Genomic DNA, 72,089 nt, shown 5'->3' on the forward strand with positions numbered 1-72,089 from the left:
ATAGAGAGTCTCATATGTTGTCACTTTCATATACTAGTGGGAATTTTACGTTATAGAACTTGGCTTGTATATTCCAATGATGGGCTTCCTCAAATTGCCCTAGGTCTTCGTGATCAAGCAAGTTGGATGCACACCCACTAGTTTCTTTTGTTGAGCTTTCATACATTTATAGCTCTAGTGCATCCGTTGCATGGCAATCCCTACTAACTCACATTGATATCTATTGATGGGCATCTCCATAGCCCATTGATACGCCTAGTTGATGTGACACTATCTTATCCTTTTTGTCTTCTCCACAACCACCATTCTATTCCACCCATACTGCTATATCCATGGCTCACACTCATGTATTGCGTGAAGATTGAAAAAGTTTTGAAAAAGTTAGAGTATGAAACAATTGCTTGGCTTGTCATCGGGGTTGTGCATGATTTAAATACTTTGTGTGGGGAAGATGGAGCATAGCCAGACTATATGATTTTGTAGGGATAACTTTCTTTGGCCATGTTATTTTGAGAAGACATAATTGCTTTGTTAGTATGCTTGAAGTATTATTATTTCCTATGTCAATATAAACTTTTGTCTTGAATCTTTCTAATCTGAATATTCATACCACAATTAAGAAGATTTGCATTGAAATTATGCCAAGTAGCACTCTCCATCAAAAATTCTCTTTTTATCATTTACCTACTCGAGGACGAGTAGGAATTAAGCTTGGGGATGCCTGATACGTCTCCAACGTATCTATAATTTTTGATTGCTCCATGCTATATTATCTACTGTTTTGTACTATATTGGGCTTTATTTTCCACTTTTATATTATTTTTGGGACTAACCTATTAACCGGAGGCCCAGCCCAGATTTGCTGTTTTTTTGCCTATTTCAGTGTTTCGGATAAACAAAATATCAAACGGAGTCCAAACGGAATAAAATCTTCAGAAACGTGATTTTCTCACCGAACGTGATCCAGGAGACTTGGACCCTACTGCAAGGGATCAAAGAGGTGGTCACGAGGGTGGGGGGGGCGCCCCTGCCTTGTGGGCCCCTCGATGCTCCACTGACATACTCCTTCCTCCTATATATACACACGTACCCCCAAACGATCAGAACAGGAGCCAAAAACCTAATTCCACGGCCACAACTTTCTGTATCCACGAGATCCCATCTTGGGGTCTGTTTCGGAGCTCCGCCGGAAGAAGGCCGTCATCACGGAGGGCTTCTACATCATCATAGCCCCTCCGATGAAGTGTGAGTAGTTTACCTCAGACCTTCGGGTCCATAGTTAGTAGCTAGATGGCTTCTTCTCTCTCTTTGAATCTCAATACAAAGTTCTCCCCCTCTCTTGTGGAGATCTATTCGATGTAATCTTCTTTTTGCGGTGTGTTTGTTGAGACCGATGAATTGTGGGTTTATGATCAAGTCTATCTATGAATAATATTTGAATCTTCTCTGAATTCTTTTATGTATGATTGGTTATCTTTGGAAGTCTCTTCGAATTATCCATTTGGTTTGGCCAACTAGATTGGTAGTTCTTGCCATGGGAGAAGTGCTTAGCTTTGGGTTCGATCTTGCGGTGTCCTTACCCAGTGACAGAAGGGGCAGCAAGGCACGCATTGTATCGCTGCCATCGAGGATAACAAGATGGGGTTTATTTCATATTGCATGAATTTATCTCTCTACATCATGTCATCTTGCTTAAGGCGTTACTCTGTTTTTAACTTAATACTCTAGATGCATGCTGGATAGCGGTCGATGAGTGGAGTAATAGTAGTAGATGCAGAATCGTTTCGATCTACTTGTCACGGACGTGATGCCTATATACATGATCATGCCTAGATATTCTCATAATTATGCTCAATTCTATCTATTGCTCAACAGTAATTTGTTCACCCACCGTAGAATACTTATGCTCTTGAGAGAAGCCACTAGTGAAACCTTTAGCCCCCGGGTGTATTCTCATGATATCAATCTCCATCACTTTTATATTGTTTTGCTTTTTTACTTTGGTTTTACTTTTTACTTTGCATCTTTATATCAAAAATACCAAAAATATTCTATCTATCAGATCTCACTCTCGTAAGTGACCGTGAAGGGCTTGACAACCCCTAATCGCGTTGGTTGCAAGTAGCTATCGCTTTGCGCAGGTACGAGGGACTTGAGCGTTGGCTCCTACTAGATTGATACCTTGGTTCTCAAAAACTGAGGGAAATACTTACGCTACTCAGCTGCATCATCCCTTCCTCTACAGGGAAAACCAACGCAAGCTCAAGACGTAGCAAGTCCCATCCGGACACGAGATGAAGTCTTCAATCTTGTATCTTCATAGTCTAACAGTCCGACCAATGGAGATAGTCCGGCTGTCCGGAGACCCCCTAATCCAGGACTCCCACAGTAGCCCCTGAACCAGGCTTTCAATGACGATGAGTCTGGCGCGCATTATTGTCTGCGGCATTGCAAGGCGGGTTCCTCCTCTGAATATACCACAAAAGAATTTGAATATAAGTATAGTGTCCGACCCTGCAAAATAAGTTCCACATACCACCGTAGAGAGAATAATATTTCCACAAATCCAATTTGCTGACTTATTTCGGCAACACGACATTATGTCACGGCCCGGTGATTATTCGAACCGTTTCCTTTAACTAGCCACGCACATAACGCGAGGCAGTTTTTTGACACGTCTAGTCAAAGCAGAGATCGTGTCCCCTTATCACAGGATTCTCATCAATACGGGTGTGGGTTACCCAACCGCGCCATCGATTATGGCGCTTGGGGGACAAGTGAGTTTTACCAGGCTAGTGGGGACGCATAGTTTCGTCCGCCCATATAAAGGGATAAGGATTTACCTTTTCATCCATGCCTTCTTCCTCCTTTGCTCATCCACCTTCGCACACTCGAGCTCCAGCGCCCAAGTTCGCATTTCCCACCTCGACCTTCTCCAACAATGTCCGGAGCGGGAGGCAGGTGGATGGTCTCCTCCATCACGGAGGGACACGTCAAGAAGCCGAGGAGAGCCGGATACTTGGCCGACGGCATCGCGCACCGGCTCCCAGAGGAGGGGCAGCTCATCCCCACCCCCAGGCCCCATGAGAGGGTAGTGTTCCTCACCCATTTCCTCCGCGGACTGGGATTTCCTCTCCACCCATTTGTCCGGGGGCTCATGTTCTACTATGGCCTGGATTTCCACGATCTGGCCCCAAACTTTATCCTCAATATCTCGGTGTTTATCGTCGTGTGCATGGCTTTCCTCCGCATCAAGCCCCACTTCGGTTTATGGCTGAAGAATTTCAATGTCAAGCCAAAGGTAGTGAGCGGACGCCAGGCGGAGTGCGGAGGCGCCATGGTGGGCAAGATGCCCAACGTCACATTGCTCGAGGGCTCCTTCGTGGAGACCATAAAGGGGTGGCAATCGGGGTGGTTCTACATCACCGAGCCGCGTGACCCTACATGGGTAGCAGCCCCCGAGTTCCGATCTGGCTTCCCCACACGGCTCACCTCCTGGCAAGAGAAGGGCCTGTCCTGGGGTAGTTCGGGAGAGCTGACTGGACTCCAAACATGTATTCAAAATATGGTGAACAAGAAGCTCAAACTCGTCAACGTAGTCCAGGTCATGCTCCACCGCCGGATCCTCCTGTGCCAACAACGGGACTTCAACTTGTGGTAGTTCGACCCGGCGCATCACCGAACTTTGAACAGGCTCTTCGACACAACTCACGAAGATGCCTGGAGGGTGCTGTTCAAGAGCACCGAGGTCCCCCCTCCCATTACTAAGGATCGCGGATTTAGCGCGAAGCGCCAAGCCAGTGCGATAAGCTGCTTTACCTCCCACAGGATACTTATTTTTTATAGATTGACTCCATGCGGGATCTAAACTCCCGTACCTTTGACAGGACTGGTAGGAGACGGCCGGACAGATCGACTGTCCGGCTCCTTTGCCCGAAGGCCCAGCAGACGCTCTTCTGGCGAAGATGCTGACTCCGGCTCCTTATATGGTGCCGGAGAAGACCAAGAAGGCCAAGCGAACCCGAAAGAGTTCCCAACGCCAGTCGTCGTCAATCTCATCGTCCGAGGACTCTACGGTGCAATCCTCCCCCGAAGACGAGGAGGCAGAAGAAGATGCTCCCCCTCCAGACAGGGGAGACAAGAAAAGGAAGGCCGCCCCAACTGGGGAGGCCGAAGGGTCCAAGAAGGGGAGAACTCTCCTTCCGGACTGCTCTACCACCGCCGCCGACGGCGAAGACGAGTGGCTATCTAGGGCCAAGCCCCTGGGGAAGTCGTAAGTATTCGGATACCAGAGTAAGTCATAGTATTCCTTTGTCGCACTACTTCACCTAACGCCGAGATATGATTATGCAGGCCGCCCCGAGCCCGTATCGATGTATCATCGGACGGCTCCTTGGGTTCGTTGGATATGGATAGCGATCCAGTCCCGATCGCCACCTCCCCTCATCCCGCGGACGACGCCGAGGTGCTGTCTCACGAGGCACTGGGTAGAGGGGAGACAGTCCCGGAGGCGCCTCAAGGCGGCCTCCCGGAATCCAGGAGCCGAGGGGACAAGGCCCCTGAGAGCTCTGAGTTCGGCCCTCAGCCGAACACCGCGCCGGAACCTCCAGTGGTTCCGGACTCGGGCAGGCAACCTCCTTTTAAGAGGGGCGAGACGCCTGTACCGGTGACCTCTGTCCATCCAGAGGCGCCGGACAATCTGCTGGAAGCGCTTCGCATCGCTTCCATCGACGAGGAGCACCGCACTATCATGAGTGCGGTGATCCAGAAGGTTCAGTCCGCCAAGAGCGGATTGACTGAAGCCTGTGCCAGCCTTCTGACAGGATTTGAGGTAAGTGTTTTAAATATAGGAAAATATTACCGCATAGACAGTAGCCCCTGATGCTCTATTCAGTGTTCACGAAGAAAAGTCGAACAGAGGATCAAACAATATCGCAGGAGTCTAATATGAGTATGTCAATATGCATATGCAGGCTTCGCTGCCGGCGTCCGCCGCACTGACTGCGGAGGTCGTCGTATTGAAGCAGGACCTTAAAGGGTCGGAGGACGAGCTCGGCCTTGCCAAGAGGCAGCTCGAGGAGAACAAAGGTAAGTAGTACCTAGTCTGTGGATATGTATAAAAAGACTGCGATTGCAAAATGACAGGATCATCATGAATTTGCCAGGGGCCACGACCGAAGTGGCGACCCTAAAGCAAGCGCTGTCCAAGGCCGAAGATAAAGCGGCCAAGGAGCGCACCGAGCGAGAAAAACAAGAGGCTCGGGTGGGCGAGGTGCAGCAAGAGCTCCAGGCTCTCGTGACGAAGCACGAGGCGTTGGAGCTTGACTCGAAGACGCGAGAGTCTGAGCTTGCCGCGGCCCTCGAGAGCGCAAAAAGTGCCAAGGCTGAAGCCCAAAAGGCCCTCCAGGAGATCGACGCAATGAAGAAGATAGCGGCGGGTAAGGCATTCAATATGCGGAGCATCATGTAAAAGTAAATTACCGATTACTTACCTGAATTAGGAGCTCTCCAGGAGCATTCGCAGATTTGCCCCACAGCGTGTTGGGTGCCGCGCAGTTTTACTAGGCCTAGGAGGGAAGCTCAACGGAGAAGTTGTTCTGGTCTCAGTATACTAGGACCGAACACCCGATGCCTCTGAGCGACCAGCTAAAGCAGCTGGTCGAGCTGCACAAGGCGGCCGAACAGGCCATGAAGGGCCTTATAGTCCGGCTGTGGCCTGGCGATGCCCTTCCGAACAGCTACTTCGGCCTGGTGAGGCGGCTTGTGGATGCCTGCCCACGGCTGGAGGTCGTTAAGCGGTTCGTCTGCATCGAAGGTGCACGCCGGGCTTTCGCCCGTGTGAAGGTGTAGTGGGCCAAGCTAGACGCCGTGAAGCTGATCAAGGAAGGGCCGCCGCAGGGCAGGGAGCATCGCATCCCTGAAATTTATTATGAGGGTGTCCTGAAGGGTGCCCGTCTTGTAGCGGACGAATGTTCAAAGGATCTAATATTTGAGTAAACTTGCTCGTGTGATCTTGTATGATGAAAACATGTTTCATATGCGCTATGCAACGATTGTGTGAATTTAAAATATTACCTTCTCTTTGGCTGTTTATCCAATCTGAGAGATGGCTAGTCCTCGGCTTCTGCCCCCATGCCACGAGTGTTGGGGTGTTCGGGATAAACCTAAGCACTCTTGTTCCCATGTTTGGGTCCTTCGAGGGAGGTGCTCAGCACAACGAACAAGGCAACCGTACTAATAATGCTTTATCACTCTCACTAAGCCATAGAATTCTATAATTTTAAATATCGGCGAAGCCCCTGGTATTCGGAAGGCCGAATTCGGGGCGCGATACACGCCTTTAAGTCGGACAGGGCCGACCCCTCGCTCTAAGCAGCATAAGTCTTTAGGGACTCGAAAACCTCGCCGAACAGCGACCAGTCTCTCGCCTTATCATGACAATCAGTTTTAGCTTTCTCTAAGGTGCTTAGCCCAGCAGAACCGGGGCACAATCTCAGTAGTTCTCCTAGCGCTACCTTAGCCAATAGAGCGGAACGTAAGGTACCAAAACATAGGAGCCAGGCAAACCCAACATTTGACCAAAGACGTGATTCGGAGCTGATGCATATAATGCTATAAGTTCGGGGTGCCGCACTTGTGAAAGTGTTCGGACTTTTCACACCATATTGTGGGGTACGTAAGCCCCTGGTGTATTGGCCGTACCAAAGTGTACGGTTGCAAGGCGTCATTATTGAACACACACACACACACACACACACACATATATATATATATAACAAGAATGCAATAATAGTCGTAATGTTATGCATTGTTTATTCAAAAAGGTGCATTAAAGCAAAATGATACAGATGGTGCGATAAGCAAAGAGTAGGACTATTTCCTTTCCAAGGGCAAGCTGAGTAATAGTATTAAATCAAATATTTCGCTCGTTATTGTAATCCACCTGGGAATGCCGTGGTGTGACGTAGCTTTCTGCCTCCTTGGTTGCTGCATCGTGTGTTCGGCAATAGTGCTGCCGGACAGGGTTTCCAGAGATTAAGGTCCTGAAAGAGAGAAAAATGACCAAACGGGAAGCCCCTAGTGCGGTTTAAGCCGCGTCTTGGAGCGTGCCACAGTTGTGCCCCCTCCCCACCTGTGCCCATGGTATTTTTAATGCGTAATTATGTACGCGTGGCACGAGTTTCGCCGTTTGGCTGGGACTGGGGTGGGGGCCGCATTGCTACGCGAGCTCAGATCGCACCAGGCGGTCTAGTTGCCGATTGCTCCGAGCGCGCTCGAAGGTGTCCGGGTCTTGAAACGCCGAACCGGTGGATTGCCTTGAGAGGCTGCTTTGCACTTCTGCTGCGAGGGCCACGGTGTGCTCCTCCGTTCGGAGAGAGCGCTCTGTGTTTCCATTGACTGTAATAACCACGCGAGGTCCTGGCATCTTGAGCTTGAGGTATGCATAATGTGGTACCGCATTGAATCTCGCAAATGTGGTTCGCCCGAGCAGTGCATGGTAACCACTGCGGAACGGGACTATATCGAAGATTAACTCGTCGCTTCGGAAGTTATCCGGGGATCCGAAGACCACTTCCAGTGTAATTGAGCCTGTGCAATGGGCCTCTACACCTAGAATGACGCTTTTAAAGGTCGTTTTTTTGGGTTTGATCCTTGAGGGGTCTATACCCATTTTGCGCACCGTGTCCTGATAAAGTAGGTTCAGGCTACTGCCGCCATCCATAAGGACTCGAGTGAGGTGAAATCCATCAATGATTGGGTCCAGAACCAGTGCAGCAAATCCGCCAGGACGGATACTAGTGGGATGGTCCCTGCGATCGAAAGTGATCGGATAGGAGGACCATGGGTTGAACTTTGGGGCGTCTGGCTCAAACGCATATACGTCCCTGAGCGCACGCTTACGCTCCCTCTTGGGGATGTGGGTTGCGTATATCATGTTGACCGTCCGCACTTGTGGGGGAAACCTCTTCTGTCCTCCGGTGTGTGGCTGCCGGGGCTCCTCCTCGTCATCGCTATGTGGCCCCTTGTCCTTGTTTTCGGCAATTAACTTGCCAGCCTGCTTGAACAACCAACAATCCCTGTTGGTGTGATTGGCTGGCTTGTCTGGGGTGCTGTGTATTTGACACGAGCGATCGAGTATACGGTCCAAGCTGGACGTACCCGGCGTACTTTGTTTGAATGGCTTTTTCCGCTGACCGGGTTTAGAGCCTTTGAATCCAGCATTGACTACCATATCCTCGGTATTATCCCTGTTAATGCGGCGCTTATGTTTGTTGCGACGTGACCTGCTATTGCCGTCCTTGGTATCCGAAGTACCATGGTTCTTTGATATGTTATTACTGTGAGCCAGCCAGCTGTCTTCTCCCGCACAAAAGCGGGTCATGAGTGTCGTGAGGGCTGCCATAGATTTCGGCTTTTCCTGACCAATGTGCCGGGCTAGCCATTCATCGCGGATGTTGTGTTTGAAAGCCGTTAGGGCCTCTGCATCCGGACAGTCGACGATTTGATTTTTCTTTGTTAGAAACCGAGTCCAGAATTGCCTGGCCGATTCTTCTGGCTGCTGAATTATGTGGCTCAAGTCATCGGCATCTGGTGGCTGCACATAAGTGCCCTGAAAGTTGTCGAGGAATGCGGCTTCCAGATCTTCCCAACAGCTAATGGACTCTGCTGGCAAGCTGTTAAGCCAATGCCGCGCTGGTCCCTTGAGCTTTAGTGGGAGGTATTTGATGTTGTGTAAGTCATCACCGCGGGCCATGTGGATGTGGAGGAGGAAATCCTCGATCCATACCGCAGGATCTGTTGTGCCGTCGTATGATTCAAGATTTACAGGTTTGAAACCTTCTGGGATTTGATGATCCATTACTTCATCTGTGAAGCATAAGGGGTGTGCGGCGCCTCTGTATTGGGCTATATCACGACGCAGCTCGAATGGGTCTTGCCCGCTGTGTTCGGCCCGGCCGGATTTGCTTTTACTGTATCCGGCGTGACGTTTATCGTCTCGCATAGTGGCACGCCCTCGTGATCCGTAGATCGATCTTGCATGCTTTGCTTTGTCCTCCAATATGTCTCACAGGTCTGGCGTATCTCCCCATGCCTTTTTATTTGAATGGCATCGGGGTGCAGGCTGAGTTTTTGGCTGAAATGCTTCTCTATCGCGGCCACGAGGTGGCCGATCAGCCGCGTCATATGCTTCTTCCTCCAGTCGGGGTAGCAATCTGCACTTTGGGTAAGTCTTGGAGGGGCGCTCGAGTTTATATTCCTCAGCCGCGAGGACTTCAGTCCATCTGTCAGCTAGCAGATCCTGATCAGCTTGAAGCTGCTGCTGCTTTTTCTTAAGGCTATTTGCCGTGGCTATAAGCCGACGTTTGAAGCGCTCTTGTTCAACGAGATCCTCTGGCACGGCGAATTCGTCGTCAACGAGGCTTGCCTCGTCTTCGTAGGGGGGCATGTAATTATCATCCTCCGCCTCTCCAGCTGCCTCTCTCTCAGGAGGGCTGGCTCCTCCACCCTCCTGCTCTAAATCTTGCTGGAGGGGATTGATGTTGTCTTCGGCACTATCCGGAGTATTATTATCTCCTGTGCCGGTATCACCACTTTTGCTTTGGCGGGACTTAGAGTGGCGCCGCTGACGTCGGCGCTTGGGTTGCTTCCTGGAGGGGTCATGCTCCGCTATCTCGTCGCCATTGCCTTCTTTGGGTGTATCCACCATGTATATATCGTATGATGAGGTGGTTGTCCAGTGCCCTGTGGGTAGTGGTTCCTCTTCGTCTCCCGCATCATCGTCCATACCTTCGATGTCTTCGGAGTCGAAGTTGAGCATGTCGGTTAAGTCATCGATAGTGGCTACTAAGTGGGTGGTGGGTGGGCCGCGAATTTCTTTATCGTCCGCATCCCAGTCCTGCCGGACATAGTTCGGCCAGGATCCACCTGAAAAGGAGAGAGACCTTAATGAGTTCAGTATGTCACCAAAGGGCGAGTGCTGAAAAATATCCGCGGAGGTAAACTCCATGATCGGCGCCCAATCGGATTCGATAGGAACGGGCACAGGCGGTTCGGAGTCCGTGGCGGAGAAGGATCCGGCAGTTTAACAACACGGCTCTCGTGCAAGGTAAGGTCAATGTTTGGCTCAATCGCCACTAAGGGTAAGGCCTCCGTGGCGGGGTCCCTCCGCCCGTCCATGGACGGCGCAACTGGCTCCGAATTGAGGGTCGGAGCAGCTGCCTGTGCGATCTCCTGGACACTGTCTGATGGTAGAGCTAAATCATACTCATCGTGACTGTGTGACGGACAAGGCAGAGGCTAGAATCCGTCGAAGATCAAGTATCCACGGATATCGGCCGTGTAGTTTAAGCTTCCAAACCTGACCTGGTGGCCAGGGGCGTAACTTTCAACCTGCTCCAGATGGCCAAGCGAGTTGGCCCGTAGTGCAAAGCCGCCGAACACGAAGATCTATCCGGGGAGAAAAGTCTCACCCTGGACTGCATCGCTATTGATGATAGTAGGAGCCATCAAGCCTAACGGCGACGACACAGAGGAACTCTCAATGAAAGCACCAATGTCGGTGTCAAAACCGGCGGATCTCGGGTAGGGGGCCCCGAACTGTGCATCTAAGGCGGATGGTAACAGGAGGCAGGGGACACAATGTTTTACCCAGGTTCGGGCCCTCTTGATGGAGGTAAAACCCTACGTCCTGCTTGATTAATATTGATGATATGGGTAGTACAAGAGTAGATCTACCATGAGATCGGAGAGGCTAAACCCTAGAAGCTAGCCTATGGTATGCTTGTATGTTGTCCTACAGACTAAAACCCTCCGATTTATATAGACACCGGAGAGGTTAGGGTTACACAAGGTCGGTTACAAAGGATGAGATACACATATCTGTATTGCATAGCTTGCCTTCCACGCCAAGTAGAGTCCCATCCGGACACGAGACGAAGTCTTCAATCTTGTATCTTCATAGTCTAATAGTCCGGCCAACGGAGATAGTCCGGCTGTCCGGAGACCCCCTAATCCAGGACTCCCACAGCAGTGACCAAGGAGGAAGGTCTCTCTCCTTTGTGCGCCAACCTAGTGGGAGGAGTCCAACTCCTCCCCTAGTAGGATTTGGCCTAGCCCTACGAAAGGGGGGCACCTCCACTTGGGCCCTTGTGGCCCAAGTTGCTTTCTCCTGTTTGGCCTTTTAAGGCTCGTTGATATCAAATTAAATATAAAAGTCTTATAATTATTTCAGAGCCTTTTATTTATAAAATTTAACGGTCCCGGAAACATTTCCACCTATATATTTTTATCGGCAATACCCGGTACTACCCGATACTCTCTGAAACCCTTCCGGTGACCCCAAAACGCTTCTGGATCCTCTTGAAACAATTATACAACTATATTCTCATCACCCCCATTCTAATAATAATTAACAGATCATGATTGCCTTAATATTGTGACCCCGTAGGTATGATAACTACTAGACATGAAAGAAACCCCTTCGTTCAATGACCGATAGCGGAACTGCGGATGTCCATATCGATCCCTATGAGCACACAAATGATATTCAAATGAACCATTGGTTATCATGTGATGTTCTCTTTGCTTCATGGTACATCACAAAACCTGGGATGCATCGGTATCCTCCAGATTCATCGCATGCTCACTATACTGTTATCCTCGTTACCGGTTTTGGTCTTCTTTCTCGTTGTCGTGTTCTGGCATCCCTGTGACAGAGTCACCTGTGTCTCGCCAGATGATGATGGATGCCGTCACACATAGAGGACACTAGGAATATCTTCATTGTCGGAGGAGCAAATCCCACTCTCGAAATATCTAGTCCCTTGTTAGACTTTCCAATGAGCCTGTTAGTTGTCATTATGATCACTGTGTTGCAGGTGACGTCTGAGCAACCCCAAAGTCCACTGCACGGTAATAAGTGACTGACGAGTGATATTTTTACGCTCATTTAACCTTTGTTTAAACCGAGATATTTCATTTAAAAAGAGATATTCACTCCGATATTGCTACTAATGACTAACGAATGCAAAGGATTCCACAAATCGTATCTTTGATGTGTTTCCATAGGAAATGGGCTAAAGAGGGAAGAAATCACGTGTGGAAATGGAATGGAAGGAGAATGGAGGAAGAAGGAATCAACAAGAGGCATTTGTGCAAAGACAACATGAAAGACAATGTTCCCGTATGAGCGCTCGTTTGGCATGGATTTTGAGGCAGATCGTCCACCCGAACAACTTTTATTAAAGGGACCCCGTCGAAATGTCAATAGGGTGACAAGCATAGAGGTTGGAACCTCTTCATCATCATCTTCTTCCACAAACCCTAGCCGCCGCCATCTCCACCACCACCACAGTCCTCTCTCATCTAGTTCATACTTGTACTCGTGGATCACACAAGGCATCCATAGTAAGAAATATTGCAATCAATCAGTCTCAAGATGTGTTCTGTAATGTTTTCTTCTCGCGGTCTAATCTCCATGTGAGTAGTTAGGTAAAGTATGGGTTAACATATGAGCCTTGCAACCCAAGGTATTTGTTGAGGGGATCAATGGAAGACTTTGACATTGTCAGCGTTCTGGGAACCAGGGTACCCAGACTTTCCTGCCTGCGGCCAACGCAGTGGCTTACTCGACGGCCTGGTACAGCCCATCTACAAGACCGCCAAGGCAAGACCCTTGCGAGGGGCCAAGCCTCATGAGGTGGACGACACCAAGACCTCCCGAAGGAGCTGCCTCTCTAGGCGGCCTCCCGAGGAGAGGATATTTCTATGTAGGTACCCAGCCTCTTGAGGCTACGATGACGCAAGCCATGACGACTGTCGGTGTCACAACCGGCGGATCTCGGGTAGGGGGTCCCGAACTGTGTGTCTAAGGCAGATGGTAACAGGAGGCAGGGGACACGATGTTTTACCCAGGTTCGGGCCCTCTTGATGGAGGTAAAACCCTACGTCCTGCTTGATTTATTCTCGATGATATGAGTATTACAAGAGTTGATCTACCACGAGATTGGAGAGTCTAAACCCTAGAAGCTAGCCTATGGTATGATTGTATGTTGTCTTATGGACTAAAACCCCTCCAGTTTATATAGACACCGGAGGGGGCTAGGGTTACACAAGGTCGGTTAAAAAGGAGGAGATATACATAGCCGTATTGCCTAGCTTTCCTTCCACGCCAAGTAGAGTCCCATCTGGACACGAGACGAAGTCTTCAATCTTGTATCTTCATAGTCCTACAGTCCGGCCAAAGGATAGAGTCCGGCTGTCCAGGGACCCCCTAATCTCGGACTGCCTCAGTAGCCCCTGAACCAGGCTTCAATGACAATGAGTCCGGCGCGCAGTGTTGTCTTCGGCATTGCAAGGCGGGTTCCTCCTCAGGATATACCACAGAAGAGTTCAAATAAAAGGATAGTGTCCGACCCTGCAAAATAAGTTCCACATACCACCGTAGAGAGAATAATACTTCCACAAATCTAATCTGCTGATACGTTTTGGCAACATGACATCATGCCATGGCTCAGCAATTATTCAAACCGTTTTTCTTTAACTAGCCCCGCACATAACGCGCGGCAGTTTCTTGACACGTCTTGTCAAAGCAGAGATCGTGTTCCCCTTATTACGGGATTTTCATCAATACAGGCGTGGGTAACCCAACCGCGCCATCGATTACGGCCCTTGGGGGATAAGCGAGTTTTACCAGGCTAGTGGGGGCGCATAGTTTTGGCCGCCCTTATAAAGGGATAAGGTTTAACCTTTTTCTACTCACGTCTTCTTCCTCCTTGCTCATCCGTTCTCGCGCACTCGAGCCCCAATGCCCAAGTCCACATCTTTCTCCTCAACCTTCTCCAAACATGTCCGGAGTGGGAGGCAAGTGGATGGCTTCCTCCGTTATGGAGGAACACATCAAAAAGCTGCGCGGAGCCAGATACTTAGCCGTGAATATCGTGTATCGGCTGCCCGCTGCGGGGCAGATCGTCCCTACCCCGGAACCTTACGAGAGGGTAGTTTTCCTCCACCACTTCCTCCGCGGACTGGGGTTTCCCCTTCATCCATTCGTCTGTGGTCTCATGTTCTACTACGGGCTGGACTTTCATGATCTGGCCCCGAACATCATCCTCAATATTTCAGGGTTCATCGTCGTCTGTGAGGTTTTCCTCCGCATCCGTCCCCACTTCAGTCTGTGGCTAAAGACCTTCAATATCAAGCCGAAGGTGGTGGCGGCCAACAAGCAGAATGCGGCGGAGCCATGGTGGGCAAGATGCCCAATGTTATATGGCTTGAAGGCTCCTTCATAGAGACCATAAAGGGGTGGCAATCGGCTTGGTTATACATCACCGAGCCACGCGACACCAACTGGGTGGCGCCCCCCGAGTTTCGATCCGGATTCCCTACACGGCTCACTTCCTGGAAAGAGAAGGGCCTGTCGTGGGGCTCATCGGTGGAGCTGGACGGACTCCAGAAATGCATCCGGAACATGGCAAGCAAGAAACTCAAGCTTGTCAACATAGTCCAGGTCATGCTTATCCGCCGGATCCTCCCGTGTCAACAATGGGATTTCAACTTGTGGGAGTTCGACCCGGCCCAGCACTAGACTCTGAGTGAGCTCTTTGATACGACGCACAAGGACGTCTGGAGGGTGCTGTTCAAGGGCGCAGAGGTCCCTCCCTCTCTCACCAAGGACCGCGGGCTAAGCGCGAAGCGCCTAGCGCATTCGGTGAGTTCTATACATCTGGTAGGATATTTATTTCCCCTAGCTTAACCATGTGCGGGGTCTAAGCTCCATGCCTTTGACAGGACTGGGTGGAGACATCGGGGCAGATTAACTGTCCGGCCCCTCTGCCCGAAGACACTGTGGACGCTCTCCTGACGGAGATGGTGACTCCGGCTCCTTACAAGGTGCCGGAGAAGACCAAGAAGGCCAGGGGAACCCGAAATAGTTCCTGGCGCCAGGTGTTATCGGACTCATCGTCCGATAACTCCGTGACGCACTCCTCCCCCGAAGACGAGGAGGAAGATGAAGATGCTCCCCCTTCAGTCGGGGGAGACAAGAAAAGGAAGGCCGCCCCCATTGTGGGGGCCGGAGGGTCCAAGAAGGGAAGGGCTCTCCTTCTGGACTACTCCACCACTGCCGTCGAAGGCGAGGACGAGTGGCTGCTCAGGGCCAAGCCCCTGGCGAAGTCGTAAGTATTCGGATACCAGAGTAACTCATAGCATTCCTTTGTCGCACTGCTTCTCCTAACGCCGAATTATGATTATGCAGACCGCCCCGATCCCGTATCGATGTATCCTCGTCGGACGGCTCCCTGGACTCGTCGGCTATGGATAGCGATCCACTTCCGACCGCCACCTTCCCTTGCCCCACGGACAACGCCGAGGTGTTGTCTCAAGAGGCACCGGGTCGAGGGGAGATAGTCCCGGAGGCGCCTCAAGGTGACCTTCCAGACTCCGGGAGCAGAGGGAGCAAGGCTCCCGAGGGCTCCGATTTCGGCCCTCAGCCGAACACCGCGTCGGAACCTCCAGTGGTTCCGGACTCGGGCAGGCGGCCTCCTTCCAAGAGGGGCAAGGTGCCTGTGCCGGTGACCTCTGTCCATCCAGAGGCACCGGACAATCTGCTGGGAGCGCTTCGCAGCGCTTCCATCGATGAAGAGCACCACACTATTATGAGTGCGGTGGTCCAGAAGGTTCAGTCCGCCAAGAGCTGTGTTGGGGGTTTGGTGCGACATATGCCAATGGATGGCTTATCATGGTGGGGGCGAGTAGGACGTCGCCGGTGCCTGGAAACGGGATGAGGCTAAGACATGCACGTCGGCGAATCTTACCCAGCTTCAGGGCTCTTCGGGGATATAATACCCCTACTGCTGCTCTGCGAGGTCTCCGCATGATCACTATGGCCAAGTGTTTACACGGTCGCTCCTTGAGCTGTTTCTTAGAGGTAAGAGAGGGCAAGGCTAGCTCTCTCCTTCTATCTGGTATGGTCTAGAGCTACTGGGTTCCAACCCTTTGCATGGGTGCCCTGGGGGGTTTATATAGGCCTACCCCCCAGGGGTACAATGGTAATTCGACTCGGCGCGGGCCTAGCCGTTACTGCCTCTGGCCTCCGACTTCTCCACCGACTGCTGGGGCCCGCCGACTGGTGGGCCCCGGCGACTGGTCTGGTACGGAGCCGACAGGCCGCGTCCGCCGCGGGCGGGTCTTGCCTGCCGCTGATTACTGTAGCCGTGCTTCTGATGGCGTGGGCTTGGTCATGGGGTCGTGGCAACAGTCCCGCCGCCTGGTGGGCGATCACTATTGCCACTCCCCATCACATCTTGATTAATGGTGCATGGGGCCCAGGGGAGGGCTCAGCCGACTCCCCGGGCCGACTCCTGATGGATCCGACTGGCGGTCCTCTCGCCGTCTCCTAGGGTCTCACTGACTGGTGGGACCTGCTGCCCCCGGGCCATACAGACAAGCTGCCGTGGGCACATGACTCGATACTGTGGTGCTGATGTCAGGGCCGACTGGGCAACAGTGCCACGCAGCAGATCTTCCCGGGTACGGCGTGCTGTGGCCATGCCTGCCCTTGGTAAGGGGCGGGAGTGGGCTTCACTGTAGCCACACCCCTGCCCCGTCCCCTTCGATGAGGTCATGGGTTTGTTGGAGTCACCGGCCGACTCCCCAAAGCCGGCTTCTCTGGAAGTCGTCCTTGGGACTCGGCCGTGAGCGGGTAGTCGGCCGCCCTGCCGTGGCTCTTCGTCCTGGGGTCTTGAGGGGCACAGCCTGCCCCGATGTATTCAAAGGTTATGGTACTTGGGTTGGCCTACCCGTGGCCCATTACATCGACAGTAGTCCCCTAAGCTGGTGAGGCGCCACGGACGATCGGCCGAGAAGCCTCAGCAGTTTCCCTTTCCCGGTGCTCAACACATGGTCTTTGATTGACTTCTACCAGGCCGTTTAGAAGGAGTCGGACTTGCTCAACTCGGACTCACTTAATTCTGACTTGCCTAGCATTTCGAACATCGCGGCGGGATTTAAGTGGCGTGCTAGCTAAGCCTCCAGGCCGCCGCCCGTTCTTGGCCTGTCACGCAAGGGCACGTGGCCAGGCCGTCCTGCCAGCCTATGCGTGCGACGGGACAGGCCCATAGGCGGGGCCCGCCACTACCGCTCCTCGGCGCCCGAGCGGATGCGCTGCGGCCCTGGTGGACGGTTGGGATTCCCGTGGAGTTACTGCGCGCAGTAACTTTACGTGGATCGTGGCGGTCGTGAGGTTGTGGGCGCAATAAATCCCCACGTCCGCCCCTCGACTTCGCAGCCCACGGGGCTATAAGTAGGGGGAAGTGGGGGGCACGCGCGCCCCTCCTTCCCACTACTCCTCGTTCTCTTCCTTCCTCTTCTCTTCTTCGCTCCGCCGCACGCCCAAGCTTCGGCGAACGCTACAGCGACAGCTCACGATGAGTTCTTCCTCCGCTGCCGCGCCTCCCCTAGTGCGCTGCGGCACCTGGGACGGTTCCGGAGTTCATGAAGACCACATTGAGTTCCTCCGCCGGACCTGTCGGCTTCCCGGCGAGGATCGCGTGTAGGTACGTCTTGCGCCGGAGGGGGAGATTTCCCTCGCACTGCAGGAGGGAGAGCGGGTCATCTTCCGCTCGCACTGCCTGCGCGGGCTGGGGTTGCCGGCGAGCACTTTTTCCGGTCTTTCCTGGAGTTCTACGGTCTCCAGCCGCACCACCTCACCCCAACGCAGTGGTGCTGCTGTCCGCCTTCGTGGCCCTATGCGAAGGCTTCCTCGGAGTCCTCCCCACCCTCGAGCTCTGGGGGAGTTCTTCTTCTCCAAGCTCAGCACCCAGGCCGCGGGCGTGCCGGCTCAGTGCGGCGCCTTCATCGTCGTGCGAAGGTCGGGGGCCGACAATCCCTTCCCCTCCATCTCACTGATAAAGTCGGTGAAGATGTGGCAGAGATCCTACTTCTACGTCAGGAACGTCGCCACGAGGGGTGACTGGGTCAACCTACCGGCTTTCGAAGCCGGCCCGCCGGCTGGGAGACTGCCCAACTGGTCATACCGGGCCAGGTCGCTGACACCTGCGGGAGCAGGCGCCATCACGCGACTCCGAGTGCTGACGCAGTCGGAGGGTCTGACTGGTCCGGACCTGCTGGCCGCCTTCGTTTCGCGCCGAGTTCTCCCACTCCAAGGCCGCCCTCATATGATATGCCATACGAGCGGATGTGCACCAAGGACATGCCTCACGAAGAGTTGGCCTTCATGGTGAACTACCTCTCGGACAGCAGGCTCCTGGAGGACTGGCGATTTGGCAAGGAGCCATACTCCCGCGCCAACCCCCCGCCCGTGGTGAGTCGCCTTTCTTTTCTTTCTTTAGATTGTCTTCTTCTTGCCGAGTTTTGTTTTGACCAGTCGACTTTGGTTAGAATCCCCTTCTTCACCCACCAGCTGGCACCTCGGGGCCGGCCCATGAGTTCCTCGCCGACCAGGCGGAGAGCGACGTCGACGACCCCGATCTGGGGGCGGCGGCTCTGGAAGACGACGCCGAGGGAGGAGGAGGGACATCAGGCGACTTCAGGCCTTCGGCTACCTTCGTTGACTGGCCTGAAGAAAACGCCAAGGTAGAAGTCGTCCCTCGCCATCGGCCAGGGGCCAGCCAGCCTGGCGCGGGCTCTTCTGCCGCGCCGGGCGCTCTAGGCGGCGGGAAGAAGCGCAGGGCCGTGCTGACCTTGTTTGGCAGCCGGCCGAAGAAGCCCAAGGGCTCGGCTGCGGTGACCCGGCGGGACAAGGCAGCCGCGAAGGCCATCCGCTTCCGTAAGGAAGTGAAGAAGCCGCCGTTGGTCTCCGGTAAGTATTCTGTCTTCAAAGTTTTATTCTTTCTTCGTGATTTGTCTGAGTCTCTGCTTGCCCCTCTTGCTTCAGGGCTCCCCTCTCTCTTGAGCGGGTCGCCGCCGCCTCCGTCATGGGGTCAGCGGAGACGTCTGCCACCACTCGGCGGATTGACCCCGCTGCTGACCTCCGGGAGGCGATGGAGCGGAATGCGCAGGAGAAGCGCAACGAAGAAGATGCCCCCCGCCTGGAGAGGGCGGAGGCCGACAGGGCGGAGGCCTCCGCTAAGAAAAAACTAGTGGAGGCCGAAGCCGCCGCCGCGGCAAAGCAGCGGGCTGAGGAAGCCGCACGCCGCCAGTCGGCAGTGCTCGTCACCCTGTTGAACTCTGAGCCGCCGCCTCCGGAGTTCACGGGCCAACTGGAGAAGCCGGAGGGGAGAACCCCATCGAGGAGAGGGAAGGCGGCGACCCCTCTACTCCGGACGCGAACGTTCCGCCGCCGCCTCCATCGCTGTCTGAAGGCGCGCAAGGCGAGCAGCCAGTGGACCCTCCGATGCCGCCGACCGAAGACGAGGCCGTGGCGAGGCTACTCCTCCAAGTCGGCTCGCCAACGCACCGTCGTCTGGAGAAGGCGACTTTGGCACCCCGCCCCCTGGAAGCCGGCACCGCCAGCTCGGTGGCCCTAGACGCCGAAGCGACGAGCGCCGCACCAATTGGGTGGGTGTGAGGAGGCGGCATAGGGCCGCTGAACCGAGCGCTCCTGGACGTCCAGGCGAAGCTCCGTGCTGAGGGCGACGCTCTCCAGAGTTGCACCAAGGCGTTCCTAGCGTCGTGGGCAGCCGTCCGGGTATTTTTTTTTCCTTTGGTCTTTGTTTTCTTGTTCCTCTTTGTGGGGGCGCGCCACTTCACCCATTGGGTGTAGTCCCCGAGTTTCGGGCCGGCTGGTGAGCAGGCGGCCCGGAACTCCAATTGATGAACTTCTGGGTACTAACTTTGTCTGAAATGCTTGTCGCATGATTACCACAACCTCCGCGTCACTGCCTTCAACCGCAACGTTGAAGAGCTGGGCAAGCGGACCGCCGACTTGGCGGAGAGCCGGAGTAAGTCCTTGTTTCTTCTCTGCGGGGGCGCGGTAGCGCACCCACGGGCTGTAGTCCCCGAGATTCGGGCCGACTGCTGAGCAGTCGGGCCGGATCTCCCTGGCGACCTACTTTATTGACGACTGTTATCTTTCTTCCTTTTCTTCAGGAGCCAACGCTGCTCTTCAACAGCAGCTGAGCGAAGCCAACTCCTCCCTGCGCGCCAAAGGGGAGGAGTGCAGCAGGCTCGCCACAGAGCGCGATCTGCTGGCTACTCAGTTGGCAGAGCAGAAGGAGCTGCTTGTGAAGTCGCAGAGGAAGGCGGAGGAGACGGAAACCGCCCTCTTGGCCGAGTTTGCGAGCGAGCGCTCCTCCTGGTTTGACAAGGAGGCGCTGCTGTCCTCCGGATTCCACGAGATTGAAGACATCGTTGATGGTGAGTCTCTTTATTTTCTTTCCTCGAGCCGCCGATTTAACTCATGTCGACTCCTGGTTTTTGACTAGCTTCTTCGTTTCTTCGCGTCTTTGCAGACTTCTTCCCTGGGCAGTCGCAGGCCGCCATCCAAGCCATCGAGGCCGACCGTGAAAGTCGGAGGGCGGAGGGCGTAGAGATCACCGCTGATGCCCCCCGAACTCTTGACGAGCATATCCTGAGCATCGAGGATCGCCTCTGGCCGGCTCACCGGATGCTGCGCCGGCTTCAGCGCGTCGGTGCCCAGGCGATTGCCGCCCTTTGGTCGGATATGCAGGCTCCGCGCACCCCCAGCCTGATGGCCAACTGGCTGGAGGTTGCGGCTGGTCGTCTTGAGGCCTGGAAGGGCTCTTCGGCCCGGGCTGGAGCGCGCCGGGCCTTGGAGTTCGTCAAGGCGTGGTATCCGGGGCTGGATCTAGATCGGTTGGCCACTCTTCGGTCAGAGGCCCAGCCGGAGCTGGCGGCTGTGGAAGATGCCCTCGTCAAACGTGCTGCGGCGATCGCTGAGTACACCGACACCAGCATCTTCGTCCCCGAGCGGTCTGAAGACGACGAGGAGGTACCGCCGGAGTGGTTTGGGATGAACCCAGACTACGGCGAAGACTCGGCGGAGGTGATTGGCTCGAGCGTCGAGGAGGAGGACAAAGCGGAGAATGGAGGCGAGGCGGAGGCACCAGAAGACGGAGCAGACGGCCAGCCTCAGCCCGACTGCGCCTCCAGCAACGAGCCACGTGCGACTGAGTCGACTGCCGCCGGAGGTGATCAAGCCGAGACTAGCCAGCCGGCTGCCCCGGCGCCTGATGCTGGCGCCTCCTCCGACCCTACAAATCTACTGCTGCCTCCTAAGCTGCCGTTGTATCTTTTATTTTATCTGCTTCAGTAGTCTTTGAAGAACTTGTTAATTCGCACAATTCCACCCGCGGGGTGTATTTTGAACCTCTACTCGACAATTCGGCCAAGCGCCTATGTTATGTAAATATATATATCCGAGTTCTATCTTTTCTTGCGCATTGCTCTTTTGGCTTTTTTCCTTTGCCGCTTTCTCTTAGTTGCCTGTCTTGCCAATCGGACAGCCGCTCTGCGGACTGTCGCTGGATCAAGTGCTTGGCTATTTTGGGAAAGCAAGTACTTAGCCGTTTTTTAAAGAGTTTTTGATCAAGTTTTTTAGGAAGCGGCAATTCGACTATCCGAGAGTCGGTTTGCGTGAAAGGCTGGAAGCCGTCTTGAGCTATGTTTTATGCTTTGAGTCCTTAGCCATTTTTCATGTGAATGGCCATTCTACCTTACTGCTGCCCACCGTACAGTCGCTCTGCGAGCTGCGGCTTCTGACAGGAGACGGTTTGGGCGTTTACACACTACTTGTCCGACTGTAGGAAGCATTTCATAGTGCATGGCGGCAAGTCCCCAGGACGATTTGTCGAGCCCGGTGCCAAACGGCATAAAACGGAGTAACATACTTGCAGTCATAATTTTTATCATACAGACAAAAGAGGGCAGTCGCCGGGCTCGCCTCGGGGGGGCCCGAAGTCTTGGTTCTTTAATACAAAAGGTAGCGTGGTACATTGTAACACCCCGGATGTAACTTTCCCAATTTGTACTCCAACTCTTGCCGTTTCTGGCGTTAAGTTATTTTATTTTTCTCGGGTTCGGGTTTTTGTCTCCGTGTGTTGTTGTCGTTGTTATGCATCTCATATCATGTCATCATGTGCATTGCATTTGCATACGTGTTCGTCTCATGCATTCGAGCATTTTCCCCGTTGTCCGTTTTGCATTCCGGTGCTTCGTTCTCCTCCGGTGGTCATTTCTAGCTTTCTTTCGTGTGTGGGGATTAAACATTTCCGGATTGGACCGAGACTTGCCAAGCGGCCTTGGTTTACTATCGGTAGACCGCCTGTCAAGTTTCGTATCATTTGGACTTCGTTTGATACTGCAACGGTTAACCGAGGGACCGAAAAGGCCTCGTGTGTGTTGCAGCCCAACACCCCTCCAATTTGGCCCAAAACCCACCTAACTCTGCTCCATCATCTAGAGCGTTCGATCACGATCACGTGGCTGAAAACCGCACCTCATTTGGACTCTCCTAGCTCCCTCTATGCCTATATATACCTCCCCCATTCCAAATCCCGGGTCTCCTCCTCCTCCCAAACCCTAGATCCAACCCGCCGCGCAGCGCCGGACAAATCCCGACCGACGGACAAGTCCGGACGCCTCCCGCCACCGCCATGTGGCGCAGCCTGAGTGGCCGCCGCCTCCCACCGCCGCCGGAGCCCGCTCGGGCCCATAGCCGGCCCTCCCCGGCCCATCGCCGCGCCGCCCGCGCCCTCCTCCTCCACGGCGCCGGGCCCGCGCCCGCCGCCATCTGCTGCCTCCCCACCGGCGCGCCGCCGCTCGCAGCTCGCCACACCGGAGCAGCCTCCGCCGCCCGCCGCCCGGCCGGATCCGCCGTCCGCCCGGCCGCTCGCCGCCTCCCCGCCTCGTCAAGTCGCCGTGCCGCCGCCCTCGTTGCTCCGGCGACCCGCGCCGGCCGGAGCCGCCCCGGCAGCCGCCTCCCTGACCTCCTCCGGCGACGTCCCGCTCCGGCCGTCTACAGTGCGCGCTGCCGCCTCGGTTCGCGCGCCGGTCAAACCCTGGATCTGAGGTTTTTTTTCCAAGTCCCAGATATTTTCAGTCCAAGTGCTGCTGTTCGTAGCTCCATAACTTTGCACCCGTAGCTCCGATTCATGCATATAGCATATCAAAATGTTCATCTCAGAGAGTACATAATTTCATTCCATTGCATCATTTTCATTTGAGCTCATCTTGATGCCCGAAATGCTGTTAGAAGGGGGCTACTTGAGTTAATTGTCAGATCTGCTACTCCATTTAGGTTTTTGTCATTTTTGCCATGATTAATGTGTGCATGCTATGCCCTGATGCTCTACATGTGTTTTGTTAAGGGTTTTGTCATCTTTCCAGAGGTGCAACCCATGTATTTTTGTGATGTGTGTGGTGACTTGTGCAAGCTTGCAAAGTGGTGCACTTGCTAAGTCTGTTTTCAGGGACTTAGTGATTTCACTATGTCCTAGAGCTGTTTATCTCATGTTGCCATATGTTCATGTTGTTTCCTAGTGATCCGTGTCTCTTTTGAGGATGATCAGTAAGGATGTTTTGTTAATATTGTAGTTCTATATCCATCCATGTCTTTGTTTGCAATTATGGAGCACCCTAGCTTGAGTCAATCGAGCTCTACTTTTGCTACTTTGTGAATCTAAGCAGATTGTCAACTTGTTTGCAATTTTGCCGGTGATGTTGTAGTTGATCCGTGCATGCTATACTATTGTTCTTGCCATGTATAGCTTGCATTTTGTGCCTTCTTGATGGATTCATGCTTGTCTTGCCAGGACTTGCACCGTAGTGAGTGCATCGAGCTCGTAAACATGGCTACTTGAGTTATATTTTCAGCATGTGGCAGTTTTCACTAAGTCTGAAAACGGATTATGTTTTTGCTATGTTCACATGCTTGCAATTGTATTTTCTGATCCCTTTTGGCTCAAGGTCACTAAGGAACTTTTGTTAGGCTCTTTGAGTAGCTCCATGCCATGCTTTACTTTGCCATGTTCAGGTCCTGTAGCATGTAGTTTTGTTGCTCCGAAGAGGGCTACCTGATCTGAAATTCCAGACAAGTGTTGATTTCACTAAGTCTGAAATCTGTTTGTCATATGCATTTTTGCCATGCTTGTTTGAACATGTTAATGGATGAATTGGCCGTAGCTCAGTGATAGACTTTTGTTAAGAATCTTGTGTGCATCCCTGCCATGTATTTTGTTGTCATGTTTGGTTGCTGTAGCATGTTCATTTCGTTGCATTTAGATGCCTACTTGCTGTAAATCGCAGACCGGTGTCATTTTTGAATCGCTTGCCATTTCCAAACCGTAACTCCGATTCCGGTGTTCTTTATATTGTTTTCAAGCGATTTCATCCCATATTTCCAGTGGCACACTTGGATTTCCAAGTTGAGGCCAGGTTCATGCATTTCCTGTCATATCTTGCATTTTGCATCCCGCATCGCATCCCGCATAGCATATCATCTTTAAATTGTGTTATTTGAGTTTGCACGTGGATGATTGTGCCCTTGTTTCTTGTTTGTCTTGTTTGGGTAGAGCCGGGAGACGAGTTTTCTATTGAGGAGCCCATTGAGTTTGCTTTCGAGGATCCAGTCAACTCTGATAACTGTGCAGGCAAGATGATCATACCCTCGAAATCACTACTATCTTTGCTATGCTATTTTGCTCACTCTTTTGCTATGCCAATGCTACGATGCCTACCACTTGATTTCAAGCCTCCCAAATTGCCATGTCGAACCTCTAACCCACCATGTCCTAGCAAACCGTTGATTGGCTATGTTACCACTTTGCTCAGCCCCTCTTATAGCGTTGCTAGTTGCAGGTGAAGATTGGAGGCCGTTCCTTGTTGGAACATTTATTTTACTTGTTGGGATATCATTATATTATCTTGTTATCTTAATGCATCTATATACTTGGTAAAAGGTTGGAAGGCTCGGCCTCTCGCCTAGTGTTTTATTCCACTCTTGCCGCCCTAGTTTCCGTCATATCGGTGTTATGTTCCCGGATTTTGCGTTCCTTACGCGGTTGGGTTATAATGGGAACCCCTTGATATTTCGCCTTGATGAAAGCTTTTCCAGCAATGCCCAACCTGGGTTTTACCATTTGCCACCTAGCCTTTTTCCCTTGGGTTTCCGGAGCCCGAGGGTCATCTTATTTTAACCCCCCCCCCGGGCCAGTGCTCCTCTGAGTGTTGGTCCAAATAGAGCCACTTGCAACGCCACCTCGGGGCAACTTGAGGGTTGGTTTTAGTTGTACGTAGTGTTCATCTGAGTGTGCCCTGAGAAAGAGATATGTGCAGCTCCTATTGGGATTTGTCGGCACATTCGGGCGGTGTTGCTGGTCTTGTTTTAACCTGTCGAAGTGTCTTGAGTAACCGAGATACCGAGTCTGATTGGAACATCTTGGGAGGAGGTATATTCCTTCGTTGACCGTGAGAGCTTGTCATGGGCTAAGTTGGGACTCCCTTGCAGGGTTTTGAACTTTCGAAAGCCGTTCCTGCGGTTATGGGCAGATGGGAATTTGTTAATGTCCGGTTGTAGATAACTTGAACCTTAACTTAATTAAAATGAATCAACTGGTGTGTTACCGTGATGGCCTCTTCTCGCCGGAGTCCGGGAAGTGGACACGGTGTTGGAGTAATGTTTGCGCAGGTTGCTCCCTAGTTTCTCGCTCGTGCTTTGCCTCCTCTTCTCGCTCTCTTTTGCTATTAAGTTAGCCACCATACTTGCTAGTCGCTTGCTGCAGCTCCACTTATAATTACCTTGCCATACCTATAAGCTTAAATAGTCTTGATCGCGAGGGTGCGAGATTGCTGAGTCCCTGTGGCTCACAGATTACTATTACACCAGATGCAGGGCCTGATGATTCCGCTCCAGGAGACGCGTATGAGCTCAAGTGGGAGTTCGACGAGGACTCTCAACGTTACTATGTTTCCTTTCCCGATGATCAGTAGTGGTGCCCAGTTGGGGGTGAACGGGACTGTTGTCGCATGTTGGGTTCTCTTTTATTTTGGCGTCATAGTCGGGCCATGAGTGTTTGGATGATGTAATGTTATTTATGTACTTGATTGACATGGCGAGTGTAAGCCAACTATGTTATCTCCCCTTTATTATTCATATTACATGGGATGTTGTGAAGATTGCCTAACTTGCGACATATTCCTTCAATGCGATTATGCCTCTAAGTCGTGCCTCGACACGTGGGAGATATAGTCGCATCGAGGGTGTGACAAGTTGGTAATCAGAGCCTTCCCCGACCTTAGGAGCCCCATTGCTTGATCGTTTTTAGCGGCCGAGTTGTGTCTAGAAAAATGTTTTGAGTCATTTAGGAATTATATATCGGAGAGTTTAGGAATTCTTTTTACTTCCCAGTCTCCTCATCGCTCTAGTAAGGCATCCTGACGTAGAGTTTTGACTCTTCTCTTCTCAAATTTCACTAAATTTTTTTTTAGGATCACGCGGGTATCTTGGAATCGTTCCGATGGTTTTATGATGAGAACATTGTCTTGGTGCCTCCTGTCAGGGGTTTAGTGGAAGTGTCCCGGGGAGTTGAGCTCTGAGGTGTTTTCATCATAATTTTATCGTTGTAGTTCTGGAATACCTGAGTTTAGTACGCCGACATCGAAAATCTCTTTTATGCAGTTCGTTGGTGAGATAACCTCGACGCCACCCAGTACTGGGGCGGGAGTTCGGGAGTATCGCCATAACTTGTATAACGGATGCTTTTCGAAGGTTGAGGTAGATGGTTTCCGAAGGTTTCTTGGTTATGTGTTGAAGGATGGATACAGCTGGATGTAGGATTTGCTAGTTTGGGTGAGATATAATGCTTCCCTTGTATCCCCAACACCTGATTGCATAACCGGAAAGGTTCGGGAGTTTCATAGGTGGGAATTCTAGTAACTCTAGTTCTTCTTCCACGGATATTGGTTTGAGATTGGGATTTCTTACCGATTATTCGTTCTTGATCCGTACCTTGTTGATTTATTTCTCTACCTTAATTCTACGTGGCTTCTCAATTTATGGATATGTGACCATTTCAAGAGGAATGCATTCGTTCATTTTTGTTCGGATGTGAAGACTATATGTTGCAATTTTCATTCCATTGGATTCAGCTTCAATATTTCTCTATCAATGTGCTAATGGTGGTCAACCTCTTCAGGATGGCTCCTCCAACACGCACAACTCCGAATCCTGATCCGCCACCACCTCCACCTCCTCCAGAGGCATGGCAAGCTGTGATGGCCGCAACCAATGCAAACACACAGTTGATCATGCAAATTCTTCAAGAGCGCAATCAAGGCAACCAAGGGAATCAAGGCATCAATCAGAATCACTTTCCTTCAGTCAACCAGTTCCTTGCTAACAGGCCAAAGACTTTCAGCAATTGTGTTGAGGCAACCGATGCTGACGATTGGCTTGTGGATCTGTGCAAGCATTTCGAGTGCAGTAACGTCAGGCCTGAGGACTTTGTTAAGTTCGCTTCCTTCCAACTCAAAGATCAAGCTGCAGAATGGTTCCAGCAGTACAAGGACTCCAGAGGTGGACGTGTTATCAGTTGGGATGATTTCCGTCGAGATTTCTGAGCTCATCATATTCCCCAGAGCGTGGTTGAAATCAAGCATGAGGAATTCCGCAATCTGAAGCAAGGCTCTTTGTCTGTCTATGACTACAACAAGTTGTTTCAGAAGCTCGCCCGCTTTGCCAAGCACGACGTACCTGATGAGAAGAGCATGATATATCAGTTCAGGGGTGGTCTCAGAGAAGATATTCAGCTCGCTCTTGTTCTCTTCGAGCCCTTGAGATACGATGAGTTCTACAACATGGCACTGAAGCAAGAGGCTGCTCAGTTGAGGTGTGATGCTTCCAAGAAGCGAGTCAGAGATGCTACTCCTTCTTCCTCTACTCAAGTGGCCAAGCAGCAGAACTATTGGCTTCCTCCACCTCCGTTCCGTCAGACGTATCAGCAGAAGAGCAAAGGTGGCAGTGGTTCTTCCCACCCACCCAACCCTGGCTTTCAGAACAAGACTTCGTCTCAAGCTCCAAGATCGAGTGCTCCGTATCACCGTCCGCTTTCAGAGGTCACGTGCAACAAGTGCCAACAGAAGGGTCACTATGCCAACAAGTGTTTCAACCAGAGGCGTCTTCCTCCTCCTCCTCCTGTCAGATCGGCAAGTATAGCTGTGGTCAAGGATAACACCAAGCACGCCAAGGTCAATTTGCTGAATCCAGCTCAGGCAGAGGACTCACCAGATGTGATTATGGGTAACCTTCCTATTAATGATATTCTAGCTAAAGTTCTTTTTGACACTGGTGCATCGCTTTCTTTTATTTCAACTCCATTTGTGGCCAAGCATGATTTTGTGACCGAAAGGATTCCTGTTTCGTTGAAGATTGTGTCTCCGGGCAAGCAAATGACTTCTAACAATTGCGTCCCGGATGTCTCTATCACGTTGGGCGATTACAAGTTTCTCTCTTCTCCGGTGGTTCTTGGCAACTCGGATTTTGATCTTATTGTCGGAATGGATTGGCTTACTAAGCACAAGGCACATCTTGATTGTGCAGCCAGGCAGATTCAATTGACTCATTCGTCTGAGGATGTAATTGTCTTTGCCGCTCGTGATGATACTATCCGTCTATTTTCTCTCAATGAGAAGGGTGAATTGGATGCCATCTCTCAAATTCCAGTCGTTTGCGAATATCTAGACGTCTTTCCAGAAGAGCTTCCAGGAATGCCTCCGCACGGGCCAGTTGAATTCGTTATTGATCTTGAGCCTGGCACGGAACCGGTGTGCAAACATCCTTACAAGCTCGGACCTGAAGAGTTGAAGGAGCTGAAGAAGCAACTCGATATTCAAGAGAAAATGGGTCTCATCCGACCTAGTTCTTCTCTGTGGGGTTGTGGTGTTCTTTTTGTGAAGAAGAAGGATGGAACGGACCGACTTTGTGTTGATTACCGTCCATTGAACAAGAAGACCATCAAGAACAAATACCCACTTCCCAACATCAATGAGCTGTTCGAACAACTCAAAGGTGCCCAAGTATTCTCCAAGCTTGATCTCCGTATGGGTTATCATCAGATTCGAATCCGTGAGCAAGATATTCCCAAGACGGCTTTCAGGACAAGCTTTGGTTCATATGAATACATTGTCATGTCTTTTGGCCTCGTCAACGCTCCTCCGACGTTCTCTCGCATGATGAACTTCGTCTTCAACGCCTACACCAATGACTTCGTTTTGGTCTATCTCGACGACATTCTGGTTTTCTCGAAGAACAAGGAAGATCATGCCAAGCACTTGCGTTTGGTTCTTGATAAGCTCAGAGAACATCTGTTCTACGCCAAGTTCTCCAAGTGTGAATTTTGGCTCGATGAGGTTCTTTATCTTGGTCATATCATCTCTGCCAAGGGCATTGCCGTGAATCCTGAGAAGGTGTCTGCAATTGTGAATTGGGAACCTCCTCAGAACGTGAAGCAACTCCGCAGTTTTCTCGGTCTCGCAAGCTATTGCCGAAGATTCGTTGAAAACTTTTCTAAGATCGTGAAACCTCTCTCTAATCTTCTCCAGAAGCACGTCAAGTACGTTTGGTCTTCGGAGTGTGATATTGCTTTCAACACTTTGAAAGAGAAATTGATCACTGCTCTAGTTCTGACTCCGCCTGATGAATCCAAGCCGTACGAGGTCTTTTGTGATGCCTCTCTCCAAGGTCTTGGCGCAGTATTGATGCAAGAGAAGAAAGTTGTTGCTTATACATCTCGCCAGTTGAAGCCTAATGAGAAGAACTACCCCACTCATGATCTTGAGTTGGCGGCAGTTGTGCATGCTCTTTTGACTTGGAGACATCTTCTATTGGGAAGAAAAGTGGACATTTTCACTGATCACAAGAGTCTCAAGTACATCTTCACTCAGCCTAATCTCAACCTCAGGCAAACTCGATGGGTCGAAATGATTCAAGAGTATAATCCGAGTATTGAGTATACTCCAGGCAAGGCCAATGTGATTGCTGACGCATTGAGCAGGAAAGCTTACTGCAACAGTCTGATTCTCAAGCCTTATCAACCCGAGCTTTGCGAAGCTTTCCGCAAACTTAATCTGCAAGTTGTTCCTCAAGGTTTCCTTGCCAACCTTCAAGTCTCTCCTACCTTAGAAGACCAGATTCGCCAAGCCCAGTTTCTTGATGCTATGGTGAAAAAGGTGAAGATTGGGATTGCCAAGAGTTAGTCCAAGTACAAGTGCTACCGCCTTGATGACAAGGACACTCTCTTCTTCGAGGATCGTATTATTGTACCCAAAGGTGACCTCCGTAAAGTGATCATGAACGAGGCTCACAATTCTCTCCTCTCCATCCACCCTGGGAGCACGAAGATGTATCAGGACCTTAAGCAAGCTTATTGGTGGACTCGAATGAAGCGCGAGATCACTCAATTCGTGAATGAATGTGATGTCTGCATAAGAGTGAAGGCAGAACACCAAAGGCCAACAGGTCTCCTCCAACCTCTTGCCATTCCAGAATGGAAGTTTGACCACATTGAAATGGACTTCGTGACTGGGTTTCCAAAGTCCAAACGTGGCAGTGATGCTATATTCGTTGTCATCGACAAACTCACCAAAGTGGCTCATTTTATACCTATCAAAGAGTCAATCACTGCAGCTCAATTGACGGAACTCTATACCTCTCGTATTGTCTCTCTACACGGTATTGCTCAAGTGATCTCTTCAGACCGTGGCAGCATCTTTACCTCGAAGTTCTGGGATTCTTTTCAGAAGGCCATGGGCACGAACATCCGCTTCAGCACAGCTTTCCATCCTCAAACTAGCGGTCAAGTCAAGCGTGTCAACCAGATTCTTGAAGATATGCTCAGGGCTTGTGTGATCTCTTTCGGCATGAAGTGGGAGGATTGTCTTCCTTATGCTGAATTCTCCTACAACAGCAGTTTTCCAGCAACTTAGGGCAAGGCCCCATTCGAAATTTTGTATGGCAGGAAGTGTCGTACCCCTCTCAACTGGTCTGAAACCGGTGAACGTCAGCTTTTGGGTAATGACTTAATCACAGAGGCAGAAGAAATGTGCAAAGTCATTCGTGATAACCTCAAAGCAGCCCAATCCCGTCAGAAGAGCTACTATGATAGTAAGCACCGTGATTTGGCTTTCGAGATCGGAGATCATGTTTACCTCCGTGTCTCTCCTATGAAAGGTACTCGTCGCCTCGGTATCAAAGGGAAGCTTGCCCCTAGATACGTGGGACCTTTCAAGATTGTCAGCAAGAGAGGCGACCTCGCCTATCAACTCGAGCTTCCTTCAAACTTTGCAAATGTTCATGACGTGTTCCATGTCTCTCAGGTTCGAAAGTGCTTCAAGACTCCTGACCGCACCGTCAACTTCGAGGACATTGAGCTCCAAGAAGATCTCTCTTATCGTGAGCACCCAGTTGCTATTCTTGAAGAGACTGAACGCAAGACTCGCAACAAGTCAATCAAATTTCTCAAAGTCAAGTGGTCACACCATTCCTACCGTGAAGCTACCTGGGAACGTGAGGATCACCTCCGTTCTGACTACCCGGCGTTCTTTCAGTCCTAGATATCAGGACGAGATCCTTCCATAGTGGTGGAGTGTTGTAACACCCCGGATGTAACTTTCCCAATTTGTACTCCAACTCTTGCCGTTTCTGGTGTTAAGTTATTTTATTTTTCTCGGGTTCGGGTTTTTGTCTCCATGTGTTGTTGTCGTTGTCATGCATCTCATATCATGTTATCATGTGTATTGCATTTGCATACGTGTTCGTCTCATTCATTCGAGCATTTTCCTCGTTGTCCGTTTTGCATTCCGGCGCTTCGTTCTCCTCCGGTGGTCATTTCTAGCTTTCTTTCGTCTGTGGGGATTAAACATTTCTGGATTGGACCGAGACTTGCCAAGCGGCCTTGGTTTACTACCGGTAGACCGCCTGTCAAGTTTCGTATCATTTGGACTTCGTTTGATACTCCCACGGTTAACCGAGGGACCGAAAAGGCCTCGTGTGTGTTGCAGCCCAACACCCCTCCAATTTGGCCGAAAACCCACCTAACTATGCTCCATCATCTAGAGCGTTCGATCATGATCGCGTGGCTGAAAACCGCACCTCATTTGGACTCTCCTAGCTCCCTCTATGCCTACATATACCTCCCCCATTCCAAATCCCGGGTCTCCTCCTCCTCCCAAACCCTAGATCCAACCCGCTCCACAACGCCGGACAAATCCCGACCGACGGACATGTCCGGACGCCTCCCGCTGCCGCCACGTGGCGCAGCCTGAGTGGCCGCCGCCTCCCACCGCCGCCGGAGACCGCTCGGGCCCGTAGCCGGCCCTCCCCGGCCCATCGCCGCGCCGCCCGCGCCCTCCTCCTCCACGGCGTCGCGCCCGCGCCCACCGCCATCCACCTCCTCCCCACCGGCGCGCCGCCGCTCGCCGCCTGCCGCACCGGAGCAGCCTCCGCCGCCCGCCGCCCGGCCGGATCCGCCGTCCGCCCGGCCGCTCGCCGCCTCCCCACCTCGTCAAGCCGCCGTGCCGCCGCCCTCGTTGCTCCGGCGACCCGCGCCTGCCGGAGCCGCCCCGGCAGCCGCCTCCCCGACCTCCTCCGGCGACGTCCCGCTCTGGAAATCTACAGTGCGTGCCGCCGCCTCGGTTCGTGCGCCGGTCAAACCCTAGATCTGAGGGTTGTTTTTTTCTAAGTCCCAGATATTTTCAGTCCAAGTGCTCCTGTTCGTAGCTCCGTAACTTTGTATCTGTAGCTCCGATTCATGCATATAGCATATCAAAATATTCATCTCAGAGAGTACATCATTTCATTCCATTGCATCATTTTCATTTGAGCTCATCTTGATTCCCGAAATGCTGTTATAAGGAGGCTACTTGAGTTAATTGTCAGATCTGCTACTCCATTTAGTTTTTGTCATTTTTGCCATGATTAATGTGTGCAGGCTATGCCCTGATGCTCTACATGTGTTTTGTTAAGGGTTTTGTCATCTTTCCAGAGGTGCAACCCATGTATTTTTGTGATGTGTGTGGTGACTTGTGCAAGCTTGCAAAGTGGTGCACTTGCTAAGTCTGTTTTCAGGGACTTAGTGATTTCAGTAAGTCCTGGAGCTGCTTATCTCATGTTGCCATATGTTCATGTTGTTTCCTAGTGATCCATGCCTCTTTTGAGGATCATCAATAAGGATGTTTTGTTAATCTTGTAGTTCTCTATCCATCCATGTCTTTGTTTGCAATTATGGAGCACCCTAGCTTGAGTCAATCGAGCTCTACTTTTGCTACTTTGTGAATCTGGGCAGATTGTCAACTTGTTTGCAATTTTTCCGGTGATGTTGTAGTTGATCCGTGCATGCTATGCTATTGTTCTTGCCATGTATAGCTTGAATTTTGTGCCTTCTTGATGTATGCATGCTTGTCTTGCCATGACTTGCATCGTAGTGAGTGCATCGAGCTCGTAAACATGGCTACTTGAGTTATATTTTCAGCATGTGGCAGTTTTCCCCAAGTCTGAAAACGGATTATGTTTTTGCTATGTTCACATGCTTGCAATTGTATTTTCTGATCCCTTTTGGCTCAAGATCACTAAGGAACTTTTGTTAAGCTCTTTGAGTAGCTCCATGCCATGCTTTACTTTGCCATGTTCAGGTCCTGTAGCATGTAGTTTTGTTGCTCCGAAGAGGGCTACCTGATCTGAAATTCCAGACAAGTGTTGATTTCACAAAGTCTGAAATCTGTTTGTCATATGCATTTTTGACATGCTTGTTTGAACCTGTTAATGGATGAATTGGCCGTAGCTCAATGCTAGACTTTTGTTAAGCATATTGTGTGCATCTCTGCCATGTATTTTGTTGTCATGTTTGGTTGCTGTAGCATGTTCATTTCGTTGCATTTAGATGCCTACTTGCTGTAAATCACAGACCGGTGTCATTTTTGAATCGCTTGCCATTTCCAAACCGTAATTCCGATTCCGGCGTTCTTTATATCGTTTTCAAGAGATTTCATCCCATCTTTCCAGTAGCACACTTGGATTTCCATGTTGAGGCCAGGTTCATGCATTTCCTGTCATATCTTGCATTTTGCATCCCGCATCGCATCCCGCATAGCATATCATATTTACATTGTATTGTTTGAGTTTGCACGTGGTTGATTGTCCCTTGTTGCTTGTTTGTCTTGTTTGGGTAGATCCGGGAGACGAGTTTGCTATCGAGGAGCCCATTGAGTTTGTTTTCGAGGATCCAGTCAACTCTGATAACTGTGCAGGCAAGATGATCATACCCTCGAAATCACTACTATCTTTGCTATGCTAGTTTACTCGCTGTTTTGGTATGCCAATGCTACAATGCCTACCACTTGATTTCAAGCCTCCCAAATTTCCATGTTGAACCTCTAACCCACCATGTCCTAGCAAACCGTTGATTGGCTATGTTACCGCTTTGCTCAGCCCTCTTATAGCGTTGCTAGTTGCAGGTGAAGATTGGAGGCCGTTCCTTGTTGGAACATTTATTTTACTTGTTGGGATATCATTATATTATCTTGTTATCTTAATGCATCTATATACTTGGTAAAGGGTGGAAGGCTCAGCCTCTCGCCTAGTGTTTTGTTCCACTCTTGCCGCCCTAGTTTCCGTCATATCGGTGTTATGTTCCCGGATTTTGCGTTCCTTACGCGGTTGGGTTATAATGGGAACCCCTTGATATTTCGCCTTGATTAAAGCTTTTCCAGCAATGCCCAACCTTGGTTTTACCATTTGCCACCTAGCCTTTTTTCCCTTGGGTTTCCGGAGCCCGAGGGTCATCTTATTTTAACCCCCCCGGGCCAGTGCTCCTCTGAGTGTTGGTCCAAATAGAGCCACTTGCAGCGCCACCTCGGGGCAACTTGAGGGTTGGTTTTAGTTGTACGTAGTGTTCATCTGAGTGTGCCCTGAGAAAGAGATATGTGCAGCTCCTATCAGGATTTGTCGGCACATTCGGGCGGTGTTGCTGGTCTTGTTTTAACCTGTCGAAGTGTCTTGAGTAACCGAGATACCGAGTCTGATCGGAATGTCTTGGGAGGAGGTCTATTCCTCCGTTGACCGTGAGAGCTTGTCATGGGCTAAGTTGGGACTCCCCTGCAGGGTTTTGAACTTTCGAAAGCCGTGCCCGTGGTTATGGGCAGATGGGAATTTGTTAATGTCCGGTTGTAGATAACTTGAACCTTAACTTAATTAAAATGAATCAACTGAGTGTGTTACCGTGATGGCCTCTTCTCGGCGGAGTCCGGGAAGTGGACACGGTGTTGGAGTAATGTTTGCGCAGGTTGCTCCCTAGTTTCTCACTCATGCTTTGCCTCCTCTTCTCGCTCTCTTTTGCGATAAGTTAGCCACCATACTTGCTAGTCGCTTGCTGCAGCTCCACATATAATTACCTTGCCATACCTATAAGCTTAAATAGTCTTGATCGCGAGGGTGCGAGATTGCTGAGTCCTTGTGGCTCACAGATTACTATTACACCAGATGCAGGGCCTAATGATTCCGCTCCAGGAGACGCGTATGAGCTCAAGTGGGAGTTCGACGAGGACTCTCAACGTTACTATGTTTCCTTTCCCGATGATCAGTAGTGGTGCCCAGTTGGGGGTGAATGGGACCGTTGTCGCATGCTGGGTTCTCTTTTATTTTGGCGCCGTAGTCGGGCCATGGGTGTTTGGATGATTTAATGTTATTTATGTACTTGATTGACGTGGCGAGTGTAAGCCAACTATGTTATCTCCCCTTTATTATTCATATTACATGGGATGTTGTGAAGATTGCCTAACTTGCGACATATGCCTTCAATGCGATTATGCCTCTAAGTCGTGCCTCGACACGTGGGAGATATAGTCGCATCGAGGGTGTGACATACATACTGCATCAGCTGTAAAATCTTCGGAGGAGATTTGCATTCCATGGCCGCTCTGTCTCCTTGTCGGAGTCATCCTTCTTGCGTGCTCGGGGCTTCTGAGCGTCGATCAGGTAGTAGGAATCGTTGCCCAGTACTTTGCTGATGATGAAAGGGCCTTCCCAAGGCGCCGAAAGCTTGTGCTGGCCGGCTGTTCGCTGGATCATCCGGAGCACAAGGTCGCCTTCTTGGAAAGATCTTGGCCTAACCTTCCTGTTGTGGTATCGGCACAGGCTCTGCTGGTAGATGCTGGACCGGCCGAGTGCCAACAGCCGGCCCTCTTCCAGCAGATCAACGCCATCTTGTCGTGCTTCTTCTGCTTCCTCCTCGGTATACATGGTGACTCGTGGGGAGTCGAACTCTATGTCCGTTGGGATGACGGCTTCGGCACCGTAGATGAGGAAGAAGGGCGTGAAGCCGGTTGACTTGTTTGGAGTCGTGCGCAGACTCCAGAGGACGGCTGGCAGCTCGTCGAGCCAACAGCCAGCCGAGCGCTCCAGAGGCTCGATCAACCGAGGCTTGATGCCGGACAGGATGAGGCCGTTTGCTCGCTCCACTTGGCCATTTGACTGCGGGTGGGCGACGACGCTAGGTCCAGTCGGATGCCTTGTGTTGCGCAGAAACGGGCCAAGGCGCCTTTGGCAAAATTTGTGCCGTTGTCGGTGATGACGCTGTGTGGTATGCCGTACCGAATTGTGATATCGGTGATGAAAGTCACGGCAGTCGGACCGTTCAGTTTCTTAATTGGCTTCGCTTCTATCCACTTGGTGAACTTGTCCACTGCGACAAGTAGGTGAGTTAAACCACCTCGTGCTGTCTTGAATGGTCCCGCCATGTCTAGGCCCCAAACTACGAAAGGCCAGGCAATGGGGATGGTTTTGAGCGCAGAAGCCGGCTGGTGCGGCTTGGAGCTGAACTTTTGGCATCCTTTGCATTTTTGACCAACTCCTTGGCATCTTCCAAGGCAGTCGACCCGAAGAAACCGTGCCGAAAGGCTTTGGCGATGAGTGCTCTTGAAGCCGCATGGTGGCCGCATTCACCTTGATGGATGTCTTTGAGAATCGCTTGGCCTTTCTCTGGCTCTACGCAGTGCTGGTAGACACTAGTGACGCTGTGCCGGACCAGCTCTCTGTTGACTATGGTATAGGCTGCCGCCCGGCGTTGTACTTGCCGAGCTGAGGTCTCATCAGTTGGTAGCTCTTTGTTCACCAGGAATTTGAGGATGGGCTGGGCCCATGAGGGTGCTGCTATTTCTTCGACTACCAGAACTGCGACTTGGACGAGGGCGGCTGGGCTGGGAGGCGGCGGGTTGGAGGCAACAGCCGCTTGCTGGGTTGATGAAGTCCCCGGGCCGACTGGCGCGGTCCTTGGGCCGAGTTCTGGAATCTTTGAGTCCGCCACCGCAGTCCCCGGGCCGGGTTCCGCAGTCCCTGGGCTAGCCTCGACTATGGTGGCTCCGGAGTCATCTGCCGAGATCCTCGTGCCGCCTGCCGGGGCTCTGGAGTTGGATCCGACGTCTTCGGGAGGAGCCGGTACGAAGATGGAGTCTGATTCTAGTGAGGGCTTGACGGACGGCTTGAGAAGGCGTTGAAGGGAGACACCAGATGGTATTGCTTGGTGGGTAGAGCCGATTCGTGCCAATGCATCTACTTGGTCATTGTCATTCCTTGGCACATGAAGGAACTCGCATCCTTCGAAATACCCGCCGAGTTGCTGCACGAGGAAATGGTAGCTCACCATGTTTGCATCTTTCGCGTCCCAGTCGCCGGATGATTGCTGGACCACTAAGTCCGAGTCACCATGACACAAGATCCGGCGGATGCCAAGCTCTTTGGCAAGCCAGAGCACGTGAATGAGCGCCTCATACTCGGCGACGTTATTGGAGGCGGCAAAGTGGATTTGCAGAGCATACTTGAGCTTATCGCCTTTGGGAGAGGTGAGGACGACGCCGGCTCCCAAGCCGGTGCCCATCTTGGAGCCGTCGAAATGCATCCGCCAATGGGTGGAATCAGGTGCTGGAGGCAGGTACTGGGTCTCGGCCTAGTTGACGAGGAAGTCGGCCAGTGCTTGTGATTTGATGGCGGTGCGAGGCTGGTAGTAGATGGTGTAAGGAGCCAGCTCTATGGCCCACTTAGCCACTCGACCAGAAGCATCTCGGCTACCGATGATCTCGGCAAGCGGGGCCGTGCAGACCACCATGATTGGATGCTCTTGAAAGTAAGGCTTCAATTTCTTGGCAGCAAAGTGTACGCCATAGCACATCTTCTGGTAGTGGGGGTAGTTCTGCTTGGAGGTCGACAGTACCTCGCTCAGGTAATATACTGGTCTCTGGACAGGCTGCGCCTTGCCTTCCTCCTTGCGCTCCACTACAATGACTATGCTGACTACCCGGCTGGTGGCGGCGATGGACAGGAGCATAGGATCCTTGGGAGTCGGAGCCGCCAGGACAGGCGGAGTAGTCAACATCTTCTTCAACTGGTGAAAAGCTTCGTCCGCCTTATGGTTCCACTCGAAAAAGTGGTCTTCTTCATGAGTTGGTATAAGGGGAGAGCTTTCTCGCCCAGCCGACTGATGAATCGGCTGATGGACGCTAAGCAGCCGGTGAACTTCTGCACATCCAGCAGTCGGCTGGGTACCTCCATTCTCTCGATGGCCTTGATTTTTACAGGGTTGCGTTCTATGCCGCGTTCAGAGACCAAGAAGCCTAGCAGCTGGCCGGCTGGTACTCTGAAGACACATTCTCGGGGTTGAGCTTGATCTGGAACCGGCACAAATTTTCGAAGGTCTCCTTGAGTTCTTCCAGCAGCGTTTCACGCTTTTCCGTCTTCACCACCACGTCGTCCATGTAGACGTGGGCGTTCCTGCCGAGCTACTTGAGGAGACACTTCTGCATGCAACGCTGAAAGGTGGCGCCGGCATTCCTCAAGCCGAACGTCATGGTGAGGTAGCAGAATTCTCCAAACAGCGTGATGAAGGCGGTTTTTAATCTGTCAGCCGGGTTCAGCTTGATCTAGTGATACCCTGAGTATGCATCCAAGAAACTCAACATCTCGCATCCGGCTGTGGAGTCTATCACCTGATCGATTCTTGGTAGGGAAAATGGGTCCTTGGGGCAGGCCTTGTTAAGGCTCGTGTAGTCAATACACATTCGCCACGGCTTGTTCTTCTTTGGTACCAGGACCGGATTTGCCAGCCACTCCAGAAAGAAAACTTCCATGATGAAGTCGGCTGCTAGGAGTCGGGCTATCTCTTCTCCGACAACTCTTCTCTTCTCTTGTGATAAGCGGCGCATGGGCTGCCTGACCGGCTTTGCATCAGATCGGACATGTAACTTGTGCTCGGCGAAATCCGTCGGTACACCTGGCATGTCTTTGGGGGACCATGCGAAGATGTCCCGATTCTCACGGAGGAAATCAACGAGTTCACCTTCCTATTTGCTGTCGAGGTTTGCACCTACGACGGCGTACCTCTGTGGGTGCTCCGGATCCAAGGGTATCTTCTTTGTCTCTTTGGACGGCTTGAACGAACCTTCAGCCTCCGACTCTTTTGGGCTAGGCGATACCTCAGGCTGCTAGCCGGCCATCGCCACAACTTTCTCAAGGAGCCGCTTCTCAGCCGCGAGGGACTCGGCCAGCCGACTGCTCTCAGCTGCGCAAGAAGATGACTTCCGGTAGTCGCCTGCCACAGTCAGAATTCCCCTGGAACTGGGCATCTTCATCTTGAGGTAAGCGTAGTGGGGGACCGCCATGAACTTAGCCAAGGTGGGTCGGCCAAGTAGCGCATGGTATGGGCTCTCAAGGTCCACCACCTCAAACCGAAGAGACTCTCTTCGGAAGTGATCTTTGTCCCCAAAGAGGACGTCCATCAGGATCTTGCCGATCGGCCAGCAGGAAAGCCCAGGTACAATGCCGTGGAACACTGTCCGGCTGCTCTGAAGCTGTCTTTGCTTGATCCCTAACTTCTCCATGGTATCCTTGTACAGGATATTGATGCTGCTGCCCCCGTCTATCAGAACTCGCGAGAAACGCGCGGCCCGTTCGTCCGTAGCAAAGGTGGCGTCCAGGACCAGGGCGTAGGAGCCCGGACTCGGCATCACTTCTGGGTGGTCAGCCCTGCTCCAGCTGATGGGCTTCTCAGACCAATGCATGAACTCTGGCGTCTCTGAGGCTACTGCGTTCACCTCTTGTCGCTGCAGCCGCCTGCTGCATCGATCATCAGCCATACTGGTGAACACCACGTAGGCTCCGTGTTCTTCAGGGTATTCGTCTTGTACTGCACCGACTGGCCTGACTGCCGGCTGCTGGGGCGGAGGCGGAGGCGGCGGCCCAGCAGGCAGGGGTGGTAGGAGGCCGTCTCCCTTGGCGATCCTGGTGAGCCAGTGGCATTTCCGGGTGGAGTGATTCGACGGCTTTGCGCCGCTGTGGAACTTGCAAGGTCCATCCAAGGTCTGCTCATAGGAGAAGGCCAGCAACCAGTTTGGCTTTCCGCCTTTCTGTCGCTTGGGCGGAGGCTGCTCTTCTGGCTGCTGGGCTTCAACGGTCGCGACTTGCCGGCTGCCGGAAGCCGGCTGCGGGGCCTTGCGCTTGTTGTCGCCCTGCTGTTGTCGCTGGCCGGCGTCTGCCGTCAGAGTTCTTGGAGCTTGAGGAGCCACTTTGCCAGTTGTGCTAATTTGAATTTCCGCCTTCATGGAGGAGTCGGCCGTGGCATACTTGTCCGCTATGATCAGCAGCTCGTCGAGGGTTTCTGGCTCGTCGCAGAGGACCTTGTGCTTGAGGAGGGTGCCTTCTTGGCATCCGGCTGTGAAGTACTCGATGGCCTGCACCTCGTGCACGCCCTCGCAGGAGTTCCGGAGCTCAGCCCAACGCGTGAGGTAGTCGCGAGTTGACTCGTCAGGACCTTGCATGCACAAGGAGAGCTGACGAGGCTTGGGAGGACGCTTGTACGTGCTGGTGAAGTTGCGGACGAACGCTTCGGTGAAGTTGACCCAACTGTTGATGCTGCGGGGCTTTAGGCTGTTCAGCCATGTCCGGGTCGTGCCCTGGAGCATGAGCGGAACGTACTTTACGGCGACACGCTTGTTGCCGTTTGCTATGCTGACAGCCGTAGAGTAGTCGACTAGCCAGTCTTCCGGCTTCACGGAGCCGGTATACTTGGGCGTGTCTCTTGGGAGCGTGAACCCTCTGGGAAAGGGCTCATCTCGAATGCGGGGCTCGAAACAAGGCAGACCCAGCTCGTTTTCTTCTTCCAGCGCCAGGGACCGGTGAAGTCGGTCAATTCGGTGGCGGGCGTCATTCTCTCCAACTCCCTCTCGGCGGCCAAGGCGGTCACCGAGGGTCGGATGGTCAACAGGCGGCGGATAGACTCGCTCTCCTTACGGGGAGGGGGAGGCGGACAGTTGTCCCGTCATTCCACTGCTCTCGGGCGGCCATCTCGGTCGCGCTCTATGGTAATGCGAGTCCGACTGTGTCTGACAGCCGGCTCCTTGTCCTTTCTTCCTCGGGCGCCGCCAGTCGGCGTCCGAGACGTCGCGCCTTGATCTCGGTGCGGGTCGTTGTTGGGCCGCTGCGGCGCCTCTGTGCGGCAGCCGGCCTCGTTCTGCGCGGCGGCCGCGTCGAGGAGCCACTGGACTCGCTCCATCATTAGGCGGCGTTCTTCGCCCTCGAAATTGTCCAGCTCATCCGCCGCTGCCTGGGCGGCTCGGATGTTCTCCGCTGGTGTAGCGTACACGGGGCGGCTAGCCCCAAAGAGGCTGGCGATGGCTACGCTGCGTTGTTAGACCGCGCCAAGGAGGCTAGGCCCTGCCGGGACCGGTGAGCCGCCAACGACGCGATCCATCTCCCGCTGGAAAGCTTCTGACAAGCGTCTCATGCTGGCCAGCTTCTTTGCGCCTTCAATGAGATGAAGGCGGCGCGCTTCTAACGTCTCTGCGTCAGCGTCTTTCGGAATGGGCGCAGTTAGGTCTTGCAGCACCGCGCCGAGTGAGTCGGGCGCTCCTCCGCCGGGGAACTCGTCATGACTGATGACTAGCACCTCAGTGACGATGCTTCCGTCACTCTCTGCGTGGGGGAGAGGTTCGTCGTAGACCACCACGTTGGTGGGGAACGCGTCGAGCGACGCGGTGTCGGAGTCGACCAGCATCGGGTCGGTGGAGCCTACGGACTCCAAGTCTACGGCTGGCCCGCCGGAAACATTGAGTTGATCGAGGAGGCCCGCGAGGAGGTTCTTGGGGCCGCCCGTGCCTGCGGCGGACGCAGGTTCGTCGGAGAGGCGGACCTCGCCGACAAGCTCGGCCAAGGAGCTGGCTGCGCAGGTGATCTCAACGCCGCGCAGCGCGTCGATGCAAACTTCGTCTGGCATGCCTGGCTGGCTGCGCTCGCCAGGGAGGAAAAGGGTTCCCGTCCAGAACAGATCTCCGGACGGCGGTGCACCAGTCCCCACGGTGGGCGCCAAATGTCGGGGGTTTGGTGCGACATATGCCAACGGATGGCTTATCATGGTGGGGGCGAGTAGGATGTCGCCGGTGCCTGGAAACGGGATGAGGCGAAGACATGCACGCCGGCAAATCTTACCCAGCTTCAGGGCTCTCCGGGGAGATAATACCCCTACTGCTGCTCTGCGGGGTCTCCGCATGATCACTATGGCCAAGTGTTTACACGGTTGCTCCTTGAGCTGTTTCTTAGAGGTAAGAGAGGGCAAGGCTAGCTCTCTCCTTCTATCTGGTATGGTCTAGAGCTACTGGGTTCCAACCCTTTGCATGGGTGCCCTGGGGGTTTATATAGGCCTACCCCCCAGGGGTACAATGGTAATTCGACTGGGCGCGGGCCCAGCCATCAGTGCCTCTGGCCTCCGACTTCTTCGCCGACTGCTGGGGCCCGCTGACTGGTGGGCCCCGCCGACTGGTCTGGTACGGAGCCGACAGGCCGCGTCCGCCGCGGGCGGGTCTTGCCGGCCGCTGATTACTATAGCCGTGCTTCTGATGACGCGGGCTTGGTCCTGGGGTTGTGGCAATAGTCCCGCCGCCTGGCGGGTGATCACTATTGCCACTCCCCATCACATCTTGATTAATGGTGCATGGGGCCCAGGGGAGGGCTCGGCCGACTCCCTGGGCCGACTCCTGACGGATCCGACTGGCGGTCCTCTCGCCGTCTCCTAGGGTCTCACTGAATGGTGGGACATGCTGCCCCCGGGCCGTATAGACAAGCTGTCGTGGGCGCAGTACTCGGTACTGTGGTGCTGATGTCAGGGCCGGCTGGGCAACAGTGCGACGCCGCACGAAGATCTTCCCGGGTACGGCGTGCTGTGGCCATGCCTGCCCTTGGTAAGGGGCAGGAGTGGGCTTCACTGTAGCCACGCCCCTACCCCGTCCCCTTCGATGAGGTCATGGGTTTGTTGGAGTCGCCGGCCGACTCCCCAAAGCCGGCTTCTCTAGAAGTCGTCCCTGGGACTCGGCCGCGAGCGGGCAGTCGGCCGCCCTGCCGTCGACTCCTCAGGAGGCAGCTCTTCGTCCTGGGGTCTTGAGGGGCGCAGCCTGCCCCGATGTCTTGAAAGGTTATGGGACTCGGGTTGGCCTACCCGTGGCCCATTACTCCGACAAGCGGACTGACTGAAGCCTGTGCCAGCCTTCTAATAGGCTTTGAGGTGAGTTTTTGAAATATAGGAAAAATATTACCGCATAGACAGTAGACCCTGATGCTCTGTTCGGTGTTCACAAAGAAAAGCCGAACAAAGGATCAAACAATATCGTAGGAGTCTAATATAACTATGTCTATATGCGTATGCAGGCTTCGCTGCTGGCCTCTGCCACACTGACTGCGGAGGTCGCCGCACTGAAGCAGGACCTCAAAGGGTCCAAGGAAGAGCTCGGCCTTGCCAAGAGGCAGCTCGAGGAGAACAAAGGTAAGTAGTACCTAGTCTATGGATATAAAAAGAATGCGATTGCAAAATGACAGGATTATCGTAATTTTTTTGAATATTTACTGTAGAGAAAAGCTCCACAACCCTTTATTAAATAAACAAGTAGCAACTGTACAAGCTAGTGAAGAAAGCAAGGAATAAAAGGAAGAAAAAATAGAGTCTAACTACCTACCTACCTGTAGCTAAGTTAGAGAGTTAATCCAAGCATACAACTTGTCTCTAATATTTACTCTCATTCTATGAGCTAGAAGAGTAAGGTCATGTACAAAATTACATCTCCAAGCAGCAAAGGTTGCATCTTCTCCTCTGAAAGTCCTGCCATTCCTGAGGATCCATATATTCCAAGCTGCAGTGAGCATAACTTCAAAGAAGAAGGGATGCTTAAACCTTGATCTTGCATGCTGAATACATTGCTGAATTTCAGAGCCCCTGGACCAATCAATGGAAATATAATTCCATACTCCGTGACTGAAGTTACAGTTAAAAAACAAGTGCAACCTATCCTCATAGACTAGTTCATTGCAGATAACACAGAGATTGTCATCCATAGGTGATCTCCAATGCCTACGAATTAATAAGTCCTTGGTATTGAGTCTATCAAAAAACAACAACCAACCAAAGACTTTGATCTTCATGGTGCACTTGCTATCCCACAACCACTTACATGCCAAGATGGTTGGCAAATGAGAATGCATAAGAGTGTAAAAGCTCTTGGCAGAGTATTCACCAGATTTTCCAGGCCATATCCAAACATCTGGCAGAGTGATGTCTCTATGTAAATCCAGGATCCAAGCTTCCAAAACTTGCAGCTCCAGAGCAGCCTCATGTGACAAAGGCAAGAAGAACATTGAGTATAGGTCCTGAGAGATGAGGAATTCATTCACAGAGAGTTTATCATTAATGACAAAGGAGAAAATCCTAGGTAATCTCCAACATAGAGGTCTTGAAGAGCCACCAATTAACCAAGCATCAGACCAGAAAAGGGCAGAGTCTCCCCTATTGATGTGAACTGAGGAGATTGCAGTATATGCATCAGAGAGCTTGAGTATATCCCTCCACCAAAATGACCCAACTGGGACTGTAGCATGTGGAACTCCATCATCATAGTAACTATTCCAGATTAAAGTAACCCATGGGATGTCTGCCTTATTGAAGAATTTGTGGAGATGCTTAAGTAGGAGGCCCTTATTTTGAATATGCAAGTTAATCACTCCAAGTCCTCCTTTTTCCTTAGGCCTACAGACTAGATCCCATGCAGCCAGAGATTGCTTTGGTGCATCACTATTTCCTCTCCACAAACACTACCTGAAGATCCTGTCAAGCTGCTTAATGATACCAGGTGGGAGCTGTAGACTGCAGAGGAAATATATGGGCATGGAAGTCAAGATTGATGTTAACAACTGCAACCTGGAGCCTTGGTTTAGCATGGAGGAACTAGCGACTAGTCTCCTCTCCAAGGCATCAACTAAAGGCATAAAATCCACAATTCTGGGCCTGGTAGTACCAAGTGGCAGACCCAGATAAGTAAATGGTTGTTGTCCAAGTTTACATCCAAGCAAAGCAGCTAGCCTGGCAGCTTCCACATCATCAATATTTAAAGGAATCATGGAAGACTTTGCAAAGTTAACTTGAAGCCCAGTGGACTGTTGTAAGGTCAGCAACAAATTTTTGAGAGCCACCAACTCCTCATCTTTGGCAGTGAAAAAGATGATAGTGTCATCAGCATACTGGATTATAGGGAAATCCTGGTCATGTCAAGGAATTGGGAGAGTCAGGGTTCCATGCGAGAACATCTGGTTGACCACTGACTGCAGGAGATCGGCAGCAATTACAAATAGCAGAGGTGACAGAGGATCACCCTGTCTAACACCACACTTGCACTGAAACTGCTTGCCTGGTATGCCATTAAGCAAAACAGAGGAAGATCCTGTAGAGAGAATTTCTTTGACCCAGCTTATCCATTTGTCATCAAACCCCTTGTGTTTAAGCATCTGCAAAACAACCTCATGCTCCACAGTGTCAAATGCTTTTGCAAAATCTAGTTTCAGAATTATGATGGGTCTGTTTGACTGTTTGCACTGGTGGATGTATTCAAAGGCCCAAGCTAAGCAGTCCTGGATTGATCTACTCTTCAAGAACCCATATTGATTTTTATGGATACAACGAAGGATCACTTTTTGCAACCTATTTGCTAACATCTTAGTAAGAAATTTCAAGCAAGTGTTAGTCAAAGAAATAGGCCGAAAATCATCTGGCCCCTCAGGAGAGAGCATCTTGGGTATGAGAGTAATGAGAGAGCCATTAATATTCTCAAGAGATAATTTTCCTTCATAGAAGTCCTGGATAAGACGCCGAAAATCCTGCTCAATTATCGGCCAGCAACATTTAACAAACAGGCCATTGAATCCATCTGGGCCAGGTGCTCTATCAGGGGGCAACTCTTTCAGAACCTTCCTTATTTCATCATCAGAGAAAGGTTGAGACAGTTCCCCCAGACCCTGGATGGGCAGGATGAGGTTTGTTAGGTCAAAGCCCATAGATATCCCTTGGGCTTGGCCCATTTTGTTTTTAAAAGAAGCCCACAGGATTCCCGCCATTTCATCATGGTCCGAAACCGGATCAACCATTCCCGCAGTTTTCAAGCTGGCTATTGAGTTCCTCCGCATGCGTTCCGATGCCATAGAATGGAAGAATTTCGAATTCTCCTCACCCACCTTAATGTATCTGTTGGTGCACCTCCGTTTCCAATAGATATAATGAAGCTTCAGCAAACGCTCATAATGAAGCTTGACTATTTTCCTGAAGTTAAACTCCGTTCAAACCAGAGGTCTAACCTCCTCCAACTGATCAAAAAAGATGATAACCTTGTTGTAGTCCATCGTGAGCTTCTTGAGGTAAGATAGTTTCTTATTCCAAGCTCTCAAATCCAATCTCAGCCATTTAAATTTCCTAGTTAACACGGCCGAAGCAGAGAGATCGGCAAAAACTGGAGCCTCCCAGGAATTACGAACGCAGTCCATGAAGCCTGGCATGTCCACCCAAAAGTTTTCGAATCTAAATACCTTGGACTTAGGAATATTTGTGTCAATGGAAACCACACAAGGCACATGATCCGACGCAGTTTTGGCTAACGGAAAGACCACTATGTTAGGATAATGGGAAATCCAGTCCGAGGTGGTAAAGAACCAGTCAAGCTGCTCAAGAAGGGGTGTTTGCTGCATATTGGACCAGGTGCAACTCCTCCCCTTAATTGGCAATTCCAAAAGACCAAGATGTTCGATGACCTCATTAAAAATAAAAATATCATTTATATCACCTCCAGGTTGGTTTCTGTTGTCCAAAGAGCGAATAAAGTTAAAATCACCGAGGAGCAACCAGTGTTCATCAGAAGGGATAGAGAGGTGGTATAGCCAGTTGACAAAATCATCTCTAGGTTGCCCCTTGCAAGGCCCTTATTCCAAAACCATTGTCCATTTTTCAGAGCTATGAACAGACTTTAATGAAACAACCACACTTAAACGTTGGATTTCAAGAAGCTGGCCTTCAAAAACTAAGGAGTTCCAAATGACCAGGATACCACCCGAAGCACCCACCGAGGGAGAAAAAGCAAACTGATCAAAGCATCGAGGGCAGAAAGACCTAATCATGTGGATATCAAAGGTATCACATTTAGTCTCCTGCAAACAAATAATGGAGCAGCGACTCTCTTCAATTTTGGCTCTCACATCACGCTGTCTAGCCGGTGAATTCAAACCACGCACATTCCAGCACAGAACCGACCAATTACGAAACATTGTAGTCCCCATAGATAACCAAAATAAACAGAAAGTAACCAACTGGGCCGCTTAACAGCACAGTACAAGTTTCAACATAGCTACTGACAGCAGGATCATAAAAGTTTAGAGGTTCAGGCATACAGAGCGGAAATAAAGCAAAGCAACAAAAGACCCAACAGGTCAGATGCCCCCGAGCTGCATAGGAAAGTTCACTCATCATTGGAACTATCTGGTTGTGGATCAGGTTTAGGAGAAGCCATAAGCTTTTCCACCGTCAAGTCTTCCGGGGCAATGCTAAGGGCCTCGCCAACTGCCTGCAAGGTAGAGATAGGTGTTGGTGGCGGCAAAGTGCTGTCCTGACACGGGGCAGAGTCAAACTTCAGCTTCTTGGCCTTGGGGCGTCGTAGAGGTGCTGGCTTGATGGAGATTGCAGATGTTGGTTTCATGCCAGTTCTCTTAGCGCAGCTGCGAGTCATCCATCTAACTGAAAAGTCCAGGCTCTCCTCAACCATTGTGACAGTACGCTTCAAAAGAGGCTGCCGCGGTCTCTTCCCCAAAGGTGATGCTATGACAGAAGTAAACTGAAACTCATTCTGTATTTGCGGTTCAGAACTCTGCTCTGGCATATCTTGCGTATGTCCTGTAGGCTGTGAGTCCAGGCAGATCATATCATCATTGAGCTCCTGGAGTACCATAGAAGAGCGTTTGTTGATATTAACCGTAGACAACCATCGCTGCTCCAAGTCAGAGTCAAACTTGGCAGGCATCGGTGGCAAACAAAGTCGAGGCAGAGAACATGGAACATTCAGGATTGTAAACTCAGGCAGCAAAGACTTGAAGGAGCGCTCCCATATCATAGCCGGTGGAAGGACGGGTCCATAGAAGAAACGGACAATCCCCAAGTTAATCGGGTCCAAGGGACCAACTGGGTGAAGATTTAACATAGGCTGCTGCACCTCTGCCATGTCATCGTCACCATCCGAGTCCAAAGAGGGATTATCGTAAATTTTCTAGGGGCCACGACCGAGGTGGCAACCCTGTAGCAAGCGCTATCCGAGGCCAAAAACAATGCGGCCAAGGAGCGCACCGAGCGGGAAAGGCATGAGGCACGGGTGGGCGAGGTGCAGCAAGAGCTCCACGCTCTCGTGACGAAGCACGAGGCATTGGAGCTTGACTTGAAGACGTGAGAGTCCGAGCTTGCCACGGCCCTTAAGAGTGCAAAGAGTGCCAAGGCCGAAGCCCAAAAGGACCTCCAGGAGATTGATGTGATGAAGAAGATAGCGGCGGGTAAGGCATTCTATATGCAAAGCAAGCATGCGAAAGTAAATTACTTGTTACTTACCCGAATCCGGAGCTCTCCAGGAGCATTCGCAGATTTTCCCCGCAGCGTATCGGATGCCGCGAAATTTTACTGGGCCGAGGAGGGAAGCTCAACGGAGAAGCTGTTCTGGTCTCAGTATACAGGGACCGAACACCCAGTGCCTATGAGCGACCAGCTAAAGCAGCTGGTCGAGCTACACAAGGCGGCCGAATAGGCCATGAAGGGCTTTATAGTCCGGATGTGGCCTGGCGACGCCCTTCCCAACAGCTACTTCGTCCTGGTGATGCGGCTTGTGGATGCCTGCCCATGGCTGGAAGACATCAAGAGGTCCGTCTGCATTGAAGGTGCACGCCAGGCTTTCGGCCGTGTGAAGGTGCAATGGGCCAAGCTGGACGCCTTGAAGCTGATTAAGGAAGGGCCGCCAGAGGGCAAGGAGCATCGCCACCCCGAGATGTACTATGAGGGTGTCCTGAAGGGTGCCCGTCTCGTAGCGGACGAGTGTATGAAAGATGTAATATTTGAGTACCTCGTGTAATCCTATATTATGAAAACTTGTTCATATGTGCTATGCAACACTTGTTTAAATTTAAAATATTACCTTCTGTTCGGCTGTTTATCAAATCTGAGAGATGGCTAGTCGTCGGCTTCTGCCCCCACGCCATGAGTGCTGGGGTGTTCTGGATAAATCTGAGCACTCTTGTTCCCATGTTTGGGTCCTTCGAGGGAGGTGCTCAGCACAACGGACACGGCAATCGAACTATAATGCGTTATCACTCTCACTTAGCCATAGAATTCTATAATTTTAAATTTCAGCGAAGCTCCTAGTATTCGGAAGGCCGAATTCGGGGCGCGATACACGCCTTAAGCCGGACAGGGCCGACTCCTCGCTCTAAGCGGCATAAGTCTTTAGGGACTCGAAACCTCTCGAACAGCGACCAGTCTCTCGCCTTATCATGACAGTCAGTTTTAGCTTTCTCTACTGAGGTGCTTAGCCCAGCAGAACCGGGGCACAATCGCAGTAGTTCTCCCTGTGCTACCTTAGCCGATATAGCGGAACGTAAGGTACCAAAACACGGGAGCTGCGCAAACCCAACTATTGACCCAAGACATGATTCGGAGCTGATGCATATAATGCTATAAGTTCGGGGTGCCGCACTGTCGAAAGTGTTCGGACTTCTCATGCCGTATTATGGGGTATGCTTATGCCCCTAGCGTATTGGCCATACCAGAGTGTACGGGTGCTGGATGTCATGAATGAACATATATATATATATATATATATAAGAAGAAGAATGCAATAATAGTCTTAATGCTATGCATTGTTTATTCAAAAAGGTGCGTTAAAGCAGAATGATACAGGTAGTGTGATAAGCAAAAAGTTGGACTATGTCCCCTCCAAGGGCAAGCTGAGGAATATTATTAAAGTAAATATTTCACTCATTATCGTAATCCACCTGGGAGTTCCGTGGTGTGACGTAGCTTTCTGCCTCCTTGGTTGCTGCATCATGTGTTCGGCAATCTTGTTGCCGGACAGGGTTTCCAGAGATTAAAGTCCTAAAAGAGAAAAATAACTAAGCGGGAAGCCCCTAGTGCGGTTTAAGCCGCGTCTTGGAACGTGCCGCAGTCGTGCCCCCTCCCCGCCCATGCCCATTGTATTTTTAATGCGTAATTATGTACGCATGGCACGGGTTTTGCCGTTTGGCTAGGACCGGGGCGGGTGGCGCATTGCTATGCGAGATCGGAACATGCCAGGTGGACCAGTTGCCGATTACTCCGGGCACGCTTGAAGTTGTCCGGGTCCTTAATCGCCGAACTAGTGGATTGCCTTAAGAGGCTGCTTTGTGTTTCTGATGCGAGGGCCGCAGTGTGCTCCTCCGTGCGGAGAGAGCGCTCTGTGTTTCCATTGACTGTGATGACCCCCCGAGGTCCTGGCATCTTGAGCTTGAGATATGCATAATGCGGTACCGCATTGAATCTTGCGAATGCGGTTTGCCCGAGCAGTGCATGGTAGCCACTAAGGAACAGGACTATATCGAAGATTAACTCTTCGCTTTGGAAGTTATCCGGTGATCCGAAGACCACTTCCAGTGTGACTGAGCCTGTGCAATGGGCCTCTACACCTGGTATGACGCCTTTAAAGGTCGTTTTTGTGGGTTTGATCCTTGAGGGTTTTATACCCATTTTCGCACTGTGTCCTGATAAAGCAGGTTCAGGCTGCTGCCGCCATCCATAAGGACTCGAGTGAGGTGAAATCCGTCAATGATTGGGTCTAGGACCAGTGCGGCAAATCCGCCATGACGAATACTAGTGGGGTGGTCCCTGCGATCGAAGGTGATTGGACAGGAGGACCATGGGTTGAACTTTGGGGCGACTGGCTCCAACACATATACGTCCCTGAGCGCACGCTTCCGCTCCCTCTTAGGGATGTGGGTTGCATATATCATGTTCACCGTCCGCACTTGTGGGATGAACCTCTTCTGTCCTCCGGCGTTCGGCTGTCGAGGCTCCTCCTCGTCATCACTATGTGACCCCTTATCTTTGTTTTCGGCATTTAGCTTGACGGCCTGCTTGAACACCCAACAATCCCTGTTGGTGTGGTTGGCTAGCTTGTCGAGGGTGCCGTGTATTTGACACGAGTGATCGAGTATACGGTCCAAACTGGACAGGCCCGGAGTGCTTCTTTTGAATGCCTTTTTTGCTGACCGGGTTTAGAGCCTTTGAATCTGGCATTGACTGTCGTACCCTCGGTATTGTTGCTGTTAATGCGGTGCTTATGTTTGTTGCGATGTGACCTGCTATTGCCATCCTTGGTATCCGAAGTACCATGGTTCTTTGATATGTTATTACTGCGAGCCAGCCAGCTGTCTTCTCCCGCACAAAAGTGAGTCATGAGTGTCATGAGGGCTGCCATAGATTTCGGCTTTTCCTGACCAAGGTGTCGGGTAGCCACTCGTCGCGGATGTTGTGCTTGAAAGCTGCTAGGGCCTCTGCATCCGGACAGTCGACGATTTGATTTTTCTTTGTTAGGAACCGTGTCCAGAATTGCCTGGCCGATTCCTCTGGCTGCTGAATTATGTGGCTCAAGTCATCGGCATCTGGTGGTCGCACACAAGTGCCCTGAAAGTTGTCGAGGAATGCGGCTTCCAGATCTTCCCAACAGCCAATGGACTCTGCTGGCAAGCTACTGAGCCAATGCCGAGCTGGTCCTTTGAGTTTGAGTGGGAGGTATTTAATGGCGTGTAGATCATCACCGCATGCCATGTGGATATGCAGGAGGAAATCCTCGATCCATACCGTAGGATCTGTTGTGCCGTCGGATCATTCTATATTTACGGGTTTGAAACCCTCTGGGATTTGATGATCCATTACTTCGTCTGTGAAGCATAAGGGGTGTGTGGCGCCTCTGTACTGGGCTATATCGCGACGCAGCTCAAATGAGTCCTGCCCGCTGAATTCGGCCCGGCCGGGCTTACTTTTACTGTATCTGGCGTGACGATTATCGTCTCGCATAGTGGCGCGCCGCCGTGATCCGTAGATCGATCTTGCGTGTTTTGCTTCGTCCTCCAATACATCTCACAGGTCTAGCGTATTTCCCCCTGCCTTTTTATTTGAATGGCATCGGTGTGCGGGCTGAGCTTTTGGCTGGAATATTTCTCTGTCGCGGCCACGAGGTGGCCGATGAGCCGCGTCATACGCCGGGTGAGGGAGTCTTGGATTAGGGGGTGTCCGGATGGCCGGACTATACCTTCAGCCGGACTCCTGGACTATGAAGATACAAGATTGAAGACTTCGTCCCGTGTCCGGAAGGGACTTTCCTTGGCGTGGAAGGCAAGCTTGGCGATACGGATATGTAGATCTCCTACCATTGTAACCGACTTTGTGTAACCCTAACCCTCTCCGGTGTCTATATAAACCGGAGGGTTTTATTCCATAGGATAACATACAGAACAACGATCATACCATAGGCTAGCTTCTAGGGTTTAGCCTCTCCAATCTCGTGGTAGATCTACTCTTGTTCTACCCATACCATCAATATTAATCAAGCAGGACGTAGGGTTTTACCTCCATCAAGAGGGCCCGAACCTGGGTAAAACTTCATGTCCCTTGCCTCCTGTTACCATACGGCCTAGACGCACAGTTCGGGACCCCCTACCCGAGATCCGCCGGTTTTGACACCAACATTGGTGCTTTCATTGAGAGTTCCTCTGTGTCGTCGCCGTTAGGCTTGATGGCTCCTACGATCATCAATAGCCATGCAGTCCGGGGTGAGACCTTCCTCCCCGGACAGAGCTTCGTCTTTGGCGGCTTCGCACTGCGGGCCAATTCACTTGGCCATCTGGAGCAGATCGAAAGCTATGCCCCTGGCCGTCAGGTCAGATTTGGAAGTTTAAACTACACGGCTGACATCCGCGGGGACTTGATCCTCGACGGATTCGAGCCACTACCGAGCGCGCCGCACTGTCACGACGAGCATGATCTAGCTCTGCCGCCGAACACTGCCCTGGAGGCCGTACCTGCATCGGCTTTGACCCTTAATTCAGAGCCAACTGTGCCGATCGAGGATGGGTGGTTGGACGCCGCCTCGCGGGCTGCGATCCCAACGGTGATCGAGCTGAACACCAGCCCCGCACTCCGCGAGACTCGTGACTCCAAGGAGCCGGACTCCGAACCCTCCGCGCCCCTGCCGATCGAATCCGATTGGGCGCCGATCATGGAGTTTACTGTCGCGGACATCTTTCAGCACTCGCCTTTCAGCGATATTCTGAAGACACTAAAGTCTCTCTCTTTATCAGGAGAGCCCTGGCCGGACTACGGTCAGCAAGGTTGGGATACAGACGATGAAGAAATTCAAAGCCCACCCACCACCCACTTTGTAGCCACTGTCGGTGATTTAACCGACATGCTCGACTTCGACTCCGAAGACATCGACGGTATGGACACCGATGCAGGAGAAGATGAAGAACCAGCGCCTATTGGGACCTGGAAAGCCACCTCGTCGTATGACATATACATGGTGGTCACCCCAAAAGAAGGAGATGGCGATGGAACAGCGGAGGATGACTCCTCCAAGAAACAGCCTAAGCGCCGGCGTCAGCAGCGCCGCTCAAAATCCCGCCAAAGCAAATTCGGTGATTCCAGCACGGGAGATAATAATACTCCGGAGAGTGCCGAAGAAAACCCCCTCCAGCAAGATTCAGCATAGGAGGATGGAGAAGCCAACCCTCATGAGAGAGCAGCAGACAGAGAGGTCGAGGACGATAATCATATGCCTCCCTCCGAAGACGAGGCAAGCCTCGACGACGACGAATTCGTCATGCCATAGGATCCCGTCGAGCAAGAGCGTTTAACGCAGGCTTATGGCCACGGCAAGAAGCCTCAAGAAAAAACAACAACAACTTAGAGCTGATCAAGATTTGCTAGTCGACAGATGGACTGAAGTCCTTGCGGCCGAAGAGCATAAACTCGAACGCCCCTCCAAGAGCTACCCAAAGCGCAGGTTGCTACCCCGATTAGAGGAGGAAGCACTTAAACCTACATCACCAGCGCTTGATACGGCCGACCGGCCACCTCATGGCCGCGACAGAGAGGCCTCTCGGCCCTCCACTCAAGCCGCACCCCGTACCAAGGCATGGGAAAATGCGCCAGACCTGCGATATATGTTGGAGGACATGGCAAGGCAAACAAGATCGATCTATGGATCGCGTGGGCGCCCCACGACTCGAGACGGTAACCGTCACGCTGGACACAAATCCGGTAGGGCCGAACACAGTAGACAAAGCTCATTGGAGCTACGTCGTGATATAGCCCAGTACAGAGGTGCCGCACACCCACTATGCTTCACAGACGAAGTAATGGATCATCAAATCCCCGAGGGTTTCAAACCCGTAAACATCGAATCATATGATGGCACAACAGATCCTGCGGTATGGATCAAGGATTATCTCCTTCATATCCACATGGCCCGCGGCGATGATCTCCATGCCATCAAATACCTCCCACTCAAGCTTAAAGGACCAGCTCGGCATTGGCTTAACAGCTTGCCAGCAGGATCAATTGGTTGTTGGGAGTACCTGGAAGCCGCATTCCTCGACAATTTCCAGGGCACTTATGTGCGACCACCAGACGCCGATGACCTAAGCCACGTAATTTAGCAGCCAGAGGAATCGGCCAGGCAATTCTGGACACAGTTCCTAACAAAGAAAAATCATATAGTCAACTGTCTGGACGCAGAGGCCCTAGCAGCCTTCAAGCACAATATCCGTGACGAGTGCCTCGCCCGGCACCTTGGACAGGAAAAGCCGAAATCTATGGCAGCACTCACGACACTCATGACCCGCTTTTGCACGGGAGAAGACAACTGGCTTGCTCGTAGCAACAATATGACCAAGAACCCTGGTAATTCGGATACCAGGGACAGTAGTGGCAGGTCGCGTCGCAACAAGCAGAAGCGCCGCATTAACGGCGACAATGCTAAGGATACGATAGTTAATGCCGGATTCAGAGGCTATAAATCCGGTTAGCGGAAAAAGCCATTCAAAAGAAATCCTAGGGGCCCGTCCAGTTTGGACCGAATACTCGACCGCTTGTGCCAGATACATGGCACCCCCGAAAAGCCGGCCAATCACACCAACAGGGATTGTCGGGTGTTCAAGCAGGCAGGCAAGTTAAATGCCGAAAATAAAGACACAGGGCTGCATAGCGAGGACGACGAAGAGCCCCGGCTGCCGAACAATAGTGGACAGAAGGGTTTTCCCCCACAAGTGCGGACGGTGAACATGATATACGCAACCCACATCCCCAAGAGGGAGCGGAAGCGCGCGTTAAGGGATGTATACGCGGTAGAGCCAGTCGCCCCAAAGTTCAACCCATGGTCCTCCTGCCCGATCACCTTTGATCGAAGGGACCATCCCACTAGCACCCGTCATGGCGGATTCGTTGCCTTGGTTCTAGACCCAATCATTGACGGATTTAATCTCACTAGAGTCCTTATGGACGACGGCAGCAGCCTGAACCTGCTTTACCAGGATACAGTGCGGATAATGGGCATAGATCCCTCGAGGATTAAGCCCACCAAAACGACCTTTAAAGGCGTAATACCAGGTGTAGAGGCCAACTGTACAGGCTCAGTCACACTTGAAGTGGTCTTCGGATCTCCGGATAATTTCCGAAGCGAGGAGTTAATCTTCGACATAGTCCCATTCCGCAGTGGCTATCACGCACTGCTCGGGCGAAAGGCATTCACCAAGTTCAATGCGGTACCGCACTACGCATACCTTAAGCTCAAGATGCCAGGCCCTCGAGGAGTAATTACAGTCAATGGAAACACCGAACGCTCTCTCCGAATGGAGGAGCACACGGCGGCCCTTGCTGCGGAAGTACAAAGCAGCCTCTCCAGGCAGTTCTCCAGTCCGGCCATTAAACGTCCGGACACCGTCAAGCGCGCCCGGAGTAACCTACAACAAGACCGCCTGGCACGTTCCGTGCAGGCGTAGCAATGCGGCCCCAACCCCAGCCCTCACAAAAATGCGACACCCGTACTTTGCGTACATAACTACGCTCTAGAAATACCATGGGTACAGGGTGAGGGGCACCATCATGGCACGCCCGAAACACGGCTTAAACCGCACCAGGGGCTGCCGATTTTTTAATTTTCTCTTACTTTCAGGACCCCACTCTTCGGAAGGCCTATTTGGCAGTTTAATTGCCGCACAAACGATGCAAGAACCAGGGAAGCAGACAAGCCATGCCGCATTACGGAACTCCCAGGTGGTCTCTATCACGAGCAGTATACCTGTTTCGCATACCATTCCGCAGCCTGCCCCTGGAACGGACATGTTAAATAGTCCAACCTTTTGCTTATCGCATTTTTTGTATCGTTCTGCTTTGATCGCAGCCCTTTTTAATAAACAATGCATAGCTTTTGTCTCTCTTTGCATTACCTTTTTTTACAAATATATGTTCCTTAACGACATGTTGCACCCGTACACTTTGGTACGGCCAAAATATGCCAGGGGCTTTAGTACCACTCAATATGGTGTGAGAAGTCCGAACACTTCAACAAGTGCGGCACCCCGAACTATATGCATCAGCTCCGAATCATGTCTTGGGTCAATAGTTGGGTTTGCCCGGCTCCTATGTTTTGGTGCCTTACGTTCTGCTATATCGGCTAAGGACGCACTAGGAGAACTACTGCGATTGTGCCCCAGTTGAGCTGGGTCGAGCACCTCAGTAGAGAAAGCTAAAACTGACTGTCATGATGAAGCAAGAACCGGTCGCTGTTCGAGAGGTTTTTCGAGTCCCTAAAGACTTATGCCGCTTAGAGCGAAGAGTCGGCTCTGTCCGGCCAAGGCGTGGATAGCGCCCCGAACTCGGTCTTCCGAATACCAGGGGCTTCGCCGAAATTTAAAATTATAGAATTCTATGGCTAAGTGAGAGTGTTCACGCATTATAGTCCGATTGCCTTGTTCGTTGTGCTGAGCGCCTCCCTCAAAGGACCCAAACATGGGAAAAAGAGCGCTCAGGTTTATCCCCGAACACCCCAGCACTAGCGGCACGGGGACAGAAGCCAACAACTCGCCATCTCTCAGAATTGATAAACAGCCGCACAGAAGGTAATATTTTAAATTCCAACAGCATTGCTTAGCGCATATGAACAAGTTTTCAGCGCACAGGACAAAACGAGCGAGTTTTACTCAAAAATTACATCGCTGGAACATTCATCCGCCACAAGGCGGGCACCCTTCAGAACATCCGTATAATAATTCTTGGGCTTGCGATGCTCTTTCCCCGGTGGTGGCCCGTCCTTCACAAGCTTCTCAGCATCCAGCTTGCCCCAGTGCACCTTAGCACGGGCAAGGGTCCTACGGGCACCTTCAATGCAGACGGAGCGCTTGATGACTTCGAGCCTGGGACAGGCCCCCACCAGCCGCCGCACCAGCCCGAAATAGCTCCCAGGCAGAGCCTCTCCAGGCCTGTTCTCCGCCTTGTGGAGCTCGACCAGTTGCTTCAGCTGGTCGCTCAGGGGCACGGGGTGTCCGGCCTCAGCATACTGAGACCAGAACACCTTCTCTGTCGAGCTGCCTTCCTCGGCTCGATAGAATGCGGCGGCATCGGACACGCTACGGGGAAGATCTATGAATGCTCCTGGAGAGCTCCGGATTCGGGTAAGTAACAAGTAACTCACGCTTATGTGTTTGCTTTGCATAAAGAATGCCTTACCCGCCGCTATCTTTTTCACCGCATCCAACTCCTGGGTCTTCTGGGATTCGGCCTTGGCAGACTTGGCATTTTCAATAGCCATCGCGAGCTCGGACGCTCGCGTCTTTGTGTCAAGCTCCAAACTCTCATGTTTTTTCATGAGAGCCTGGAGCTCTTGCTGCACCTTGCCAACCTGGGCCTCATACTTCTCCCGCTCGGTGCGCTCCGTGGCCACCCTCTTCTCGGCCTCGACCAGCGCTTGCTTAAGGGTCGCCACCTCTGACGTGGCCCCTACAATAGCCACGATAATCCTGTCATTTTTTGCAATTGCACCATTTTTTATATATATTTAAACAAGGTATTTCTTACCTTCCTTTTCCTCAAGCTGCTTCTTGGCACGCCCGAGCTCTTGCTCGGACTGCTCGAGGTTCTGCTTTAGCGTGTGCACTTCCGCAGTCAGTGTGGCAGACGCCAGCAGAGAAGCCTGCATACGCATATTGACTCCTTTTTGTTAGAATCATGCGAATTTTATTTGATCCTCTCTTCGGCTTTTCTTCCCGAACGCCAAACAGAGCATCAGGGGCTACTGTCTATGCGGTAATATTATTTACACATTCTTTACTTACCTCAAAGCCTGTTAAAAGGCTAGTACAAGCTTCAGTCAGTCCGCTCTTGGCGGACTGAACCATCTGGACCACCGCACTCATAATGGTGCGGTGCTCCTCGTCGATGGAGGCACCTTTGAGCACCTCCAACAGATTGTCCGGCGCCTCCGGTTGGACGGACGTCACCGGCACGGTGGGCTTGCTCCTCTTGGAAGGAGGTCGCCCGCCGGACTCTGGAACCTTTGAAGGTTTCGGAGCGGTGTCCGGCCTAGAGCCCGACTTGGAGCCCTGGGGGGTTTTATCCCCTTTACTCCTGGAGTCTGGGAGGTCGCCTTGCGGTGCCTCCAGGACCACCTCCTCCTGGCTTGGAATCTGTTGGGACAACACTTCGGCGTCGTCCGTAGGGCGGGGGCAGGAAGCCGTCGGAAGCGAATTCACATCTGACGAGTCCAGTGAACCGCTCGACGACGCGTCGAGCCGGTCTTTGGGTTTGGATGCATGTTTGCAGTCCAGTCACATCTCCTTTGCTGCCCCATGACAGGCCCGTCTCTTTCCAGGACGTGTGCCGCATTGGGGGTCCGGACCAGAACTTGGGGGCTGCGACCCACTCAGGGTCGCGCGGCTCGGTGATGTAAAACCACCTCGATTGCCACCCCTTTAGGGTCTCCACAAAGGAGCCCTCGAGCCATAAGACGTTGGGCATCTTGCCCACCATGGCGCCTCCGCACTCCGCCTGGTTGCCACACACCACCTTCGGCTTGACATTGAAAGTCTTGAGCCACAGGCCGAAATGGGGGCGGATGCAGAGGAAAGCCTCGCACATGATGATAAACGACGAGATGTTGAGGATGAAATTCGGGGCCAGATCATGGAAATCTAGGCCGTAGTAGAACATGAGTCCCCGGACGAATGGGTGGATAGGAAAGCCCAGTCCGCGGAGGAAGTGGGGAAGGAACACTACCCTCTCATGGGGCCTTGGGGTGGGGAGGAGCTGCCCCTCTTCGGGAAGCTGGTACGCGATGTCATTAGACAAGTATCCGGCCTTCCTCAGTTTTTTGATGTGTCCCTCCGTGACAGAGGAGACCATCCACTTGCCTCCCGCTCCGGACATGGCTGGAGAAGGTTGAGGTGGGGAGTGCGGACTTGGGCGCTGGAGCTCGAGTGTGCGAAAATGGATAGGCAAAGGAGGAAGAAGGCGTAGGTGAAAAGGTGGATCCTTATCCCCTTATATGGGTGGACGCAACTACGTGTCCCCACCAGCCTGGTAATACTCGCTTATCTCCAAGCGCCGTAATCAATGGCGCGGTTGGGTTACCCACGCCTGTATTGATGAGAATCCCAGAATAAGGGGACACGATCTCTGCTTTAACAAGACGTGCCAAGAAAACTGCCTCGCATGACGCGCTGAGGTGGGATAATAAAACAATTCAAACAAAGGCTTGGCCGTGGTGCGTCACACTACGGAATACGTCAGCAGATTAGATTTGTGTAAATATTATTCTCTCTATGGCAATATGTGGAAACTTATTTTGCATAGCCGGACACTGTCTTTGTGTTCAAAATCTTCTATGAAGTACTTGAAGGAGGAACCCGCCTTGCAATGCCGAAGACAATCTGTGCGCCGGACTCGTCGTCATTGAAGCCTGGTTCAGGGGCTACTGAGGGAGTCCTGGATTAGGGGGTGTCCGGATGGCCGGACTATACCTTCAGCCGGACTCCAAGACTATGAAGATACAAGATTGAAAACTTCGTCCCGTGTCCGGAAGGGACTTTCCTTGGCGTGGAAGGCATGCTTGGCGATACGGATATGTAGATCTCCTACCATTGTAACCGACTTTGTGTAACCCTAACCCTCTCCGGTGTCTATATAAACCGGAGGGTTTTAGTCCGTAGCACAACATACAGAACAACGATCATACCAAAGGCTAGCTTCTAGGGTTTAGCCTCTCCGATCTCGTGGTAGATCTACTCTTGTACTACCCACACCATCAATATTAATCAAGCGGGACGTAGGGTTTTACCTCCATCAAGAGGTCCCGAACCTGGGTAAAACATCGTATCCCTTGCCTCCTGTTACCATCCGGCCTAGACGCACAGTTTGGGACCCCCTACCCAAGATCCGCCGGTTTTGACACTGACACCAGGGATGTAGGTTTCGGTGCTTCCACCTCTAGTCGGGGTAGCAACCTGCACTTTGGGTAACTCTTGGAGGGGTGTTCGAGTTTATATTCCTCGGCCGCCAGGACTTCAGTCCATCTGTCAGCTAGCAAATCTTGATCAGCTTGAAGCTACTGTTGCTTTTTCTTAAGGCTATTTGTCGTGGCTATAAGCCTGCGCTTGAAGCGCTCTTGTTCGACGGGATCCTCTGGCATGTCGAATTCGTCGTCGTCGAGGCTTGCCTCGTCTTCGGAGGGAGGCATGTAATTATCATCCTCCCCCATCTGCCGCCCTCTCAGGAGGGTTGGCGTCTCCATCCTCCTGCCCTAAATCTTGCTGGAGGGGATTGTTGCCGTCTTCAGCACTGTTCGGAGTGCTATTATCTCCTGTGCCGGTATCGCCACTTTTGCCTTAGCGGGACTTAGAGCGGCGCCGCTGACGCCGGTGCTTGGGTTGCTTCTTGGAGGGGTCATCCTCCGTTGTCTCGTCACCATTGCCTTCTTTGGGTGTGTCCACCATGTATATATATCGTATGATGAGGTGGCTGTTCAGTGCCCTATGGGCAGTGGTTCCTCTTCGCCTCACGCATCGTCGTCCATACCATTGATGTCTTCGGAGTCGAAGTCGAGCATGTCGGTTAAGTCATCGACAGTGGCTACTAAGTGGGTGGTGGGTGGGCGGTGAATTTCTTCGTCATCCGCATCCCAATCCTGCCGGACATAGTTCGGCCAGGACTCTCCTGACAAGGAGAGAGACCTTAATGAGTTCAGTATGTCGCCAAAGGGCGAGTGCTGAAAAATATCCGCGGAGGTAAACTCCATGATCGGCGCCCAACCGGGTTCGACAGGAACGGGCACAGGCGGTTCAGAGTCCGTGGCCGGAGAAGGATCCAGCAGTTTGACAACACGGCTCTCGTGAATGGTAAGGTCGATATTCGGCTCGATCGCCGCTGAGGATACGACCTCCGTGATGGGGTCTATCCACCCGTCCATGGATGGCGCAACTGGCTCCGAATTGGGGCTCGAAGCGGCCGCTGGTGCGATCTCCTGAATACGGTCTGATGGCAGAGCTAAATCGTACTCATCGTGACCGTGCGGCACACCAGGCAGGGGCTCGAATCCGTCGAAGATCAAGTCTCCGTGGATATCGGCCATATAGTTTAAGCTTCCAAACCCGACCTGGTGGCCAGGGGCGTAACTTTCGATCTGCTCCAGATGGCCAAGCGAGTTGGCCCGTAGTGTGAAGCCGCCAAACACAAAGATCTGTCCGGGGAGAAAAGTCTCACCCTGGACTGCATCGCTATCGATGATCGTAGGAGCCATCAAGCCTAACAGCGACGACACAGAGGAACTCTCAATGAAAGCACCAATGTCGGTGTCAAAACCGGCGGATCTCGGGTAGGGGTCCCGAACTATGCGTCTAAGGCGGATGGTAATAGGAGGCAGGGGACACGATGTTTTACCCAGGTTCAGGCCCTCTTGATGGAGGTAAAACCCTATGTCCTGCTTGATTTATTCTTGATGATATGAGTATTACAAGAGTTTATCTACCATCAGATCGGAGAGGCTAAACCCTAGAAGCTAGCCCATGGTATGATTGTATGTTGTCCTACGGACTAAAACCCCTCCGGTTTATATAGACACCGGAGGGGCTAGGGTTACACAAGGTCGGTTACAAAGGAGGAGATATACATAGCCGTATTACCTAGCTTGCCTTCCACGCCAAGTAGAGTCCCATACGGACACGAGACGAAGTCATCAATCTTGTATCTTCATAGTCCAATAGTCTGGCCAAAGGATAGAGTCCGGCTGTCTGTAGACCCCCTAATCCCGAACTCGCTCAACGACAAAGGCAGGCGGGCGTAGAGGAGGCAGTTTCCTCTTTGGTGCTAGGGATTTTTATTTCTGTACCCCTGGTTCGTTAGTTCTACTCATTCATCCCCATGCTCTTAAATTTTGCTCACTTTTCCCCACTCCCTTGCCCAAAACCCTCAAAACTGGTCACAGTGGACGTTGCCGTCGGGTCAATGGCTTGACCGTTAACTCTGACAAGTGGGGCCGCGTAGGGCCGAGTCCACATTTTGACCATCACATGCTAACCAGTGGGGTCGCGAAACTGACACTCAGTGTAACCTGAATCAGATCGAGTCGCTTCCACGCCGCCCCCTCCGCCGCCGTCGTGGCGCCTCTGCCGTAGTCGTGCCGCCTCTGCTGCTGTCATCCTGCCTCCGCCGCATCTACCCTCTCTCCCCATTTAGGATTAGGAAGCAATGTCGGGGGGCACCCCATCCGGCCCATCGACCGTGGAGATGATTGGGTCGAATCAGAGGCAGATAATTAATGGATTCCTCCTGGGTAAGCATCGTTTTCCTCTCAAATTGATTAGGAGATCCGTAAATTAGGCAATATTTGACCACCGTTGGCATGAATCAGTGCAATTTATCTAAAAAAATCGGCCTAACTGCGCCCTTTATCTTATTTCAATTGAATAGGGTTGATCCTGCACTTGCTTTTTGGCTGGAGGATGGAATGGAAACTAGCGAGCTGCGTGGAACTAAACGGTGTCTGATTTCTGGATTTTTCTATCCTCAAGTGGTAGAAACCAGCGTCTTGTTCATAGATTTCTGCGAGGCACTCTGTTGTGAGTATCAATGGAGCCCTGCCGATGCTGTTGAACTGAGATATTTTGACAGTACCGAGCAGAGATTTGCCCCATTAACTTGTGATGAGCATCTGGGATTGCTATTTAGTTTGAATGCTGACAGCCGTTTCGGTAAAATCCATACCGATGTGCTTCAGGCACGCAAACAACATATCCCGAAGGGGAAGGGTGTTCAGACATCATATGTCTCTGCTAATAGCGAGTGTCCGCACACTCCTTATAGGTCGAGACCAAGTAAACCTAGTGGTTCTGAAAGCCACAACATGCCGGCTGCCGGTAATTCTGCCACTTCTCCTCTCCCTTCTACACCTGATGTAGAAGTAGATGCAGAGCCTGACGAGGAAGTGCCTCGACATGATGATGAGGATGAGATTCTATTCCCTGAACGGGTAGATAGTCTGTCAACAGGCAGTGGAAGATGAATATCCAGAGGAGCCTGGCAGCCGTGCTTGATTTGATGACACTGGCGATGAAGAGAGGGAGGAGAACATTAACTCCTTAGTTTTACAAGAATATGATGGTGAGGACATGACAACAATTGAGTGGAACAGGGAGAATCATGATCTTACTCCAAGAACCGTATTCGAATCGATGGTGGACTGTCATAATGTAGTGACTACATATTGCATTCTCACTGAAAACTCTTATGAGGTTGATAGGAGTGAGCCAGGAAGATTCACTATTCATTGCCCTTACGATAGGTGGAGGTGGAGGTTGCATCCATCCACTATGCTAAAGTGAAAATTGATTCATGTATTACAACTGAATCTTTTTATCAGATTATTTATCCATCCTATATTCAGACCATGTGTACTGTTTCTTAATTATATTTGACATCATTTTTCATTTTGTTTCAGGTAAAAAGCAACCCACACGGGAACACTTGCCCAACTGGAGGGGGAGGGGGAAAGGACAAATCAAAGCTTGCAAAGACTAGGTGGGTGGCAGATGCAATCTTGGATTGGGTGAGGGAAACACCAACAATTGGTCCAACAACACTCCATGGGAAGCTATTTGAGAAGTACAAGATTAATATACCTTACATGAGGATTTTCTATGCTAAGGAAAGGGCTCTTGATAGGATTAATGGTCCATGGAATGAGAGTTTTCAGTGGCTTTACACCTTCAAAGCTGAAGTGGAGACGGCTAGTCCAGGGAGTGTTGTAGAGATTGACAAGCATACAGTTAAGTACAAATTAAAAGGGAAGGCACTAGAGAAGGAGTGCTTCATGAGGGCTTTTGTTTGTTTCAAGGCTTGCCGGCGAGGGTTTCTGAATAGTTGTAGGCCCTATTTGGCTGTCGATGCAACTGCTTTGAATGGAAGATGGAGAGGCCAACTAGCATCAGCTTCTGTAGTTGATGGACACAACTGGCTATTCCCAGTTGCATTTGGTGTGTTGGAGGTAGAGTCCGAGGAGAGTTGGGACTGGTTTCTGCAGCAGTTGCACAACATTATAGGTACACCCTCAGGTTTAGTAATACACATAGATGCTTGTAAGTGTTTAGAAACTGCAGTAGAAATTGTATTCCCTGGAATGGAACATAGGGAATGTATGCGACACCTATCACATAATTTTAAAAATAAATTCAAAGGCAAAGTTTATGATGAGAATCTATGGCCAGCATCATACACATGCAGCTTGAGGAAGCATGAGCACCATTTGAGAGTGTTGTATTCTCATAATCCTTTGGTGAAGTAGTACATGGATGAACATCATGGAAAGGTGTGGTCAAGAAGCAAATTCAATGAAATCTACACAGTAGACTATGTGACCAATAACCTTGCCGAGTGTTTCAATGCAAAGTTCAAGTCAATGAAAGGGCTTTTGTTATGGCAAGCATTTGATAAGATCAGGCAGATGATAATGATAAAGATGGCTCTTCGTAAAAGAATTGCAAAAACACAATATGTTGGCCATCTTATACTCCCATCTCTGATTAAGGCATTGCATGCCAAGGCAAGAGGACTAAGGATGAAATGCATTCGACCGTCAACATACGAGGCTGAGGTGACATACACTGACGGTAAAAATAGGGAGTGTAGGTATCCAGTGAACCTTGCAACTAAGGAATGCAGTTGTAGGCAATGGCAGATCCACGAGAAACCGTGCATACATTCCCTACATCTCATGACTATTATTGGAGGTGAAGATGGTGAAGTTGATCAATATTGCTCTGAATATTTATCTGTTGCCAAATTTAGGGCTGCTTATGCTGAAAATGTGCCTGCACTCTTGGGAAAAGACCTATGGAACATAGTAGACCCATGGTTCAAACTCTATTCTCCTGTACTAACTAGACCACTAGGCAGACCAAGGAAAAACATGATAAGAGCTGGTGAAGAGGGTCGTGTAAAAAACAGCGTAAGTGCAAAAGATGTCAAATCATACCCTAGCGCCAAGCGACAACCCTCAGATGTGGTCTTCTAGAAGGAATTCCGAGGGCAGGCTGCGTGCAGGATCCACGCCATTGGATCAGCTGGACGGCTCCGCATTGTTGGATCATGGGGTGATCTGCGAGAAGCGATCCGCGAGACTTTTTGGTTGTGCCTCCCCTTTCTTCTGCTGCTTATTCTGCGGCGACGAGAGGAGCCATTCCTCCTCTGTTTCTTCTCTCTGGCGACGAGAGGAGCCACTCCTCTACTTCTTCTTCTCCAACGACTTTGGGCGATATGTCGAGCTCCACATCAGCCTCCCGCCCCTCGTGGACCCGGTATGGTCCACTTCCCATGGAGCGACGTCCTGACTACCCATGCAGCACGCCACTGATACGGTTGACGTCGAAGGAGGTCAAGAATGGAAACTATGGGCGCGAGTTCATGAAGTGTGAGAGCAAGCCAGAGGGGCAGGTTAGATCTCATAATTTTTCTCTGATTTCTTTTTCTATTTGCTTTTAATTCTTTTTCGATCTGGGATTTCGGGTTCATGTTTTCATTTCAGATCATGAATAAATGCACACATTTTGAATGGCTGGATGACTACGTTAAGCGGATTCAATTCAATGGGGCCCCAACCCGAGAGCTCAATCTGCCGTCAACACCAACGAATTTGGTCTCTGCTCTGACAGTTGGGGATGCAGATCTGAAGGGGGAATTAAATAAGATGAACAAGAACTTGAAGCAGATGATTCAATTGAACAAGCAGGCGAATCTGGCTTTAGGATTTTATCCCTTTTATTTTTATGTAGTTGCTCTAGGATTTGCTTACTTGTTGGTCATCACTCGTTAGAGATGTTATTAGTGTGGTGTCATGTGCTCTAGGATTTGGTTAAATTTGTGGACCATGCGCTCTATGCTCTGTGTTGCTTAATTTCTGGATCATGTGCTCTATGCTTTGTGTTTCTTAATTTGTGGATCATGTCAGTTTCGTCAGTTTTGTAGACTTTCAGTTTCTTCAGTTTCATCAGACAACACCGACCGTAGAAGAAAAAAATGTAGTTCTAGGGCCCAAATTGAAACTAAGCTCTGGTTGGGCCGTCTCATTGCGTTGAGTGTCGAAGGCCCACAAAGATAAACGAGGCCTAGAAAATAGTGCATGCGCTGGCTCCATTTATTGCCATGCCGAACAAAAATAGTGCATAATGGTAAATCAATTTATTATTGGACTTGCCCATGTCAAATTTATTTGTAAATATCGTGGCAATTTCCTTCTGTATATAGCCTACAGCACAAGACTTTGATTTTTTGACATGCGGGTATTATAAACATGTTTTTGTTGCAAGAAAAATATTGTATAGACGAATTAGCCACCATATCCATCTAGAGAGCATGTCTAGGGGCTCGGCTACGGGACCATATCCATCTAGAGAGCATGTCTATGGCTCGGCTACGGCACCATATCCATCTACCGATATCTCACGTAGCAATCATACATCCAGAACATAGAAAGTAGCAACCATACCATACTTCTTACATAAAAAATAGGGTGCCCTAAACCATAGCATATGCCACAAACTATTCAAAAATTAGCTTGTTTTTGTTCATACAACATACGGAATAGGGCCACCAACAATTCAAAAAAAATTATCTTTTCTTCTTCTTCTTCTTTTCAACATCAACATGGCTCATTTTTCTAGCTTTAGTTTCCTTTCTGACACTTCAACTAGTCCATTATCCTCGCGTGCGAAAACTTGACCCTACTCTAAATGGGCTATTTAAACTTGACCTACACAAGTACACACCATGAATATAACAAGACAAATGGGCTACCCTCCAACCATTTTTACAAGGCTAACCCCAAAACCTGCTGGTTTTCATTGAGTGATACCCTTTCATTGATTGATTTAGCAGAAGGGCTTGTGTACGGCACCATATCCATCTAGCGATATCTCACGTCAAATAAGATAGAAATAGCAAGCAAAACACAGATAACCAATGACATATCAAATAAGGGTAGCAAGCATAACATAGTTCTTAGGGGATAACAGGACAGAGATAAAAAGTTCACGGTACAACCAACAACATAATTAAGATAGAAATATATAAAAGATAAAAAGCCCTAACACCCTAGGGCAAGACAACCTCATGAGACCGGGCCTTCACCACCATCTTCACTGCGCCTCCTCTTCACTGCTCCTCCTCTCCCTGCCGTCCTGGCCGATTAGTAGGGGAGGTTGTGCATACCGTCGCGGTGGGGAAGATGCAGTCGAAGTCTGTGAAGATGTTGTGGGTTGTGAATGCGATGAATTCACATCCACACCAAAACACCTTGCTGAGGAGGTAGTACGCATCAAATCTTTTGGTGAAGGTGATGGTGAGCCCCGGAGTCATGGAGTTTGGACGCACTTCCTCCAGGCGGAACATCACCGGTGAGCCCGCCGGGAGGTGGGCGAAGCCCGCACGGAGGAACCACTTGGCAAACCCCCTTGCACCACTCTAGCGTGAGAACGCCCACATGCGGAGCGTCCTCTCCATGATGACGCCGGTCGGATACCGTCTCTTCGGCACGGTCGATGGGAGCTCGAAGGTGGGGCCATTGTACTGCATCCTCGCCTAATTTGAGAGTCCTCTAGGTTTGGGTGAAGAAGAGAAGGGGCGGCACAAATGGATGTGTGGAGAATATGTGGAGGGGTGGTGGTTTAAATAGGGAAAGGGCAAGGGAAGGGGAGTGGCACCAGACGCGCTTTGGATTTGCTACATGCTACCTCTTGAGCACTGCGTTGGTTTTCCCTTGAAGAGGAAAGGGTGATGCAGCAAAGTAGCGTAAGTATTTCCCTTAGTTTTTGAGAACCAAGGTATCAATCCAGTAGGAAGCCACGCACGAGTCCCTCATACCTACACAAACAAATAAAATCCTCGCAACCAACGCAATAAAGGGGTTGTCAATCCCTTCACGTTCACTTACGAAAGTGAGATCTGATAGATATGATAAGATAATATTTTTGGTATTTTTATTATAAAGATGCAAAGTAAATAAAGCAAAATAAAAACGGCAAAATAAATAGCTTGGAGATTAATATGATGGAAAATAGACCCGGGGCCATAGGTTTCACTAGTATCTTCTTTCGAGAGCATAAGTATTACGGTGGGTAAACAAATTACTGTTGAGTAATTGACAAAATTGAGCATAGTTATGAGAATATCTACTACTATTACTCCACACATCGACCGCTGTCCAGCATGCATCTAGAGTATTAAGTTCAAAGGAATAGAGTAACGCTGTAAGCAAGATGACATGATGTAGAGGGATAAACTCATGCAATATGATATAAACTCCATCTTGTTATCCTTGATGGTAACAATACAATACATGCCTTGCTGCCCCTACTGTCAGCCGGAAGGGTCACCGCAAGATTGAACCCAAAGCTAAGCACTTCTCCCATTGCAAGAAAGATCAATCTAGTAGGCCAAACCAAAATGATAATTCGAAGAGACTTGCAAAGATAACCAATCATACATAAAAGAATTCAGAGAAGATTCAAATATTGTTCATAGATAAACTTGATCATAAACCCACAATTCATCAGTCTCAACAAACACACTACAAAAGAAGATTACATCAAATAGATCTCCACAAGAGAGGGGGAGAACATTGTATTGAGATCCAAAAAGAGAGAAGAAGCCATCTTGCTAATAACTATGGACCTGAAGGTCTGAAGTAAACTACTCACACATCATCGGAGAGGCTATGGTGTTGATGTAGAAGCCCTCCGTGATCGATGCCCCCTCCGGCGGAGCTCCGGAAAAGGCCCCAAGATGGGATCTCACGGGTACAGAAGGTTGCGGCGGTGGAATTAGGGTTTTGGCTCCGTATCTGGTGGTTTGGGGGTACGTAGGTATATATAGGAGGAAGAAGTACGTCGGTGGACAAATATGGGCCCCACGAGGGTGGAGGGCATGCCTGGGGGGGGGGGTAGGCGCGCCCCCTACCTCGTGCCTTCCTGGTTAATGTCTTAACGTAGGGTCGAAGTCCTCTGGATCACGTTCGTTCCGAAAATCACGTTCCCGAAGGTTTCATTCCGTTTGGACTCCGTTTGATATTCTTTTTCTGCGAAACTCTGAAATAGGCAAAAAAAAACAGCAATTCTGGGCTGGGCCTCCGGTTAATAGGCTAGTCCCAAAAATAATATAAAAGTGTATAATAAAGCCCAATAATGTCCAAAACGGAATATAATATAGCATAGAACAATCAAAAATTATAGATACGTTGGAGACGTATCACTACATTCGAACGAGCTGCGTCGGTTGATATGCCACTTTAATTGCCACATTGAATAGATGCGAGTGGATTGAAAAGTGTGAAACAATGCTCTACATCGAGGAGACACATGTGCGAGATGAGACGAACCAGCGGCAACAATCGTCCCTGCGTCAGTGGCGACTCGTGTGAAAAAGACGCCGGTCAGCGTCCGTGGTGGCTCACGTGCAGAAAGAGGCCGGTCAGCGCATCGTGGCCGCGGGTAGCGGTGCATGCAGGTAGGCTAATTATGTGGATGCATAGCAGGCTAGCTGGATATGTCGTGCATGCATACCAGGCTTCTGTCGTTGCAGCGGGAGCATGACCCAACAGTCTATAGCACCAAAGAGGAAACAAGGACACTGTGAGCGCTGGCGCCCGCCTAGCACCCGCCTGGTCTCGATCGTCATGGCTCATGTCATTGGAACCTCGCGAGGTTTGCTTGGTCTTGATCTCTCCTTCGCTCGCGAGCCAGCCTAGTGAGGCCACTCCTGAGGAGGTCTTGCATTGCCCGCCTCGCGAGGCTTGGCCCCTTGCAAGGGTCTTGAATGCTTTTTGGTGAAGTTGGGCCGTACGGGCCCACTTGCAGCCCACGCCATGGGTCGCAGGCAGGCAAGTCTGGGGACCCCCGTTCCCAGAATGCCGACAGTAGCCTCCGGGACCAAGGCGCGCTCGGGCTTGGCTTTGAGCGCCGCGGGCCCCAATAGCCTACGGCCTTGGTCGACGCGTGGCGGCTGATTGGACGTGGGCGTATCCGCTTCCCCATGATGCCTTGATACCCGCCTGGCTAGGCGGCCACCGCATTCTATATGGTTTCCCTCCCATTGTTGCCGCGCACTCCCCAATTCTTCTGCTTCCTCGAAGCTCAACCTCTCCCCCGATCAGATCTAAGCTCAATCCTCCCATTGCCATGGCACCGAACCAGTCGGAGAAAGGGAAGAGTCCCCTGTCCTCCGTCGGGCCACGCCCGACCGCTGAGCCTGCCGTTGGCAGGTCGCTGGTGCTCAACCAAGAAGCCATGGACAAGGTGCGTCCCATGCTTGCCTCTAGCTTCAATGAGTGGGGTAGGACGGTAGCCTGGCCCGTGTCTAGTGCCCGTATCGACCGGACAGCCACCGAGGTCCCATTCTTCATTGACACCCTTTGGGCTGGCCTGGTTCCTCCTTTCTCTGCCTTCTTCAACGCAGTGCTTGCCCATTATCAGATCCATATGCTGCACCTTGACCCCCAATCCGTGACCCTTCTTGCCGTCTTCGCCTTTGTTTGCGAGGTCATGGTGGGTATTGCTCCTTCTGTGGCTGAGGGAGTCCTGGATTAGGGGGTGTTCGGGTAGCCGGACTATACCTTCAGCCGGACTCCAGGACTATGAAGATACAAGATTGAAGACTTCATCCCGTGTCTGAATGGGACTTTCCTTGGCATGGAAGGCAAGCTTGGCGATGCGGATATTCAAGAACTCCTACCATTGTAACCGACTTTGTGTAACCCTAACCCTCTCCGGTGTCTCTATAAACCAGAGGGTTTTAGTCCGTAGGACAACTTCATCATACAACAATCATACCATAGGCTAGTTTTTAGGGTTTAGCCTCCTTGATCTCGTGGTAGATCTACTCTTGTACAACCCATATCATCAAAATTAATCAAGCAGGATGTAGGGTTTTACCTCCATCAAGAGGGCCTGAACCTGGGTAAAACATCGTGTTCCTTGCCTCCTGTTACCATCCGGCCTAGACGCACAGTTCGGGACCCCCTACCCGAGATCAGCCGGTTTTGACACCGACATTGGTGCTTTCATTGAGAGTTCCTCTATGTCGTCGCTTTTAGGCCCGATGGCTCCTTCGATCATCAACAACGATGCAGTCCAGGGTGAGACTTTTATCCCCGGACAGATCTTCGTCTTCGGCGGCTTCGCA

Source organism: Triticum urartu, chromosome 3A (genome assembly GCF_056163025.1).
Source record: "Triticum urartu cultivar PI428250 chromosome 3A, HENAU_Tu73, whole genome shotgun sequence".
Classification (NCBI taxonomy): Eukaryota; Viridiplantae; Streptophyta; class Magnoliopsida; order Poales; family Poaceae; genus Triticum; species Triticum urartu.